The 69,525-nt window shown below is 42.6% G+C and overlaps 2 protein-coding genes across 7 annotated transcripts; one reads left to right on the top strand and one right to left on the bottom strand.

Annotated features, from left to right (window-relative positions):
- Window positions 1-26,871: 26,871 nt before the first annotated feature.
- On the top strand, window positions 26,872-53,020 carry LOC139371713 (tetratricopeptide repeat domain 23). Of its 3 annotated transcripts, XM_071111953.1 has the most exons (13): window positions 26,872-26,947; window positions 27,130-27,219; window positions 31,435-31,537; window positions 34,580-34,706; window positions 34,983-35,106; window positions 35,236-35,392; window positions 40,133-40,258; window positions 45,745-45,916; window positions 46,203-46,308; window positions 46,719-46,846; window positions 47,297-47,446; window positions 52,276-52,358; window positions 52,562-53,020. In XM_071111953.1, the coding sequence occupies exons 3-13, from the start codon at window positions 31,452-31,454 to the stop codon at window positions 52,680-52,682; spliced, it is 1,380 nt and encodes a 459-aa protein (XP_070968054.1). In that variant the 5' UTR covers window positions 26,872-26,947; window positions 27,130-27,219; window positions 31,435-31,451; the 3' UTR covers window positions 52,683-53,020. The 3 variants fall into 3 exon arrangements, with proteins under 3 accessions (XP_070968054.1, XP_070968055.1, XP_070968057.1); XM_071111954.1 differs by lacking the exons at window positions 26,872-26,947; window positions 27,130-27,219 and adding an exon at window positions 27,773-28,046; XM_071111956.1 differs by lacking the exons at window positions 26,872-26,947; window positions 27,130-27,219; window positions 31,435-31,537 and adding an exon at window positions 34,239-34,385.
- Window positions 53,017-68,594, bottom strand: LOC139371676 (synemin-like). Of its 4 annotated transcripts, none has more exons than XR_011627372.1 (5): window positions 67,668-68,594; window positions 64,545-64,669; window positions 62,665-62,720; window positions 55,770-58,157; window positions 53,017-54,761 (listed from the first exon to the last, which is right to left on the bottom strand). XR_011627372.1 is itself a non-coding variant. In XM_071111952.1 (5 exons), exons 1-4 carry the CDS (start codon window positions 68,454-68,456, stop codon window positions 56,053-56,055), a joined length of 3,075 nt encoding a protein of 1,024 aa, XP_070968053.1. In that variant the 5' UTR covers window positions 68,457-68,594; the 3' UTR covers window positions 53,017-54,782; window positions 56,013-56,052. The 4 variants fall into 4 exon arrangements, 2 of the variants coding, with proteins under 2 accessions (XP_070968053.1, XP_070968052.1); XR_011627378.1 differs by having other exon boundaries at window positions 53,017-54,782; window positions 55,784-58,157; XM_071111952.1 differs by having other exon boundaries at window positions 53,017-54,782; window positions 56,013-58,157.
- Window positions 68,595-69,525: the final 931 nt, after the last annotated feature.

The following is a 69,525-nucleotide window of genomic DNA, read 5'->3' as shown; positions in this document are numbered from 1 at the left end:
ATGTTAGAGCCGTGTACTGCTCCACACAGAGACGGACCTATCGCAGGAGGCCAAATGTTAGAGCCGTGTACTGCTCCACACAGAGACGGACCTATCGCAGGAGGCCAAATGTTAGAGCCGTGTACTGCTCCACACAGAGACGGACCTATCGCAGGAGGCCAAATGTTAGAGCCGTGTACTGCTCCACACAGAGACGGACCTATCGCAGGAGGCCAAATGTTAGAGCCGTGTACTGCTCCACACAGAGACGGACCTATCGCAGGAGGCCAAATGTTAGAGCCGTGTACTGCTCCACACAGAGACGGACCTATCGCAGGAGGCCAAATGTTAGAGCCGTGTACTGCTCCACACAGAGATGGACCTATCGCAGGAGCAGCTAAAGTGTTTGCCCACGGAGAGCTGTGCCGTCTCCAGGCTAATAGATCACACTGTGCCTTCCTTATTAAGAGCTTTTAAAAATCTGGCTTTCACTAACACCCATCCCCCCCTTTATTCACAGGCAGGTAGGCAGGAAGTACATTTTTACACTACTCTGCCTTAATTCCCACTAGTATCCCCAAATAGATTGGAAGAGTACATTTTCTGCGATAGATAAAAACACAAATATTTGAGGGGAAGAATGGAGAAGTCATGGTTCAGCTCAATGAGCTCAGGACAGAAGTGGTCCAAACTGATAACCCTCTCTCTCTGTATGCGTCTTTGGCCCTGTGCTTTCCATCCCCTCTCCCTGAGTATCTGTAATAAGAAGAGAGGGATCAGACACGTACTGTAGGGAAGAAACACGATTGGTGCAGACTGCTTGGAGAGAGACAGGGCTGAGGTCTCCGCATCCACAAACACAATAACCCCTCATCTTTAGGGAATGTCATGCTTTTACGTGATTAAATTTTACATCATAAAAGCATTTATATTGAGCCGAATATATTCGTATTTACTACAAATGCTACTTAGAATTCAGAGAGCGCAAACCAACGGACAATCGTTTTTTCTCTCTGAAACCTCAAATTTTCCTTAATGCAGTAGCCATGCAATCAATGACAAGCTCTATTTTGACCGCCATGGAGGGAACATAGAGGATATTTCATTCATTCTGCTCACACGACAGTGACTTATTTTACTCAGTGGCATAGCACAGTTTCACAGTCTGAGCAAGGCCACCCATAATATTGCCATGGGGTATAGAGACAAATGTGCAGTTTTATAGCTAATATCATGTTATTCTACACATTTTGCAATGGGGCTAAGAGAAAATGTTGCAGTTTTACAGCTCATTTTCTGTAATTCTAACCATTTTGGCATGGCTTATGACATGTTCATATGCTATCTGGGGAGGAGGGCGACCTCTAGGGGTTGGGGGCCCCCACACTCCATGCCCCCCCTCCCCGCTTTAGCAGTTAGAGATTACAGATCAAACATGAAATGTTTCAGTCAATGATTAGCATTTGAACCACCATGTCACGTCCTGACCATAGAGAGCCCTTATTTTCTATGGTAGAGTAGGTCAGGGCGTGACTGGGGGTTAGTCTAGTTTATTATTTCTATGTGGGGTTCTAGTTTTGTTTTTCTATGTTGGTGATTTTGTATGATTCCCAATTAGAGGCAGCTGGTAATTGTTGTCTCTAATTGGGGATCATATTTAAGTAGCATTTTTTCCACCTGTGTTTTATGGGATATTGTTTTGAGTTAGTGCACGTAGCACCTCAGTAGTCATGATTCATTGTTAGTTTATTGTTTATTTGTTTTTGTCTTTGCTAAGTTTCACTTTATCATTAAATTATGTGGAACTCAACATCCGCTGCGCCTTGGTCCGATATTTATTCAAGCGAACGTGACACACTAGATCACAAATTAATAAATTATCAATGGCTAAAGACTAACCCATAGAAAATGGTTGCATTTTGCACATTTCCTGCAGTGATGTATATATTGGGTGTAGCCCAATGACATTACTTCAATCACTAAAATAGAAGTCCCAGTTTTATGACAGCCTGCTGGGAATTCCCCACCATTTCCCATGCTCTTGACCTCCCACCTCCCATTATATGAACGAGTAAGGGGTTTGAGGCCAGAGGAGCCAGAGGAGCCAGAGGAGCCAGGAGCCAGCCCAATGCCCTAGCCAGGCTGACAGATTGTCCTTCCATGGCCTCTGCTTCTCCTCCTGCACTGCGGACCCATTGTTCTGCCCGCTCAAGCCCCACCACAGGACACACCTCACCATTGTGTCTGACAGACCTGCAACCTGATACCATGGCAGCAGGCGCCTGCCTCCCTCCAGTGGACGAGTGATGCGGAGTGTGTGTGCGTGTGTGTGTGTGTGTGTGTGTGTGGTGATGTGCATGCGCTGTAGAGCTGAGGAGCTGGGTGATTGAATAAGGATATATGAGTTTTTGCATCGGTTGGGGGTAGAGCTCACTATCAACAATACTAACGTGGAAAGAGATGACGAGGGGGGTGTTAAATAAAAAGCATGGAGACATTGGTATCATCTGAGGGATGTTCATTTATTGTGTGATTGGATCCTCGCTAGATTCGGATAGGGGAGATATACTGGGGTTTACATTAACTCCCTACCAGCACACTTTGGGGGATGGATCTGTAGACAAACCATTATTACCAGCGGACCAGATCAGGGGCATCTGGGACCAGCCCTACAGTACACTGTGAGAAGGTGCAAGCCTACACAAGCCCACATCTGGGAACACTGACACTGCTCTCTCTGTTGCAACAGCACCAGGACTGCAGTTCTCTCACACTGCCACACTGATCAACCCAAGAGGAGTAATAGTAAGACACAACCCAAAAGCCTGTGTACAGTAAGTACATCAAAGCAAAGCCCTAACTGTGGGTGGCTCCATGTGCGTTTCACAGAGGAATAGTCCTCTTTTTATATAACACACACAGATGATTAAAGAGTTCAACACTGCTGGGGGACTAATGACTCCACTGGGTTGGAAGGGAGCTTAAGAGAGAGGAGTCTAGGAGAATGGATGGTTCCCTGGAGAGTAGTCACAGAAATGGGGGTACACTTTAAAATATACGAATGTATTCATCAACAAGCAGCATTCCTGGTTGTGTCTGCAGGTGGCAGAGAAAGAGGAGAGCGATGGGAGGCCTGATGGGAGGAAAACAGGGCATCAGAGGGCAACAACACACTGAACAATCAAGAGACACAGAGAACAAGCACCATGGAAATACTGCACTGTTTGACCTTACGTTGCCCATGACCTTTTGTTGCCCATGACCTTACGTTGCCCACGACCTTACGTTGCCCATGACCTTACGTTGCCCATACGTTGCCCATACGTTGGCCATACGTTTCACTCCACTCTATTATTATGATTCATTGTCAGCTTTCTAAATATAACAACTTGTGAACATGATTTATACACTGTTGAATTTTTGCAGTGAAACATATCCCAAACTTGTAGTCATAGAGGCTGTGGTTTCAGTTTGCATGCCCAGCGATTCCCTCCTCACATAGATAAATGGACAGTGCACTGTCCCACGTGAGAGCCAGTAGATGACAGAATGACAAATGGCTATGTTGTTCCTCGCACAGTGCAGGGATTATTGTCAGTCACTGTAGGGGATGGGATTAATGACCACAACCCAGTGGCAAAGGGTAATCACAGTAGATTAAGAAGAAGAAATCCCCCAGACTCGGAAGACAGTAACGGTGCCTCTATTGCAAGGTCCGTAAGGACTAAATATTACCCATGAGAGGGGAGGACTGAAGCTTCTAGGTAATATAACCCCAGTGATACACTGAGATGTTTTTTTGAACGGCAAATTGTACTAGTACAGATAATATTTTTTCAAGTAGTTGAATAGATCTTTAGAACTCTGCTGTCCCCTTTTCTATTAAGATGATAGTCAAATGCGTTACAAATCCTCTTAAGCTGTAGGCTACACCGTGGGCTACACAATGGACCTTGTTTCAAAGGCATGTTTTCATTCCTGGTTATACCATTTACATGGTATTGTACGTACAAATCCACTAAAATGATTTCCCCTGTGAGGCAGACCCAGAGGGGATGACAATGTAAACAATGGTGCCGATTCTTGTTCAAACCAGCGGCACGAATGTTCACAGGTTGGGATTTGGATGAGGAGCTCAGCACAAGGTAACACTGAAAGTAATCATCATAAAGACACATGATTAGTCTAGGTGGATAAGTCATTGTTCCACTAACTCCATGGCTGTTGCAGTCAGCAAAAACATGAGCCGCGTATTTCTACCAACTGAGACATTGATCCAAATGTCATGAGTGTGCCCTCACACCAGGTAGCTGGGCTGTTGTGTGGTGCAACCAAAGATGTTGTTCACAGCACACATTTAACCGGAACCAAACACAAAACACACAGCACCACAGGGATGACTGGTAGATGGTGAGACTATGCAGAAGCACTGAAGAATATCAGTGATAACGGGGTCAAAGGAAAACAAGTCATGGAGAAGGAAAGGAAAGAGAGGAGAGGGGAAGAAAGAGGAGAGAGTGAAAGCCCCTCTGTCTGGAGGGGCAAAAGGCATGCAGCGCTTGGCAGGAGTTCTGCTCCCAACAGCAGCTGTGGCCCCAGCTTATATCTTAAGGTGGTGCCTATTCCACCCGACACCCTATCTCCTGCGCTCTCATGTTTTAATTCGGGGGGGACCATCAATTATTGTCAGCAGTAATCACAGCTGTCCACTGGGGCACCGCTGAGGGGTCCCAGCTTGTCTGGGTGCATCCATTCACACTTTCCTGACACCACTGACATGGGCATCGAGCCGGGCCTGGGCCTGCATGTGGGCCAAGCAAACAGCACCCAGCTCCAAAGAGAGACTGCACCCCGTCCGGGACTAAGAGCTCATGAAACTGATTAACCTACTGTATATACTTAGGGCCTATTACATCAGCAGTGGGAACGGGTCAGCATGGGAAATATTTGGGACTGATGTGATTAAAGCTCCTGTGCACCTTGAAGGGAATATGCTGTTTTGTTGAACTCTAACCTTTAATGGAATGGGTACGTACATGGCCTCTTTGACTGCCACGTAACAGTGATACAGTTCTCCTTCCCAGAGTAATAAGACAGACAGAAGGGGGTTTTCCCTCCCTCCCTCCCTCCCTCCCTCCCTCCCTCCCTCCCTCCCTCCCTCCCTCCCTCCCTCCCTCTCCAAAACTCATCTGGCTTCTTTGGCTGACTGCCTGTGTTTTTTGTTATTTCACTGTGAAAACTCCCAGCATGGGGTGGCACACCCACCTCTGGCAAGACACTGCTGTCAGAGCAGATCATCGGAGAGCAGCCTTCCCCTTCAATTAGCCCTCATCTGTCTGAGAGGAGGGCCAGGAGCACCGGAGCACAGGCAGGCACCCAGCCCAGCCAAGGAACAGAACAGCAATGAGAGCAGGTGGGAGGAGAGATGAGGAGAGATAGAGAAATAAGCTCCAAAACTCCAGACGGGGACTGAAATACTCTCCACTGCTGCACACTAAGACCCTCCATACCAAATAGACCCCGCCATAGCACGTCACAGTAAACACAGCCCAGCGCTATGCAAACGCAGCCGTTTGGCACTAAAACATGTGATGAGAAACGGCAGCAATGAGCCATTTAATTCCCTGAATATCTGGAACTGCTCATGCACTCCCTGTGACTGAGAGGGAGGAAAGACCGAGACCATGAAGCAGGGCTGCAGCACTGTGAGGCGTTCCAGTGAAAACACCCATCTCACATGTTACCAATGGAGTGAGACCAGAAACCACAACATATATGGCATTAATCCTCAATGGACAAATCAGGGGGCTGTTCAGTGAGCTTGTAAAGAGACTTATGTGGGGAAGGGGCTTCAGGGGGAAGACAGAGAGTGAGATGGTGGAGGATGGCAGCCATACAGCAACGCCTGTAGGTTGTTTGTTACAAATGCCACATCCAGGTGGGATTACCACTGCTGCACCCCAGCCAGCCAGCTCTCTCTCCCTCCCTCTCTCCCTCTCTCCCTCCCTCTCCCTCTCCCTCCCTCCCTCTCTCCCTCTGCCTCTCTCCCTCTCTCCCTCTCTCCCTCTCCCTCTCCCTCTCTCCCTCCCTCACCCTCTCCCTCTTCCCCTACCTTTCTCCTCTCTCCCACTTCCCCGACCTTTCTCCTCATCTCCCTCTCCCTCTCCCCCTCCCTCTGCCTCTCCCTCTCCCTCTCAGTGGAAAGAGCCTGAGGTGGATGGTGGTAAACACGGCAGCTGCAACAGTGGCAAAACTGTCCCACCAGGCACTGCTGGGGGCCTTGAGCAGGGACACGGACAGGGGGACGTTCAGCAACTATTCCCCCCCCCCCGTATGTTTACATTAACATTCAATCAGAGTACACGAAGGAGAAGAAAGAAATGTATTGCAGAATGAAAGACATCTTCCGCCCACATAGTCTTATCTCCTTGGAAATCATTTTCACAATATGCAAAGCCTGTAAACTCAAGGCATGTCTAATTCAAACAACTTCATGGTTACCAGCAGATAGTTTGAGGTGAATGTCTGGCTGTGCCTCCACAAGATTGTCAGGAGAACTTGGGGCTTACTTGAAAGCTCAGCATAATTCAATGCAGAACACTTGTCTCAGTCTCAACACCTACAGTTCATTCGTCCTGCTCCATTCCAGACTGTGTTTGGCTCGCTGTGGCCAAATTTGATTTCACCTTTATGGGTCGAACTAAACCAGAATATATATTTTTTTAAATCACGGGGATGCTTAGGTATGCTGCTCCAATTACTTTTCCAAGCATGTTCGTTTTTCTCCAGCAGAAAGCAAAAGCAGAAATGTTCCAGTGTAATGAGTCCTGTGTGCTTGGAGCCTCCACAGAGGACCATTGTACCAGATTTCAAATCAACAGGCTAACACTACTTGTATGGCGCTGTATTCAGTCCAGAACTCAGAGTTGGACTGAGATTTCAGACTTTTGATCAATTCTTCTGTTGATGTTAAAGTATTCTCTGAAGCTTTTGCATTTAAAAGTAATATTCTGTGCAGATATGTGGGCCACAGGCAAAGTGAGATAACGACCATATTTGGGGACAGGAATACTAAAAGGACAAAGGACACAGAACAACACAGAGTCCCCCGTTATTACAGGTCTGCCCTCCAGTGGCACAACTCCTTTGTCCATTGCATCACTCCATTGTTGTTGTGGATCATAGACATAGATTCCAAGCATGCCAGACTTGGCCAAAATCCAACTCCATCAGTCCAACTCTCAGTGGGTCCATGTGCATCCTGTTGAATCCATATGTCACATCTCTCTTTATATTTCTCTATTTGTTCCTCTGCCATTCACAAAACAGCCATTTATGATTCAAGTTCAATTGACAAGATATTTCATCAAGGCACAAGGAAATGGCTACCCCCCCCCCCCTACTGTACAGATTCCTCATTATGTCAGATAATGATCGTACGTATCTAAGTATTGGACACTATCCGAACAAAACTCATAACAGACGCAACCATTTCGTTACACACACAACTCACATATTTCCATGTCTGTACGTACCTTACATCCCTCAGAGTTGGACTGATTGCTTTGGCATTTTTGAGAGGGGGAAGAAAAGAGCAGAGAAAAGGAAAGAAGAAACCGAGAGAGCAGGAGAATAGGACAGGACAGGAGTGCACATCCTCTTTCCCCACTAGAGCTGCTGTGTTGGATGGGATGCAGGGCCTTTTGGTGGGTGCTAGCTGTTGTCAGCGGAGACAAACTGCAGCTCCTGGGAGTGCCCCAGATCTGACAACACTCTCCCCCTCCATCAGTCACGTCATCTGGCTCAGTGAAGGAGTCTGTGCCCTGCTGGAGGTCACCCTAACCAGGAGACACACAAGCTGTTCTCTCTCCTCCAGGTGTTCATTAATGCAATTGTCCTTGATGCCTCCCACCATGGTACACAACACAAAGACACAAAAACAATACCTCCCATCCTGCACTGCTCTAATTAAACAGAGGAGCATATGCATCATGCAAAACACTAAAATACTTAAATGTCAAACACAGCATATCCATAACACAGGCAGTAGTTTGTTGTTGTTGTGTTTGTTTGGGTGTCCCGTCCCACTCAGGCACCGACATGGCTGTGTATAGCCTGGAGTGTAAATCCCATGCAGATGTAAGGATGGAGGAGCCCTTTGAAGATGAGGACATTGGGGACAGCTGATGGGAATGCCAGCCCATCACTGGGAGAATGGAGATCTGGGAGAATTCAGCAAAACTCCTCCACTATCAGCATATGGGGCTCATTATCATATGGAACCAATCCTCCATAAAAGCTCTCTCTCTGCTTGCCATTCTACTCCCTATCATTGTATCACTCTCCCCACTCAGTCAGGCCAGAGCAGAGAGTGGGACGACCCCAGTCCAGCTCACAGCACCACTCTAAAGAGTCCTGCCTGAGTAACTATACCGCACCTCACCAATTTCTGTTTCCATTAAGCTGTTAAGCTACACAGTTAATTATCCAGGACCATGGAGGCAGGGGCTCTGTGCAGGCTGTGATGACGATATGCTTTGCTGGGCAGGGAATGGAGAGGGCCGGCCGGGGGAGCCGTGTTCAAGCCAGGCAATCTTTCAAAATAAAGGGGCAGGCAATTAGATGCAGCGGTGCAACCAGAGATGACTAGTGTTATTGAAGATACTGGGTCGCTGCTCTAATGGGGGTATTTAGGGCTATTATGATAAAGATGTCAGGCCGACCTCCCTGCTGCTGCTGCTGCTCTTACATGTGTTACCTCTGTGCAGGGTCAGAGAGTACAAATACTGTAAGTGTGATGCTTTCAAGCGACCCATGGCCACCCACATACGGAGCTTTGATGGGTCTGTAATCAAAATGTCTTGTTCAACGTATTTGTTCAAATAACCTTTTCATACACGAACAGGGAGGAGGATTAGTCAATGTGTTTTTCTTTCAAAGGAAAAAGCACAGTCACATAATAATAGCAAGGCAGTACTATTTATTCTTTACTTAAATGCTTGGAAAGTGTTTCATTTTGGTTGCGGTGAGTATGGGTATGATTGCTCATGAATGGCTGACTTCGATTATAGGCTCTTTAAACAAGTGACAGGCCATTGCAGGATGGCAGACTGGAGAGGATTGGGGTTAGTAAAGTCCACTCAATGGAGGAAAATAAAACCTAGTTGTGATCAGCCAGAGAGTGACCATGATTCACCACATCTCGTCTGGAGGAGGATTTACTGTTATTCTTTAATGGCTGGGGGTAGGTGTCCATCTACAAAGCCTCTTTTCATGTGGTTACTGTCAACAACACTGCTTGCCTCTGAAATGTTTCCATTCTCCCCTTCAAAGCCCTAGTGTGGGGAAATGACCAGGAGCTACTGGTCCCCTTATGGAAACGTCCACTCAGCTTCTTTACTTCATAATGTTAGCATATGCCTGGGATGGGCACCTGGCGGAATTTGGAGAGTTGGCAGATAACAGGGCTTTTTTGAAGGTCCTCGGATGAATGGATGTATAGTAATAATAATGAATAATAATTATGTTTTTCTTACTCAGACGGGGTCTCAAACTATTGTTGCGAGTTAGAATAGTAGAATACACATGGTGGAATTTCAAATGTTGTCTATCAGCAGTTGTACGCAGACCCACGCTGAACTGCGGCCCCTCATGATGAGTTCAGATTTTTGACCATCCCTGGCATATGCCATCCACATGGCTGGCATGGATCAAAGCTCACACTGTAGTCGGCAGTCCGCACTGGCTATTGTTTGAAGCAGGTTCAAAGGAACACAGTGAGAGACAGAGTGCAATGTGGAAGCAACTCATGAATAGGTCTCCTCCTTTAAAAAAAGCCCTGCTATCTGCCAACTGTCCAGCCAACAACCACGTCCCCTGAAAAAAAAGATTGAAATAAATACATTAGTACGAGGAAATGTTATATTTTCCTCAGTGCATTGATGTGATTAATGTGCAATGTAAAAGAGGGTCTCCTGCTTTGTTTTCAATCTATCAATAACCCACCTGATGGATGTAGGACAATCGTTTTGGAAACAGCAAATCCCACTTAACTAAATGAAGAAAAGCCATGGTGTTTCCAACAGTGAAGCAATGTTTCCGTGGCCAGCTGAGGCAGAACTGGCACGCTGCAGCCCACTCTAAAAGAACTGCCATACACTAATCAGGAGAGATTTGGGACATCAGATCAGATTTGAACTACTCTAACATACCCAAACCACTACGACTTTCAGATTTCTTTCATGTCACCCCTATTCCAGGGTAAATACTTTTCTAGGACCTTTATGAATAATTATTCTACAGGAATAAAAGGTGGGGGAGAAATGTCAGCAAGGAAAAAGCATTTGATGTAAATGTACGGGGTCCTGGAATACGTTTCAATACACTTTGTAATGGTACACCTCCATGAATCAGATAGAAAGCATTCCCAGGAGAGCATACAGAGGAGTGACATGGGGTAAATAAATACATCTTCCCACTGGGCACACACTGGTTGAATCAACATTGTTTCCATGTCAGTTTAATGAAATTACGTTAAAACAATGTGGAATAGATGTTGCATTGTAGTCTGTTCCCAGTGGGGATGGCTATATCAGTGCTCTAAGTCATGGACAGTCAGTAGTCTGTAAATTGTATAAAGTCGGATTCTCAACATGACCTGCAAGTGCATATGAGTGGGTTAGTGTGTACCTATTAATGTGTATTGGTCACATGCTGAAATATCAGGTGGTGTTTTTTAAAACTTTATAATGCAGAGCATATTGTATGATAAGATCATTTTAGGTCAGAGCCCTTTGGTGTGATATTGCATGTGACTCCCTGTATCGTATTAACTAAGGGGCCGCTATGGAGTAGGAGAGTGTTAAAATGGAAGCATTCAGATTATACACATTTTGTCTGATCTAAATCATATAAATACAAACATTAGGGGATTATGCTGATCTCTTCCTCTTAGTCTGAATCTTCCTCTTTTGGGAGGGGGTGTTTGTTCTCTCACTAGCGGACTCATCAACTTCAGCACTCTGTCATTATCTTTCTGTCACTTTGGAAAAGTCTCTCACTCCAGAAAAGAAGCATAGGCAAATGGGCCTGGGGCCCCTGTGAAACACTAGCCAATCAATCAGCTTGGTTTGCCCTTCTGGAGCAACAAGCTCACATCACATCCAGTCATCAGTCATGTCCTACCTCTGGTTGTCCTCTCTCCTGTTTTCACACCATTTCTCTCATTCCACACAGCTAACATGATGAGTTATTATGTTTTCCACCAACTTGATTCCCCACATTGTTTGCACTCACACTCCCTTCTCACTTCTCTGCCTGTGAGTTACGATCCCCTTCCCCAATTTTCCATCTCAATAGGTGGAGAATTAGCTCCAAATGTCTGGCAGGGTGTCAGTCAGCAAGCTGGGAAAACCTCAGGGAAAGATTACTAGCTTTGAGGGGTAATTCTCCTTCAGTAGAACTCCGGGAATAATATTAATCTTACCAAAAAATACACATCTTTCCCCTTAAACACATGAGAAGGGAGAGGAGTGAGCTACATGCAAAGAGCCTATTCTGATTTTAACAGGGCCAGGGTAAAATCTTTGCACCTTCTATACAGAAAGACATATTACATTCATTCCTTTTCCCACTGTGAATCTCTGACAGCTGGTCAGTATGTGGCCAGTGACCACTACTCAAGCTTCTCATCCCTGTTTGTGTTCCCAGATAATCCCTGTCTGTTCCTTCAATCATATCATATGCAACACATCATGAGACAACACATCATTCAACAGTCAGCACCATTACAGGTGTAGGATCGTAATTTTATCACTCTTTAGTTGCTGAGAATTGAGAACCTCAGGAAATGCAAATGAACCTCATGATTTACATAAATTCACTGAAAACCCACACTAACACACGGTCATATTAACTATTTTGCACTTTTCAAGTAGCCTTCTTTTGACCTGCTAATAGCCTTACCATGATCAAGCAAAATTATGGACTAAATGTTGAAATCCTGTTGTTGCAGGATGATTTTGCTGTGGGTCAAATTAAGATCCGAAACCTGTATGTCCCTAATGCCCTTAGTAATAATGCACCAGGTCCAATCCCTCAGCCGCAGTCAGTGTTTACTTTTTATCACCTCATACATCAGCAAAACACAGGTGCTTACTGGAGAATAGTCCCCCACTCTGATCCACAGCCCACCTATGATTGGGATGACCGGCGTACAGTAAAGGCTGCACAGACAGTTAGGCAGAAAACTCAACAGAATTCAGCCAGCAACCTGGGGAGAAAGTAGATGTCAAATCCCTTTGTGCTCCAGCTTCCTATTGATATATGGATCCAAAACAGCAGCAAGGTTAAGGAGATACCCCTGACCTCACAGACAAACAAGCCCTGTGTCAACTGAGCCTGAATAATCTTCACAATATTTACGTAAATGTATCACCATTCTCAATGGAATATGAAGATGAATACCAGTAAAAATGTAAAAACTAGAAAAAGAAAACCTTTGAGTCAGGTCAATTGGGAGGTAAAACGATTCCATACTAACTACAAGGACAACAGCACAAGGACACCATGAAAGACAAATAACCACTTGCATGAATCAAATTTATGATGGTGGTATTGGAGGGAAGAAATTGTCTTCCTAAATGTAATGCCTCATCCTGTTGTAACATAAATAAGACAAGTTACAGCTTTTCCCAAAAGTGTGATACATGTGCCTGTGAAAAGCTCATTGTTCACCCTGCTGAGTCGCAAAAGGTCACTTTTAAGGTTGCTGTGCTCCAGCCTCTGCCAAAACATACAGACAACAATTCTGTGTTGACTACTCTAAATGCCTCAGGATGATACAACTGTCTGTCATTGTGGCAATTAGCCTCTGTGTTAGCTTCCATACAAATCAACACCTACATCATTGTTAGCACTCTGACTTTTATAGATTGTTGAGGAATATAGAAAAACAATATGTTTCTACGTGTTTCTAACATTGTTGTGTGGGCTTGTATTACAGGACATGTCTTGAATATCACTGAACAACGCATTGTTTATTATACTGTATATATATATATATACATATATATATATATATATATACAACACAATACCGAGACAATACGAATGGCTGCCCCCATCAGTGGGTGCTCTGGTCAGTGGGTGCGCTCGCCCACACCTGCCCAGAGACCCCGGCAGTGGGTTGCCCCCTCCCCAAGCCCAAAGGGATTTTCCAAGGGAGGGAAGGACCAAGCCCCGCCCGACGCCCGGGAGGGCATGGAAGCGAGCACACCCACCGCTCACAGCATGAAACCAAAACAGAAAACATAAATAACACAGTAATCATTTCCCAACCCCTGATTGGAGGACCTCAAACCTTTATCAGATCCACCCATCTTTCCCAGTAAATCATCAATCTACTATTTCCTCCTGCAATACATCCCTCCATTCTTCCTTGGTGTCTCAATAGGGACTTGAACCTCCCCATCTGCAACATTTCTGCTGAAATTGACCCAAAAATAAACATTTTACCCAAGAGTACATTGGTATTTCCTATTCAAAGATTGTGGTCCTTCAAATCCCCCAACAATACCGTTTGCAGGTGCAACAGCGCCCTGATACTATGACATAATAACCATTCCTGGACCTGACTCCAAAAACCAGCCACTGATTGACAGAGATGCTATATTGATTCTGTTTCTACGTGGCAAAGCCTGCACAGGGCTAACTGTTCAATGCCACATAGTGAGCATTCTTTTTGAAGCGAGAATTTTACATTATAGCTTAAATTGAAAAGAACGGAATGATGAGTTTTGTATATCAGTTCATAAACCCGATGCTGTGGTAACTTCAAAAATCTGTTCCCAGATTTGTGCAGCATAGTTGTCAACCCTCTTGACCGTAAGTAAAACTGATATATTTTACGATTTATATTGGTCATTTTAAGCCATTTATAATTTTTAATTGGCGGCAGACAAACTAATTAATTCCTTTCTCTTTTAAGCAATTGCCTCTTCCATTTTTGTGGCAGTGCAGTGATGAGTTGGTTATAATTTTATATTGAGCATACATCTCCATACACATTGATTAATTACTTGAGTGACATAATTTTACAATGTCATTCATAAACATAATACTTACCTTCCTTATACATTCTCTTCAAGAAAATTGGTTTATCCTCTATCAGTACATTGGAGTATAGCCACATTATTTGCTGTAATACATGTTCTGCCTCTTCTGGAGGATAAAATTGGAATTGAAACCAATTCTGTATGGCTTTGTTTAAAAAGGAGGATATTTTACACGGGATTCCATTGTCAATCCACCGGAAACTGATTGTTTTAATCTGTTAAAACAGCAAAGAGACACCTTTAAAACATCAGATGTGCCTCTCTGGAAAAACTGGATTTAGTTACAGTTTCAGTATAATAGAGGCTTTAAGAGAGAGGTTTAATGTCTTTATATTTAATAGTTTTAGCCCTCCAAACTCATATGCTTTATATAAATACACCTGCTTAATTATTCTGGTTTGACATTCCAAATAAAATGAATAACTTGAAAACAGATTATCCTGGAGTCGGTAGAGCCATGAATAGATATGTAAACTGCGATATCACTAGAGAATTAATCAGGGTAATTTTATCATAGATGGACAGGTGTCCTTTCCATGCTTTCAAGATCCTATCTATTTTGCTAAGTTTTCTATCAAAATTGATTGCTGTAAGATCATTAAACATTTCCGGGATACCAAGCACATCAACTGCACCATCTGCCAAATAATCGGGAGACCAAATAGCAATTTAAAGTTTGTGTCTTTTAGAAACCCAATCCGTAATATAGGACAATTTTCATAGTTGGGTTTTAATCCAGATAAACTGGATACATTATCCAGGTCCTCAATGAGACCCTTCAGGATTAAAGATTGTGGACTCAAGAGAAAACTTGAATCATCAGCATACATTGATACCTTTGTTTCTAACCCATTAATTTCTAACCCTTTAATTTTATCATTGGATCTGATTTTGATAGATAACCATTCAATGTTCATAACAAACAAGTATGGTGATAGAGGGAAACCTTGTTTTACACCTCTAGACAATTCAGAATTCTCAGAGAAATAACCATTATTTATCATTTTACATACGTTATACATGACTTTTATCCATTTTATGAGAGATTCTCCAAAATTGAAATAATCCAGGCACTTATAAATAAATTCTAGCTGTACTTTATCGAAGTCTTCAAAAAAATCTGCTATAAAGATTATTCCTGGTTTCCCTGAATTCTCAGTTTTCAATTATTTCAAAGAAATTGTCTAATGCTATCTCCAATACATCTTCCTTTTAAAAATCCTGTCTGATCGGAGAAGAATAATATCCTGTAAGACATTTTTAATTCTATGAGCTATACATTTTGCCAATATTTTTAAAATTGAAGTGTGAGGGGCCTCCAATTTTGGGGAGATTGGGTCTGTCCCCAGGCTCCTACTTCAGTAAGAGATAAATCAGTGCCTCTTTTTGTGTGTCAGACAGTTTACCATATGATAAAGTATATGAATATTTAAAACATGCTAGTAGTGTATCTTTCAGTAATTCATAAAATGTTTGATATACACTATATACAGTATGTACACAAAAGTATGATGACACTCCTTCAAATGAGTGGATTTGGCTTTTCAGCCAAACCCATTGCTGACAGGTGTATAAAATTGAGCACACCGCCATGCAATCTCCATAGACAAACATTGAAACTAGAATTGCCTTACTGAAGAGCTCAGTGACTTTCAATGTGGCACTGTTATAGGATGCCTTTCCAACAAGTCAGTTCGCCAAATTTCTGCCCTGCTAGAACTGCCCCGGTGAACTGTAAGTGCTAATACTGTGAAGGGGAAACGTCTAGGAGCAACAATGACTCAGCCGCGAAGTGGTAGGCCACAAGCTCATAGAACGGTAGCGCCAAGTGCTGACATTCGTAGCACGTAAAAATAGTTTGTCCTCGTTTGCAACACTCACTACCGACTTCCAAACTGCCTCTGGAAGCAACGTCAGCACAATAACTGTTTGTCGGGAGCTTAAATGAAAGGGGTTTCCATGGCCGAGCAGCAACACACAAGCCTAAGATCAACCATGTGCAATGCCAAGCGTCAGCTAGAGTGGGGTAAAGCAAGCTGCTATTGGACTCTGCAGCAGTGGAAATGCCTTCTCTGGAGTGATGGATCATGCTTCACCATCTGGTAGTCCAACAGAGGAATCTGGGTTTGGCAGATGTGAGGAGAACGCTACCTGCCCCAATGCATAGTGCCAACTGTAAAGTTTGGTGGAGGAGGAATAATGGTGTGTGGCTGTTTTTCACGGTTCAGGCTAGGCCCCTTAGTTCCACTAAAAGGAAATCTTAACTCTACAGCATACAATACATTGTGTGCTTCCAACTTTGTGGCAACAGTTTGGAGAAGTCCCTTTCCTGTTTCAGCATGACAAAGCCCCCGTGAACAAAGCGAGGTCCATACAGAAATGGTTTGTCGAGATTGGTGTGGAATAATTTGAATGGCCTGCACAGAGCCCTGACCTCAACCCCATTGAACACCTTTGGGATGAATTAGAACGCCGACTGCGGGCCAGGCCTAATTGCCCAACATCAGTGCCCAACCTCACTAATGCTTGTGGTTGAATGGAAACAAGTCCCTGCACCAATGTTCCAACATCTAGTGGAAAGCCTTCCCAGAAGAGTTGAGGCTGTTATAGCAGCAAAAAGGGGACCAAGTCCATACTAATGCCCATGATTTGGAATGAGATATTCGATGAGAAGGTGCCCACATACTTTTGGTCACGTAGTGTATGTCTATTGGAATGCCACCAAGGCCAGGGGTTTTCCCAGTCTGAAAGGAATGAATTGCCAACCGTAGTTCATTCTCTGTAATTTGTCCTTTACAACAACAAAAAATTGTGTCGCAGATACAGGCCCGGCTCCAGGATGACATGCCTGAGATTTCACGTTTCAGGTAAGACCCAGATGCAGACAGTGTCGAAGTAACAAAAGTGTATTACTAGTACAGGGGCAGGCAAAACAACAGGTCAAAGGCAGACAGAGGTCAGTAATCCAGATAAGATACAAAAGGTCCAGAACGGCAGGCAGTCTCAGGGTCAGAGCAGGCAGGGGTCAATAATCCAGTGTGTTGTGGCAAGGTACAGAACGGCAGGCAGTCTCAGGGTCAGGGTCAGGGCAGGCAGAATGGTCAAAACCGGGAAAAACTAGAAAACAAGAACTAGGAGCAAGGGGAAAACCGCTGGTAGGTTTCACAAAATAAAATGAACTGGCAACAGACACAGAGAATACAGGTATAAATGCACTGGGGATAATGGGGAAGATGGGCAACACCTGGAGGGGTGGGGGGACAAGCACAAAGACAGGTGAAACAGATTAGGGTGTGACATGAGGGAGAATTTTAAATCCATGGGGGGACAACTAGTATTGCTTTAGATCCCTAATAAAACAGGGTAGATTGGTCGCACTACTGTTCAAATATACAAAAATGTATCTGAAATGTAGCCATTCATGTCAACAACCGCTGTTTTGTAGAATAACACAAGAAAGATATGCGCCCCACTACGACATACAAGTGTATCTAACACAAGAAAGATATGCAGCCATAGCAGCCATAGCTGCCGTACGCCTACACACAATTAGTGCCTACCAACATGCACAGATCAGCTCGACAGAATGAGCACCCCTATCAAAGATTCTTACAGGCTTCATAGCTTAAACTTCTATAATTACAATTATAAGCCTCATTGCTCTCGAATTTGTGACACTATGCAATGAGCATAACCAAGTCGCCACTTCTCCAGGTGCGCAATATTTTTTGTGTGGGAGAGTTTCACACAAACACACATGCTATAGCAAGAGATTAGGGACGTGGCAAAAAAAGTAGACTATGAGTCGTTTTCATAGTATTGACATTCGTTTTACAGTAGCTTATCACACAATGACTGTGTAATGCAAATAGATGATAACAGAATGAACTTCTTTAAGTAGGCTACACACAATATTTGTCCTACTACTGTGACATACAAAATGTACAAAAATGTAGGCCTATCTGAAAGGCAGCCATATGCACAACTGTATACAACTGAAAGCATGTGATGTTGAAGAGAAGGCCCATGAAGACTGGTAGCCCATGATGCGCTCATTAAAACAACACACACCGTAACCATCGATTCAGGACCATGGACAGAAGGCTACCTACCGCCAGTCAGCATGATGAAAGGATAACTTTAGATGCTCTGCGGATTTCAGCACCAACAATGTGGACCGCTAGGACAAGGCTCACCATTGGTCATTGTCCCTATACCCATCAAATAACACAAAGCTGTATATCTATCAATTAGACCGGCAAAAGCAAGTAATGACATCAAGAATCACAGATAAATCTAAAAGATGCATTGCAGTAAAACGCAAAGGCCTAAACTATACATTACATCCAAAAATTAGCCAAACAACCAGTAGGTTTACCGATACATGAGGAATTCTGGCACGGCGGCCAGGGCCATAAAGGTTGTAGCTTACCATTTAGAAGACTTGCAGCCTCATTCATGTTGTGTTGAACCTGGTGAAAAGTTTCTGATTCCATTATCCTTCCTGGAAAAACATACTTGTCAGGTCCCTCTCAAATGCCAGCAGGACAAGTTGGGTTTTTCACTGATGTAACATGCTCTGTGTTCAGAGTCTCTGTTCACTGAATACGTTCTTCAGTGTGGAGAACACATTTTCTCACATTGTTGTATATGCCCCAAAATCTTTTCTTGTGTTTCAGTGCCAACAGTTGGCATTGCTGATAAAGACCCGCAGTATCTTTGAAGAACGCTGAGTGGAGTCCATTTGTTGTTGCTGGCTGTGGTTGCGATTTCACTTTGCAAAAATGTGTGAGCCACAATAAACTATGCTTCAGTTTTCATTAGATTGAACAGGTCCTCAGATGCTAGTGGCTGGGGTAACGGAAGTGCAGGTGCTTGTTGTGATGTTAACCTCGTGCTGTTGGTGCTAGGCCATGGCTCTTCTCGATCTTGTTGGTCAGCAGGCGGCGTGGAGGATGGGCGGGCATTACATTTACTGCTAGGCTCCTCAACCTCGGTGGTTGGGCCTGCAAGCTGGTCGGTGAGCTTGACTTCGCCCTCGACATGATGGTTTTTGCCCAGCCAGCCATTTTCGGATATCCATGCTGATCAAAGCTTAGCCACCTTGTTATAATTATTCAGCACGCTGCTACCAAAACTTAACGAACCTAGTAGCTACTGCAAAAGTCAACAACTTTTTCCCCTCTCAATTAGATCCCAACCAACTGGGATTCAATGAGCTTCCTAAAAAAGGCAATGAAGGTCATATCTTATGACAATGCATGGCTAAGTGACCAATCAGAAAGCATTTTGGGATTTGAATTACTAAATATTACATTATTACATTAAACAAAAATATAAAAGCAGCGTTCAACAATTTCAAAGATTTTACTGAGTTACAGTTAATATTAAGAAAATCAGTCAATTTAAATAAATTCATTAGGCCCTAATCTATAGATTTCATGACTATGAATACAGATATACATCTGTTGGTCACAGGGGCGTGAATCAGAAAACCAATCAGTATCTGGTGTCCCCATGTAGCACGACATCTCTTCGCATAGAGTTGATCAGGCTGTTGATTGAGGCCGTTGGAATGTTGTCCCACTCCTCTTCAATGGCTGTGCGAAGTTGCTGGATATTGGCGGGAACTGGAACATGCTGTCTTACACATTGATCCAGAGCATCCCAAACATGTGACAAGTCTGGTGAGTATGCAGGCCATGGAAGAACATTTTCAGTTTCCAGGAATTGTGTACAGATCCTTGTGACATGGGGCTGTGCATTATCACGCTGAAACATGAGGTGATGGCGGCGTATGAATGCATAACAATGGGCCTCAGGAGCATGTCACAGTATCTCTGTGCATTCTAATTGCCATTGATAAAATGCAATTGTATTCATTGTCCGTAGGTTATGATTGCCCATACCATAACTCCACCATCACCATTGGGGCACTCTGTTCACAATATTGACATCAGCAAACAGCTTGCCCACATGACGCCATGCACACTGTCAGCCATCTGCCAGGTACAGGTTCATCCGTGAAAAGCACACTTTTCCAGTGTGCCAGTGGCCTTTGAAGGTGAGCATTTGCCCACTGAAGTTGCAGTCAGGTCAACTGCAGTCAGGTCAAGACCCTAGTGAGGATGACGAGCAAGCAGATGAGCTTCCCTGAGACGGTTTCTGACAGTTTGAGCAGAAATTCTTTGGTTGTGCAAACCCACAGTTTCATCAGCTGTCCGACAATCCTGCAGGTGAAGAAGCCTGGTGTGGAGGTCCTGGGCTGGTGTGGTTACACGTGGTCTGTGGTTGTGAGGCCAGTTGGGCATACTGCCAAATTCTCTAAAATGACATGGAGGTGGCTTATGGTAGAGAAATTAACATTCAATTATCTGGCAACTGCTCTGGTGAACATTCCTGCAGTCAGCATGCCAATTGCACGCTCCCTTAAAACATCTGTGGCATTGTTTTGTGTGACGAAACTGCACATTTTAGATTGGCTTTTTATTGTCCCCAACACAAGGTGCACCTATGGGTGGATTATCTTGGCAAAGAAGAAATGCTCACTAATGGGAATCTAAACAAATGTTTGTCCAAAATTTGAGAGAAATAGGCTTTTAGTGCATATGGAAAATGTCTGGGATCTTTTATTTCAGCTCATGGAACATGGGACCAACACTTTATATGCTGCATTCTTATTTTTGTTCAGTGTACATTCCCCCTCCCACATCCCTCTTCAGATTATGTGCATACCCAGCATATCACCTCTGTCCCGGTCTGCACAACTGGCAGGCCCAACCTGGTCTCATAGCATTTCGTATTATTCTGTTTGTAAATCCATGACACTGCATTTAGTATTGGTATGTTTTATATTTCGTATGGTATCTATTCATTTGTGTGTCCATCACCAATTTCGTATGATATGTTACGAATTACAATTTGTATTATATGTTATGAATTTGCAAAATGTAGACTATGTTACAAATGTCCAAAATGTACTTTTTGTTCAGAATTTGCACAATGTATGATATGTTATGAATTCTAGCTAGGTTGCTAAGGTTAGCTAGCTAGCTAGCATTGGCTAGGTTAGTGGTTAGGGTTAGGGGTTAGGGTTAAGGTTAGGGTTACGTTTATGAGTTAGGTTAAAGGGTTAAGTTTAGGGGAAGGGCTAACTAAAAGGGTTAAGGTTAAGGTTACGCCCATCTATCCACCCAGGCCAACCAACCTAATTTAGTTTTTTGCCTTAAATAACGATCTGTCTTATGTAACGATACCAAACCTAACATATCATACTAATTTGAGTGTTCCAGATTTATTCTATGAGACCAGGCTGGCAGCCCGTCAGCGCTACATTGGTTAAAACTGGGCAGTGTAACTCATTTACCATCGGTTATGTTTATGTGGAAACAAAACTGGGAGTTTCAAGTTCCTTGGTGTCCACATCACCAATAAACTATCATGGTCCAAACACACCAAGACAGTCGTGAACAGGGCACTACGACACCTTTTCCCCTCAGGAGACTGACAAGATTTGGCATGGGTCCCCAGATCCTCAAAAGGTTCTTCAGCTGCACCATCGAGAGCATCCTGACCGCTTGCATCCCCGCCTGACATGGCAACTGCTCGGCATCCGACCGTAAGGCGCTACAAAGGGTAGTGCGTATGGCCCAGTACATCACTGGGGCCAAGCTTCCTGCCATCCAGGACCTATAAACTTGGCGGTGTCAGAGGAAGGCCCAAAAAGGCCCCGCCCCCCTTGATTTTACACTGCTGCTACTCACTGTTTATTATCTACTTTACCCCTACCTACATCCAATCAAATCAAATTTTATTAGTCACATACACATGGTTAGCAGATGTTATTGCGAGTGTAGCAAAATGCTTGTGCTTCTAGTTCCGACAATGCAGCAGTATCTAACATGTAATTTAACAATTCCACGACAACTACCTATTACACACAAATCTAAGTAAAGGAATGGAATAAGGATATATATCTATAAATATATGGATGAGCAATGACAGAGCGGCATAGGCAAGATGCAATATATGTAATAAAATACAGTATATACATATGAGATGAGTAATGCTAGATATGCAAACATTATTAAAGTGGCATTATTAAAGTGACTAGTGATCCATTTATTAAAGAGGCCAATGATTTCAAGTCTGTATGTAGGCAGCAGCCTCTCTGTGTTGGTGATGGTCTAAACAGTGAACAGTCTGATGGCCTGTTTTTTTGTCTCTAGGTCCCAGCTTTGATGCACCTGTACTGACCTCGCCTTCTTGATGGTATCTGGGTGAACAGGCAGTGGCTCGGGTGGTTATTGTCCTTGATTATCTTTTTTGCCTTCCTGTGACATCGAGTGCTGTAGGTGTCCTGGAGGTCAGGTAGTTTGCCCCCGGTGATGCGTTGTGCAGACCGCACCACCCTCTGGAGAGCCTTGTGGTTGTGGGCGGTGCAGTTGCAGGCTGTGATACAGTCTGTAAAATAATCTGTAAAAGTTTGTGACGGTTTTAGGTGACAAGCCAAATTTCTTCAGCCTCCTGAGGTTGAAGAGGCACTGTTGTGCCTTCTTCACCACACTGTCTGTGTGGGTGGACCATTTCAGTTTGTCTATGATGTGTATGCCAAAGAACTTAAAACTTTCCACCTTCTCCACTGCTGTCCCATCCGGGGGGGTGCTCCTTCTTTTGTTTCCTGAAGTCCACGATCATCTCCTTTGTTTTGTTGACGTTGAGTGAGAGGATGTTTTGCTGCCCTTGCCTCCTCCCTGTAGGCTGTCTCGTCGTTGTTGATAATCAAGCCTGCTACTGTTGTGTCATCTGCAAACTTGATGATTGAGTTAGAGGCGTGCATGGCCACGTAGTCATGGGTGAACAGGGAGTACAGGAGGGGGTTGAGCACGCACCCTTGTGGGGCCCCAGTGTTGAGGATCAGCAAAGTGGTGTTGTTGTTTCCTACCTTCCTACCTTGTTGGTTAAGGGCTTGTAAGTAAGCATTTCACGGTAAGGTCTACATCTACTGTATTTGGCGCATGTGACAAATAATATTTGATTTGATGCCTGGCTTTGCCATCCCGTAGAGCCAGCCATGCACAGAGAGTTGAACCTGATTTTGAAGGAAAACAATATTACCACACTGTTCGTCAAGTGAAGTTGGAGGAACTTGAAAGTATAACTTTAAAGATATATTTTGCTTCTTCATTCAAAATATCCTTCGGTGAGGCAATGATTTCTATGTCATTTGTAACTATTTTCTGCAGAAGACTATTCTACAGAATGAAGCATTTCTCAATAGGGGCACATATTATTTCCAGCATGGGAGAGGTGTTCCTCTTACAAGTACTGATCAAGACTTGTAACACACATGGCTTGGACAGCAGACAAACAAGACCTGCTGTGTGAACATAAACTACTGGAGGAGTGATGGATGGTCTGTGTGTAAGACTGTTGCTGTGTGATTCAGCTTAGGAGATTTCAAATCTACCCCATCACACACTCATCTCCATGGTCAAACTCGGACACAGATGGTCAGACATATGTGTAATGGAGCATTGTCGCACAGATATTGAGGCACAATACAATATTGACAGAACTTAGCTTCAATTCTGGTGCACTTCCGCGTGTGGTTACTTGCACAGTACATTTCGTACAGTAGATGTAAATGTAAAGTCTCAAGTCTCCTCAAGTCTCTCTGGAGACTGGTCGACAGTCTGCCACACAGCCCCCTACCATCCACTACACTCCAGACTCCCAATAAATGTATCATGCATCCATTTACGATGGGGGGAAACAAAAGAGAGAGTGAAAAAAGGTAACAAGCATCTTTCCAGGAAAGGCCTAACGGATTTGGAGCTCTGAAAAACAAGGCTAATTTAAAGGTTGTTTGAAGAGCGTCAGGCTGTGTTTACTCAGGAGGGGGGCTGTGAGCGAGTGCAGGGGGAGAGTCTCGGGTAGCTCGGCACTGAGGTGGCGTTTAGAATCTCTCCCCGGTGCTCTTCATCAATTTCCCCTGTCCGCCGAGAGCCTCTTCTAACCCACATGGCAGCCAATGGCAAAGGGAGTGCCTTTACCCCATTATTGATACCACTGCATCACATGACCCCCACTTTTCTCAACCAACACAGCAGAGAAGCCACAAAGGTCAGAGGACCATAGGTAGGTGGTCACCAAGTAGGTGACAAAACTCCCTCTGAGATCACTAGGACTGTTTATGGTTTCAATACACAGCAGGCCATATAAGGATCTGACAGAAACTTCATGGCATGAATTTTACTTCAAAAAATGTTTTACATAACTAATTATGGCTGACAAAAGTAGTGTAATTAGTTAACTCAAGCTCAAAATAACAGGAACTGTAAAAAGTACAGTTGCTTTTTGTGTCCAGTATCATCAAAGTGCACTTGTTTATTGATGTACAAGAACATGTGTGAGTTTTCTCAAAAGAGCCTCTATCTAAGCACATCTTATTTTCTTGGCAACAGTGCCTGTAGCCATGCAGCTTGTGAGACATCGGAGATCTAACATCTCAGATGCTGTTAAATAAACTGAGTAAGGACAAAAACCCTATAAGCTGCAAAAAACTGGAGGCAAAGATTGTTAGTTTTCACCTGGATATCCATTTGCACAACTCTGGCTAAACAAATAGGTGAAATGAGGTCGCCTCATGGTGTGTTGACGCTGGACCTCTCAATGGCATTAGCACAATAAACCATGAATTTCTGCTCCCTGAGTGAGCGAAATAGCATCTCTCACATTTTCCATTGGTTAACACCAGGATGACAGAGGGCAGTGGTTTTAGCATGAGCAGGAGGGTGTTCCAGGGACACAGGGCTACTACACCCCCTCTTTACCTGGAGCACTGCCCTCTGCTACACAGTTCAGGGGAAGCCTCACCAAGCAGACAAACACCTGAGCACACTCCTGGAGCAGCCTGCTGTATGTTTACAAAACAGACTGTGTCTGAGCAAAGCTAAGCCTGGATACGCTACACAGCCATCGCTCGCTGACAAAACTCTCCAACACATGTATCTCCCTGTCACAACGCTGCTAAAACTGCAATTACAAAGGAATTTACACACTGTCAACAAACAAAACATGGTTATTGGTTTACTGTGCCATTGTCTTAAACAAAAGGCAGACAATATCACCTCCAAAGCTTTCCAAAATCATAGATTTTGACACCAAAAAGGAGTGTGAGTGGAGGCTTTAGCTCTGAAACAATGGGATATTTGTTCTCGGCATACGCCTACATTTAGGCCAAGGTTTGAGAGGATAAAACAGCAGTCTAAGCCATTCTAAGACTTTCCATAGTATAGAACAATTCAAATGTGAATGTGAAGCTATTTTAAAACCCAAATGCAGGCATGGAATGAACTTCTGTTGGATGGAAACACAGCTTATCTTATCATAACTGTATCATGCTACTGCCATGGACAGTCTCGCTCTGATTCAAAGCTAGGGGCGCCTGGCTTAAGTGTTTGGCTTTGTTTCTTCTTCTTAACTGCTGCATTACTTGCACAAACGATTTGATTAAAGTACTGGGACACATTACTCACTCTGCGTGTGAAAAGCGGTCTTTATCTGAAGTGCAGCAGCTGTGAAGCTATTAGCATATGTGCTGTGAGTCAGAATAAGACACCTTTGTTGAAGTGTTAAACCACTTATGCAATTTTACAGCCAAGAATGTGCTCCAGCTTTTTCCCAAAATTTGGTTTCAGTTCATTATAAATAATCATAAGATGGAGATAAATTCGGAGAAAGTTGGAAATCTTTCCTCCTCTCTGGCAGACAGCATTGTGTTGTTTAACTTCAACGTTGTTTTACCTCAAAGTTAGGAATAGATGTGGCTCCTCGGATGAGTTTTTACCTGGTAGTGAACTGCATTTCAAAGCCTTGGCTATCCTAGCAAAATGACGGTATAGTATCATGTAACAGTACAAACACATAGACTAAGCACTCAACACATACAACTTTAGATCATATTTTAAATTATATGTTAAACTATCGCCTTTTTTGGAAGGGTGTCTCTAATATTTCCACGGTACTACTCCAAGTTATGTATCATATTCAAAGAGCACATTTGAAGTTTTGTGATTGGAAACACCTTAGAGAACGTGGGTTGAACAATGCAGGGGATCATATGGCCGAGGGATGAATGTTTGTTGGTAAACTAAGACAGGAAGTGGGGACATCTGTATGACTGAAAGTGAGGTGTTAGTTTGTGGCTCAGACAAATAACCGTGACGTCCCTAGCAAACATGAGTATGATATCGAAAAGGATTAGACAAATTCCTGAAATATGTCAATTAGTCTGTTATGCTCCTTTCCAGTTGTTATGTTTTCACTCATAAACATAAGACCTGTGTATAAAAGGTTATGCTTGTAACAATTCAAAAAGAAAACATGTACAACCTGAATGCCATGCTGGAATCCTGAAACAATTAGAGATATCTGAGGGTAAATCAAAAACAAATTACTGTCCTTGATGAGATATAAATGGGTTCAAAGCTGTAAATGATGCATTGCAATTCTATTTATTACAAAATACAACTATTGATGGTGTGTAAATAAGTTATTTTCATCTTCAACTCAATAAAGATAATGTTATTGTGCAACCTGTCTCCGTTACGTGACTCAAATAAGGTCCTGTGGCTTGGCAGCTTGGTGTCTGTGTGGCAGAGAGCACAGTGCACCACACCAGGTGGGGGGTGGAAAGGTGGGTGCTGAGAAGCAGACAGAGCGGTTTGTCAACATGAAAACAGCTCATGATCACAAACACAGAGGCGCTGCCTTGTACCTACAGTGCAGCCCAGGGGAAATCACCTGTGGTCCCTGTTCACCTCTCTATTTTTCACAGAGGTATCGCACAGGTTGGTCTATGACACTAATAATATCTTATTGAGTCACTCATTTAGCTATGTTTCCAAGAACTGAATGCTAAACTATAATCACACTGCCTAAAAATGCTACATAGTAAAATACTGTCTGTCTGTGTGCTATTGCCTCCTTTAACCACATGCTGGGGGGGGGGGGGGGTTGATTTAATTTGTAGCTGCGAGACATGCAAGTGAAGTCAACAAGGTTGACATGAGCCCCTTGAACTGTGAACAGGATGGGGAGATTGTCATGACAATGTAAAAAGGTGAGGATGCAATTACAAGCAGAAAAACACTACGGAGGTTGGACAACTCTTCATATAAGCCTAATTGATCATTGACATACATGAAAATATAAACGTTTTCAAGTAATAATCAAACAGCAGCTCCCCTTTAGAATGCCCTATGATGCCCAGGAAAGATGCCGAGAAGCCGGGTGTCACAGAGAGTCCAGCATTTTCACACAAGACATTTTTACAAATATAGCCAGGAGCCCAAACTCACTGCAGACTCACTATAACAGCACTCACTGTGGAGGTTTCTTACATAAGCTACTAACAGTGGGATTTAAAGGTAAAGGGGAGAGAGTGTTTGGCTGGGGGAAGAAATTCAGAGCACACACAGATGTAGGAGAAGTCTGTGCCGTGGCTTCACTCCTCTGTCACTGGGTGCCTGCTGTGAAAACAACACCCCCCTTTTCTCCCCCTCTTGCTCCCCCTCGCTCTCTCCCCTGGACGCCAGCCTGACATTCCAGACCTTGTTCGTTAGCACATATTTTTATCCGCCGTTACTAAATTAGGAAGCCAGAGAGAGCAAACGGAGGGTGTCTGCCAAGGCAGAAGAAGAAGGGTCTGCTCAGGCCTGGGTTTGCTGAGGGCCCGTGCCAGCACTGCCAGGTTCATTAAGAGCCACTTGGGTTTCAGAAATAGAAGCCCAACAGGGACCCAAGCCAAACAGGACCCAGGACAGCCCGGCCAAAAACTCACGGGACAAACAAACAAATAAACTGCTTTCTTATGCACTGCCAGAGTCAACCGGCAGCAGCCACCCTAAGGAGCTATTATAAGTTATCTTGGGCAGTTCTGCAAACAAGGTGAGCACTGCCGCAGGTTTAAAACTGGTGACAGCACACACACACTGCCAACCTGATAGAGAATAAATTAACCTACAAACTCGCTCTAGAGACCAATTTCTTAAAGCAGCCACAGAGACATCAATTCGTGTTAGTTTAGCATGGTTTTAAGACAGATGTTTAGATGGATATTTATAAAAAAGTACATAAATTCTTGTTAGTTTGGCATGGTATTAAGACAAGGATGTTTAGATTGATATTTATAAAAGTACATTTACATTTTCTCATTTCTCATGCAGTTGGCATTATGTCTGCTGTTTAAGTGCTGATTAGGACATGGATAAAATGCCACCCTAGAGATCATAGAGTTGAAGCAGAATATCTAACCTGCAGGACATTCTCAGATGGAACCTGATACAGTTTACATTTGGGGGGCTTGTCCAGTACAGAGATTTCATGAACATCCAGGCGTATTTGTGAAATCTGTCTTGTCTTCTTTAGTAACCTTAAATAATATTTTTAATAACTTCTAGAAATAAAAAGTATACTTAAAGTATTGACTCAACCCCCAAGGTAAAATAAAAGTTACCATATCAGTGTCTAAAGTCAGTATATTGCCAGCAGCACAAATGTCTCCCTTCAAAACGTGTCAATGTATCACCAACACACACCATATTCAAGAAGGCCACAGGGCGTGAAAGAGATGGATGTCTGGTACTTTACTGACATCTATTGGATCATTAGAAAACTGGACTTCTCCAGTTGTGCAATACAGTCTATGGTCCAGCAGCCCCATCATCAGGGAAAGAATAAAGCAGGAAGGGGAAGGTCAGTTGTACAACTGAATGCATTCAACTGAAATGTGTCTGCCCCATTTCACCCAACCCCTCTGAATCAGAGAGGTGCGGGTGGCTGCCATAATCAATATCCACATCTTCGGCTCCCGGGGAAAAGTGGGTTAACTTCCTTTGCTTAGGGGCAGAACGACAGATTACTGGCCCAACGCTCTAACCACTAGATTATAGCATGCTGCGTGTATACATTATTACAGGCATGGCAATTGAGATCATGGTCACATCTGTCTTGATACCGTTTAATCAACTCCAAATAAATGCAATAAATTGAGGCTGTTGTGACAGCATGCACTAAAACACATGTTATCGGAATGAAACTTTATAGCACTTATCTGAAGTGCACTTATCAGGAGTCACTTGTATTACAGAGTTTGAAATCCCAGCTCTAGTTGTGTTAAATCCTAATTAATAGGTCTACTCAAAATACTGATATTTTGGCACTATTTTGTGTATATTGTTATTTATTTTAATTTAAAATGTATTTATTAAGAACAAATTCTTATTTACAATGATGGCCTACACAGGCCAAACCCAGACGACGCTGGGCCAATTGTGTGCCGTCCTATGGGACTCCCAATCACGGCCGGTTGTGATACAGCCTGGATTATTTACTGCTAGTTAACCTAATAAAGTGAACACGTTATTTAATGCAGTCTAAGTATATTACCTTATTGACATCTTCAGCAAAAGAAGGGATTTGGCATAGCCCATGGAAAAGGGACAAATACACAGACCCAAAGAAACTAGGTAATGATGATGGATAGGGATTCCTCTAACTGGATTTCCACTTGGCTGGAGAGAGCTTTTATTAAATGTCTCCATTGGAAAATGATTACACCGTCCCATGTGGGACCGCACCAAGGTGGTCTGTATATCCTCACACTCCAGGACAGTTGACTATAAACCAATAAACCCATAAAGATCACCCATATTAGAAACGAATGGAGTAGTAATAGGAGCAATTTCCTCCTTCCCTAGTGCCCTTTAAAGATCCTCGCCAAAATAAGGAATTTTATGAGCTGTTGAATCAAACAATAAGAAAGCATATTATTTATTGCTGCAATTATGACAATATGCCTATTGTAAAGTCAGTTCTCAAGAAAACTAGAAATGCTCCATTTTTCATAAAGGATTTAACCACAGGTGGCTGGTGCGGGGAGCTTTAGGAGGACAAGCTCATTGTAATGGCTGGAATGGAATGGAGTCAAACACGTTGTTTCCATGTGTTTGGAACCACTCCATTAATTCCATTCCAGCCATTACAATGAGCATTTCCTCTTATAGCTCCTCCTACCAGTCTGCTCTGGATTTAACAATAAGTAGACACATCCTATATAGCTGTATTACGCCACCTTTTGTATCATGAGGTGAGGTCCTTAGAGCTAGCACCAAAAAGCACATGTTCTTGACATTAAGGATTTGAGCATGGGAATGATGCAACAACATAGCACATCAAACAGACATATTTGTCTTCAGATCCAGGTACTTTGTTTTTGCATTGACAACTTACATTAGGTGTAACTTAAGCGTTAAAGGACTGTGTGTTGCAGTAAGAGTGGTTTTGACAAACTGATGGCAATGTATTCCATTCTGGAAATTTGTTTATGATCACTCTTAGTCTGGAACCTCCCTCTCTTGGGATCTTTGGGACTAACAAGCTCCTCTACCAAGACAAGGTGGCAACACACAGAATATTTATTTATTTATTTGATTTGTCATTAAATGGACTGTGCCTGCCTCAGATTGCACTGTAAATCAAAGGTGGGGTTTTATCGCTCATTGGCTAACCAGCATTCATGTCTATACTTTGGCAGATTTTTTGGGTTAACGCCATATCTTCAGAGTCCTGAGGCCTGAAACCCATACTGTTAGTCTTTCTGAAACCCAATATTTTGTGATTGTTTGTGGTATTTTGTCCCTCTTTGTCAGACAATTGGCATAGGCTACAGAGGCCATATTTCACATTTGGTACATGGGCCACATATCATAATCGACACAGGGACACATTTCACAATCGGCACACTGTCCACACTTGGAAGCTCCAACAAGTGGCAAAACAATAATACAAATTATTAGAAAATGCCATTTCCTTTGAATGCGTTCCTTCAGAATGTGTTTTTATATTTTAGTTTTAAATTCTGAAAGTTCTGTGGCATTTCAGTTTAGAATGTTGAAGCCTGCATCCCACCATTGACATGAATGGGGATACAATAACCTTCACAGTTTATTGTATGAATGATAGCAAAACTTTAAAAAGTACAGTACAGCACAAAAGTTTTAGGCAGGTGTGGAAAAAATGCTATAAAGTAAGAATGATTTCAAAAATAGACATGTTAATAGATTATATTTATAAATTAACTAAATGCAAAGTGAGTGATCAGAAGAAAAATCAAATCCATATTTGGTGTAGGTACACTTGCACAAAGTCTGGGATTTTGTAGGCATATAGTCAGGTGTATGATTAAACATTATGCCAAACAGGTGCTAATGATCATCAATTCAATATCTAGGTTGAAACACAATCATTAACTGAAACAGCTGTACCTGCCCTCCAGGACACCTACACCACCCGATGTCACAGGAAGGCCAAAAAGATCATCAAGGACAACAACCACCTGAGCCACTGCCTGTTCACCCCGCTATCATCCAGAAGGCGAGGTCAGTACAGGTGCATCAAAGCTGGGACCGAGAGACTGAAAAACAGCTTCTATCTCAAGGCCATCAGACTGTTAAACAGCCATCACTAACATTGAGTGGCTGCTGCCAACACACTGACTCAAATCTCTAGCCACTTTAATAATTAAAAATTGGATGTAGTAAATGTATCACTAGCCACTTTATATCATACCCTACATTACTCATCTCATATTTATATACTGTACCCTATACCATCTACTGCATCGCTCATCCATATATTTATATGTACATAATCTTATTAATTCCTTACACTTGTGTGTATAAGGTAGTTGTTGTGAAATTGTTATATTACTTGTTAGATATTACTGCATTAGCATTTCGCTACACTCGTGTAACAAAATAGTATAGCTCCCGTCTCTCTCCTGGTCCCTATCTGGGCTCGAACCAAGAACCCTCTGGACACATCGACAACAGCTACCCTCGAAGCATCGCTCCACAAAAGCCGCGGCCCTCACAGAGCAAGGGGAACAACTACTTCAAGGTCTCAAAGCGAGTGACGTTTCCGATTGAAACGCCGTTAGCGCACATCCTGCTAACTAGCTAGCCATTTCACATCGGTTACACTCGCATTAACATCTGCTAACCATGTGTGTGGGACAAATAAAATTACATTTGATTTAGGAGTGGGAACAGTAAGTGTTTGTTGTCATTCAACTGAGAGACGACTAGCAAAGATTTGAATAACTAGACCAAGATAGCCCACAGCCTGTCTTTTCCAATGGGAACAAATTAGTCATAGTGGGCAGAACAAGCAAGGAGGGGGCAGAGCCAAGCACGAGCTAGTGAGATCCTATTAGCCCGTTCTAGCAAACGCCTGCATATTTCCTTTAGGGAACGCCTACTTTGAAGTGCGCGTGTGCAAAAACTCAATTCCCCTTTGCACTCCTAAACAACTTTGGCAAAGGTTAAAGTTTACGAAACGTAATCCATTCTGTTCATAACATATTCTAGTTTTGGGAACAGAAAACTATATTGAGATCAAATGCTTCATCGTTGAGAAAATGTGCAGAATGTCGTCCAAAATCCATCTCTCTTCCAACTAGCCCCACTGGGCTACCACTTTTTGGTAGTGAGTGGAAACGCCAAGCGGATGTTTTACATTTATACATCCGGTGAAATATCTGTCTCATTGTTCTATCTGTGCGACTAGTTTACATGCAATTTTTTTATTTGATAAATACTGCACCAAACATCTTAGCTAAATATAAAATTGCACTACTCGGCAAAAACGTCAACATTGATTTATTTTAGATGAATTCTGACTATTTTGAGGAAGTGTTTCTGGCCATGTTGTTGCTAAGGTGTCTCAAGAGGGGAAAACAACAATAATTATTGCTTATTTCATCTCATTTTTCAAGCGAAGGTCTTTGGTGTGTTTAAGAGTCCAGGCGGTCCCTTCGCCTAGCTGAGTTATGCTAGGAGCAAACTGAATCTATTTTTATTTTTATTTATTTATTTAACCTTTATTTAACCAGGTAGGCTAGTTGAGAACAAGTTCTCATTTGCAACTGCGACCTGGCCAAGATAAAGCGTAGCAATTCGACACACAACAACACAAGAGTTACACATGGAATAAACAAAACATACAGTCAATAATACAGTAGAACAAAAGAAAACAAAAATTATATATACAGTAAGTGCAAATGAGGTAAGTTAAGGAAATAAATAGGCCATGGTGGCGAAGTAATTACAATATAGCAATTAAACACTGGAATGGTAGATCGGCAGAAGATGGATGTGCAGGTAGAGATACTGGGGTGCAAAGGAGCTAAATAAATACCAGTATGGGGATGAGGTAGGCTGATGGTATGTCGGGACAGAATGTTGTGTCTAGATGGAGTAAAGCTCTATACAGTTATCACGTCGGGGACAACAGTTGTTGACAACCACAGCGTTTTAGCTTTATTTTGTATTTGTATTTATTTAACTAGGCAAGTCAGTGCAGAACAAATTCTTATTTACAATGACGCCCTACCTCGGCAAAACCCTCCCCTAACCCGGACGACGCTGGGTCAATTGTGCGCCGCCCTATGGGACTCCCGATCGTTTGTGATACAGTCGGTGATCGAATCAGGGTCTGTAGTGACTCTGAGTTTCAGTGCCTTAGACCGCTGCGTCACTCGAAAGCCCCAGCCCCGACAAACCATCACTATCACCACCGGTAACAAAATACACAAAATAAGGGTAGGCCAATAATTTAGTAAAAATTCAGCAATAGCCTAAAAAGCTAGCGTACAATAATCAACACGGCATGTTCCCCATCATTTATTTTCAGCTACATCCTGCCACCTTATCAGCTGTTGTCAGACACACCCGTGTCTGAGAAGTAGGCCTTATTTCACATATTCATATTTTTATTAATTCGAGCTAAAAAAAACAAAGCCTGATTTAACATAAAACAATTTGTCTGCACAAATATTTGCACGTGCATAAAGTTGGTCTGGTGCTGTAGAACATTGTCGGTCACGTGACATTTTATCAGGAAGATACATTTAGCGCTTTTTGATTTTTAAGTTTTATATTAGTGGATGCTTGCTTGTATGAACACCCCGAGCGAACTGTTTGTGGTTATATGATGAATACAACCAACAAAATAAAAATTAAATGTCGCGCATTGATTTATGATGAATCTTTGCTGATTATGACGCATACTGCCGTATCCACGACAACGGATGTAAAAAAGAAACAAACATGGCATAAAATTATTCTGCAAAGGTTTCTTTTTTTTTAACCGAAAAATGAATTATAATTATCCAATGACAAACACACGCTCCAAACCAGGACTTGGATTAGTTGACGGTGGAGAATCGTAAGTTATACATTGTGCTTGTGCATGCATGCATTGCTGTAAAACTGATGTTGGAAGAAAAAAAATCCTTTCGAAGAGATCAATTCTGCGCATTCGAGTCAATGTGGATTGTGCATGTCTATTATTAGAAAAATGCTGCTGATGATGATTGTGTTACCCAGGTAGATCATTTGAATGCACCTTTATCCTCATAGTGATAAAGGACTGGCAAGTGTCTCTCAGAGAGGAATGGATGACACGGGAGAGTCGATGATGATGACTCCTGAGGAAAAACTTACCCAGTATGATAGCAGGGCCCAAGCCTTTGCAGACACTCAACAGGTAGACCTATAGAGGTTTTAAGTTGCTTTCCATTCTGACACCTGCATGCAATGGGGTGAGGTGGAAATTACTATAACCAGAGGTACCTGCAAAGTTTGTGAAGGTTGTCTTAACCTTCTGTAGATGTCATAGTCACCCTGTCATGTTCAGGAATTGTATCATTCTCTTATCAAAGGTATAATACATGTACAGTACCACTCAGCATACAGGCTTTTTTTCAGTACAGCATCATGTTGGTCATGAATGTCAACAATAATGAAATGTTTGTCCGGACAGTTTGATGCTTGTATCCAGGACCTTGTCCGCTGTGTGGCTCTTACAAGACTGGTATATGGAGATGGGCAATTGAAACTAGCCCAAGCCCATGTCAGACTGGCTAAAGCATACCTACAGTTTAAAGGTGAATTATGTTGTGATTAGCCTTTACAATGAGGTACCATTTATAAAGAGTTTATAACGGTTAAAATTGAATATAATTATACCTTACCAAATCTTGGAATTACCTATGTGTTGTCCCTGATTCCCACAGGCTGGGCAGTGCAGGCCCAGGAGCACTCAGCCAGAGCCAGTGACCTGCTCCCCTTCTGCACCCCCAACTCCACCAGCCGGGAGGACAGGGTCCACATTCTCACCTGTCTCCTCAACATATACCTAACACAGGGAGGCGCCACTCTGCTGCTGGCAAAATATCCTTTACCCACATTATTTCTGTGATAAATTACATTTCATCGGTGAATACAACAAGTGTAGACTTTACCATTAAATGACTACTTACGAGCCCATTCTCAACAATGCAGAGTTAAAAAGTATGAAAAATATTTGCTAAATAATAAAGGAAATAGTACACAATAAAACACAATAAAATAACAATAACGAGGGTATATACAAGGAGTACCGGTACCTAATCAATGTGCAGGGGTACGGGATTGAGGTAATACAGTATGTACAGTTGAAGTCGGAAGTTTACATACAGTGATGTTGGAGCCATTAAAACTCGTTTTTCAACCACTCCACAAATGTCTTGTTAACAAACAATAGTTTTGGCAAGTCAGTTAGGACATTACTTTGTGCATGACACAAGTAATTTATCCAACAATTGTTTACAGACAGATTATTTCACTTATAATTCACTTTATCACAATTCCAGTACGTCAGAAGTTTACATACACTAAATTGACTGTGCCTCTAAACAGCTTGTAAATTTCCATAAAATGATGTCATGACTTTAGAAGCTTCTGATAGGCTAATTGACATCTTTGAGTCAATTGGAGGTGTACCTGTGGATGTATTTCAAGGCCTACCTTCAAACTCAGTGCCTCTTTGCTTGACATCATGGGAAAATCAAAAGAAATCAGCCAAGGCCTCAGAAAAAAAATTGCAGGCCTCTACATATCTGGTTCATCCTTGGGAGCAATTTCCAAAGGCCTGAAGGTACCATGTTCATCTGTACAAACAATAGAACGCAAGTATAAACACCATGGGACCACGTAGCCGTCATACCGCACAGGAAGGAGACACGTTCTGTCTCCTAGAGATGAATGTACTTTGGTGCGAGAAGTGCAAATCAGTCCCAGAACAACAGCAAAAGACCTTGTTAAGATGCTGGAGGAAACAGGTACAGAAGTATCTATATCCACAGTGAAACGAGTCCTATATCGACAACCTGAAAGGCCGCTAAGCAAGGAAGATGCCTCTGCTCCAAAACCACCATAAAAAAGCCAGACTACGGTTTGCAACTGCACATGGGGACAAAGTTGATACTTTTTGGAGAAATGTCCTTTGGTCTGATCAAACAGTTCTATTTTTGTTTGCCATAATGACCATCGCTATGTTTGGAAGAAAAAGGGGGAGGCTTGCAAGCCGAAGAACACCATCCCAACCGTGAAGCACGGGGGTGTCAGCATCATGTTGTGGGGGTGCTTTGCTGCAGGAGGGACTGGTGCACTTCACAAAATATATGGCATCATGAGGCAGAACAATTATGTGGATATATTGAAGCAACATCTCAAGACATCAGGAAGTTAAAGCTTGTTTGCAAATGGGTCTTCCAAATGGACAATCACCCCAAGCATACTTCCAAAGTTGTGGCAACAAAGTCAAGGTATTGGAGGGGCCATCACAAACACCTGACCTCAATCCTATAGAAAATGTGTGCGCAGAACTGAAAAAGCGTGTGCAAGCAAGGAGGCCTACAAACCTGACTCAGTTACACCAGCTCTGTCAGGAGGAATGGGCCAAAATTCACCTAACTTATTGTGGGAAGCTTGTGAAAGGCTACCCAAAACGTTTGATCCAAGTTAAACAATTTAAAGGCAATGCTACCAAATACTAATTGAGTGTATGGTATGTAAACTTCTGACCCACTGGGAATGTGATGAAAGAAATAAAAGCTGAAATTAATCATTCTCTGTGCTATTATTCTGACATTTCACGTTCTTAAAATAAAGTGGTGATCCTAACTGACCTAAGACAGGGAATTGTACTAGGATTAAATGTCAGGAATTGTGTAACTGAGTTTAAATGGTTTTGGTTAAGGTGTATGTAAACTTCCGACTTTAACTGTACATGTGGGTGAGGGTAAAAGTGACTAGGCAATCAGGATATATAATAAACAAAGTAGCAGCAGCGTGTGTGCTTTGTGTATGAGTGTTGGTGTAGTGTGTGTGTGGGTAGAGCCAGTGCAAGAGAGTCAGTGCAGAAAAATCAAGATACAATAAAGGGGGTCAATGTAAATTGTCCGGGTAGACATTTGATTAATTGTTCGGCTTTCTTATGGCTTTGGGGTAGAAGCTGTTCAGAAGCCTTTTGATCCCAGACTTGGCACACTGGTACTGCTTGCCGTGCGTTACCGGAGAGAGCAGCCCATGACTTGGGTGGCTGGAGTCTTTTAGGACCTTCCAATGACACTGCCTGGTCCTGGATGGTAGGGAGTTCAGCCCCAGTGATGTACTGGGCCATACGCACCAACCTCTGTTGCGTCTTGTGGTTGGATGCCGAGCAGTTGCCATACCAAGCTGTAATGCAGTCAGTCAAGATGTTCTCAATGGTGCAGCTGTAGAACGTTTTGAACATCTGCCAAATCTTTTCAGCCTACTCAGGGGGAAGAGGTGTTGTTGCGCCCTCTTCACGACTGTGTCGGTGTGTTTGGACCATGATAGGTCTTTAGTGATGTGGACACCAAAGAATTTGAAGCTCTCGACCCGCTCCACTACAGCCTTGTCGATGTGAATGGGGGCTTGTTTGGCCCTCCATTTCCAGTAGTCCATGATAAGCTAATTTGTCTTGCCCACGTTGAGGAAGAGGTTGTTGTCTTGGCACCACACTGCCAGGTCTCTGACCTCCTCCCTGTAGGCTGTCTCATCGTTGTCGGTGTTCAACTACTGTTGTGTCGTCAGCAAACTTAATGTTGGTGTTGGAGTCGTGCGCTGCCACGTAGTTGTGGTTGGACAGGGGGGGACTGAGGGGCCCCCGTGTTGAGGGTGAGCGTGGCAGATGTGTTGCTACCTACCCTCACCACCTGGAGGTGGCCCGTCTGGAAGTCCAGGATCCAGTTGCAGAGGGAGGTGTTCAGTCCCAGGGTCCTTAGCTTAGTAATGAACTTGGAGGGCACTATGGTGTTGAATGCTGAGCTGTAGTCAATGACCAGCATTCTCACTTAGTTGTTCCTTTTGTCCAGGTGGGAAAGGGCAGTGGTGGCGTGCGATAGAGATGGCTTCATCTGTGGATCTGTTGGGGCGGTATGCGAATTGAAGTGGGCCCAGAGTATCTGTGATGATGGTGTTGATGTGAGCCATAACCATTCTTTCAAAGCATTTCATGGCTACAGATGTGAGTGCTATGGGGCGGTAGTCATTCTTGGGTGCAGGGTTTGGTGGTGTGGTTGAAACATGTACAGTTGTGGCCAAAAGTTTTGAGAATGACACAAATATTAATTTCCACAGTTTGCTGCTTCAGTGTCTTTAGATGTTTTTGTCAGATGTTACTATGGAATACTGAAGTATAATTACAAGCATTTCATACGTGTCAAAGGCTTTTATTGACAATTACATGAAGTTGATGCGAAGAGTCAATATTTGCATTGTTGACCCTTCTTTTTCAAGACCTCTGCAATCTGCCCTGGCATGCTATCAATTAACTTCTGGGCCACATTCTGACTGATGGCAGCCCATTATTGCATAATCAATGCTTGGAGTTTGTCAGAATTTGTGGGTTTTTGTTTGTCCACCCGCCTCTTGAGGATTGACCACAAATTCTCAATGGGATTAAGGTCTGGGGATTTTCCTGGCCATGGACCCAAAATATAAATGTTTTGTTCCCCGAGCCACTTCGTTATCACTTTTGCCTTATGGCAATGCTGGAAAAGGCATTGTTCGTCACCAAACGGTTCCTGGATGATTGGGAGAAGTTGCTCTCGGAGGATGTGTTGGGACCATTCTTTATTCATGGCTGTGTTCTTAGGCAAAATTGTGAGTAAGCTCACTCCCTTGGCTGAGAAGCAACCCCACACATGAATGGTCTCAGAATGCTTTACTGTTGGTATGACACAGGACTGATGGTAGCGCTCACCTTGTCTTCTCTGGACAAGCTTTTTTCCGGATGCCTCAAACAATCGGAAAGGGGATTCATCAGAGAAAATTACTTTTCCCCAGTCCTCAGCAGTCCAATCCCTGTACCTTTTGCAGAATATCAGCCTGTCCCTGATGTTTTTCCTGGAGAGAAGGGGCTTCTTTGCTTCCCTTCTTGACACCAGGCCATCCTCCAAAAGTCTTTGCCTCACTGTGCGTGCAGATGCACTCACACCTGCCTGCTGCCATTCCTGAGCAAGCTCTGTACTGGTGGTGCCCCGATCCCACAGCTGAATCAACTTTAGGAGACGGTCCTGGCGCTTGCTGGACTTTCTTGGGCGCCCTGAAGCCTTCTTCACGACAATTGAACCGCTCCCCTCTCTCTCTTCAGTTCATTTGCATGGCAAAGAGGGACTTTGCAATTAATTGCAATTCATCTGATCACTCTTCATAACATTCTGGAGTATATGCAAATTGCCATCATACAAACTGAGGCAGCAGACTTTGTGAAAATTAATATTTGTGTCATTCTCAAAACTTTTGGCCACGACTGTAGGTATTACAGACTAGGTCAGGAAAGGTTACATTTTTTATTAAAGACACATGCCAGCTGGTCAGTTCATGCTCTGAGCACGCATCCTGGTAATCTGTCTCGATAAAGCTCTGGCTCAAGGAAATAGGCCTGAGCTTTAGGAGAATCATTAGGAGAATGATTAGATATTTGTAATGGAAGCCCCAAAAACATTAGGAGAATGATTGTCTAAATGTGAATTCAAACAATTGCATGGTTAAATGTCCAAGGGTAAATGAATGTAGTACTGCTTTAATGTTGATTATGCAATACTCTTTAACCATCCCAACTCTCGAGGAAGCAGAGTATAATCATCGAAAAGCAGAGAGGATTGTGGTCGAACTTCATCAGCTAGGAGGCATGAGCAAGGAGGAGAAAATGGAGACTGAGTTTGAGATATCCACGTCTCTGTCCAGGTATTATAGAGAGAACTAAACTGATCTGCAGAAATATTTTGCGTCAAATCACTTTGAAAAGAAACTAGATTGGAGCATTGTGTCTATCTGACCAATGTGGTCTTTACTACAATGTCCGCTGTGACAGCAGAGAGCTCTTTGATATTCACTGGATTCCTCTTTAGGTATCATACGCTATGCTACTCTATTTATTTCCACAGACTCCCTCTTCAGTATCATATTCAGGTTGAAGTCTGAATGCCTTCGCACTTCTCCAACAAAAACAAGTTAATGTTCACGTGAAGTGTCATTGTAGATTCAGATAAGACTGTTGTATCAAATACACCTATATGTTCAGATGTCAACATACAGCCTGTTACCTTGAAGGCACAATAACAGCCTGTTATTAATACTGTTTATCTGAGTATATCCACTGAGAAAGACATTAGGTTTTGGCCACAAGATGGAGACAATGTCTAACATGTCCACTGAGCAAATCCATCTATTGAGATACATTTTAATGGTTCATTTCACTCAAACAATGTGGTCTTTTCTGCTCTAGTTTAGACTAGTAGTGACATGGAAAGTCTCTGAATTATCTTAACCTGGTCCTCACAGTAGAAGTGCCTAAAGTACCCTCAAAGTTGTTGTTTTTCCGATGTAAACATCAAGCTGTTCTCCCAGGCCTGTTGTCAAGCCCATGGGGTGTGAGCATGCGCAGCTGCAGACCGGTGACTGGGGTGACTGTGACTGGGGTTATTGCACTTCCCACTTGTTCAGTGTCTGCTGGATCAGTGGAGCAGGGGCAGGGAGGATAACACATCCCCAGCGCTGCATTCATATTTCATGATTGCCTTCACTGCTCTGCCTGTAATAGCTAATTATTGTGTACTGAGGAAGCTATTTGCACTAAACGGCATTGATCATTTTGTTCAGTTGTAGGGTAACACTGTTTTTGCTAAAGTATATTGATGCCTTCCCACCCTTCCACACTTAAGTTGTATTACCTTCACTCTTATGGATTTGTCAAAACATAATTTGAGTAATTCATGAATACACAATATTTGCTGTACAAGTCAATATTGATTACAAGACATGGCTGAGGCAAATGTGGTACCAATATACCCAGATACTCAGTGTGGAATATTAGTAGCATTAGAGATGTTTCAACTTGAAGGGAGCTGAGGTAAAAAGTATTTGGTAGTGAGGTCATCCTTTTAAGTTTTTAGGACTGACTGACTGTTTGTTTACGCAATTTGTGAAATTGGAAAAATGTGCGGACGCTCGCTGGTGTGTAAGCTTGCTAAAGCTCTTTTGTTGGAGGATGACTGAACTTGGCTGGCTTCTGTAAGCACCCCAGTCAACAGGATTGTAATGTTGTGACCAGTGTGAATGTCCCCACAAAAGCCTGGAACAATAAAACAAGCTTTCACACAGTTTCAAGTCTAGTTGGAGATTTTACATTCAACTCATTGTAGAGGTACAGTATATGCAAGGTGCCAGTGTAATGAGCACAATATGAAATACTGATCACAGTATTGTAGTTTATTTTGCCACCTGTACTAAGTTATTGTTAAAAGGTTTTGAAAACAATTCTAACAAATGCAACAGTTGGACAATGAATGAAGATACTCATATAAATTAACATAAAGGAGTGGAACAGGGCTGCAACCACCAAAGACCTGCTCTGTCTACCCTACCTGCTCTGTCTACCCTACCTGTTCTGTCTACCCTACCTGCTCTGTCTACCCTACCTGCTCTGTCTACCCTCCCTGCTCTGTCTACCCTCCCTGCTCTGTCTACCCTACATGCTCTGTCTACCCTCCCTGCTCTGTCTACCCTCCCTGGTCTGTCTACCCTCCTTGCTCTGTCTACCCTCCCTGGTCTGTCTACCCTACCTGCATTGTCCTGCGCTGTCTACCCTACCCGCATTCTCCTGCACTGTCTACCCTACCTGCTCTGTCAACCCTCCCTGCTCTGTCTACCCTCCCTGCTCTGTCTACCCTCCCTGCTCTGTCTACCCTCCCTGCTCTGTCTACCCTCCCTGGTCTGTCTACCCTCCTTGCTCTGTCTACCCTACCTGCATTGTCCTGCGCTGTCTACCCTACCCGCATTCTCCTGCACTGTCTACCCTACCTGCTCTGTCTACCCTACCTGCATTCTCCTGCGCTGTCTACCCTACCTGCTCTGTCTACCCTACCTGCATTCTCCTGCTCTGTCTACCCTACCTGCATTCTCCTGCTCTGTCTACCCTACCTGCTCTGTTTACCCTACCTGCATTCTCCTGCGCTGTCTACCCTACCTGCTCTGTCTACCCTACCTGCATTCTCCTGCTCTGTCTACCCTACCTGCTCTGTTTACCCTACCTGCATTCTCCTGTGCTGTCTACCCTACCTGCTCCGTCTACCCTACCTGCATTCTCATTCTCTGTCTACCCTACCTGCTCTGTCTACCCTACCTGCATTCTCCTGCTCTGTCTACCCTACCTGCATTCTCCTGCGCTGTCTACCCTACCTGCATTCTCCTGCTCTTGTTACCCTACCTGCATTCTCCTGCTCTGTCTACCCTACCTGCATTCTCCTGCGCTATCTACCCTACCTGCATTCTCCTGCTCTGTCCACCCTACCTTCTCTGTCTACCCTACCTGCATTCTCCTGCGCTGTCTAGACTGCCTCATTAATTACTGTTGTTGTCACGCTCTCTTGCAAAATTCAACAAGTGTGTTAATAGCAGGATACCTTCAGATTACAAATCAACACGTTTGGCTCTAGATTACACCTATCTAAACATACTTTACATTGTTTGCGAGATCAGACATCATATCACTTTAATCAGTGTTCATTTTCAAAAGTTGCTTTCGTATCAGCACATCTAATTTGCATTAAATTATAACTTTTTTAAATTCCACAAATGAACAACCATCAAGTGTCGACTGGGTGTGTTAAATCCCTGATGAAGCTAGCGTTCTAATAGATTCAACAGTACGACTGGGTGTGTTAAATCCCTGACGAAGCTAGCGTTCTAATAGATTCAACAGTACGACAAGGTGTGTTAAATCCCTGATGAAGCTAGCGTTCTAATAGATTCAACAGTACGACTGGGTGTGTTAAATCCCTGATGAAGCTAGCGTTCTAATAGATTCAACAGTACGACTGGGTGTGTTAAAACCCTGATGAAGCTAGCGTTCTAATATATTCAACAGTACGAGAAGGTGTGTTAAATCCCTGACGAAGCTAGCGTTCTAATAGATTCAATGGTAAAACAATGTACTTTATTCCATTGAGCTCATTTCAGCCATTACCAGGGTGTGTTTGACAGGTCATTACGAACATGTCCTTGGTCGTAATGTTAACGGAAAAAACGTCTGGCACAAGTAGGAGTATGAAAGAATCGCAGGAGTAAAATGAAAGCAATCAATCCAGCGATATTTAAGTGACAAGTAGATTTTACATAGATGGTTGAAAAGACAAGTCCTGAGGTGGGCTTTGCATGCGAGTTGCTGTTGACATTAGAGGTTCTCAGTTGAGCCGGCTGTTATGGCTCTCATCCCCCACTGACTTGCATTCCCATGGCTACATGTCATATTCTGGTCTCAAATCTAGGTGTTGTCACAGTGGATTTACTTGATGCTGCCTGAGGCACAGGAAAGGAAATGATAATGAAGGATTGTCTTTTGTTCCAACAGGGCTCCCACAGCCCAACAAAACAACACAGTTTAACATTCATTTTGCTGTATATTTCCACCTCCAATAGTTCCTTTCCTGGCTTTGTGAACACTGTATAATTTTCCCTGTATAAAGAGCAAACCTTCGAGGGCCCCTACGTGCGTCAGTATTGGTCTGGTAAGCATTACTAAACAGAGGGCCGTGTGGGCTGCTTGGCAGTTCATGTGAAAATCACTAATTACATTATTGCTCTGCTCTGTGGACAGTGAATTAGATGTCAGCTGCAGATGACATACTGCCTCCTGTGCCAGGAACAGGAAGCTTGGGAGGGTGGCATCAGCTGGTGAATGAGGGGATGCAGTGGCATTGTCCACAGGTCTGTCTGTGGACAAGAAGGCAGTACGCTGGCCTGGGCAATGGGCACACAGAGTTTCTGCTAATGCAGCCAGCCATCCCAGCTGCCCTAAAAGGCTGTGCTGTTCTCTGGAATTTCTGATGCCTGAAGGGGGAAGTCGTCCCATTCCCAGGCAGGCCAGCTCCCATCAAGGCTTGCTTTGATAATCAGGGATTGATGGGAAATCTCAGAGATATTAATTTAGTGCTACCCTCCACAACCAACATTTCACTGCACTAACTATACACACTGATGTTTTGATTTGTAGTCATTTATACTATTATTTATGGGGTAAATAATAGAAAATGACTGTCAGCAAAAAAATCACCTGCTTTACCGTTACTGTCCATGTAGAGGGATTCATTAATGATGGGGTGTTTTCCTGCTGCAGTAGTAGTCCTGTACTGTGGTATTGATGCGAACAATATTCCCTCTGAGGAAGGCCACCTACGAACAGCAGAGCTGAATTGAATTTAGACTCCATTAGTGTCTGAATCAAATCAAAGTTTATTTGTCACGTGCGCCGACATGCTTACCTACAGGGCCTAACCAACAGTGCAATTCTTAAGTAAAAAATAGGTACTAGATATTAGAATCCTGTGGGGTGTTGAGGCTATTAGCAGGCTAGATGGATTGATGTCTGACTAGTGTCCTTGCTGAGGATGATGCAAGTCTCTGCTGTGCTGCAGCCTCCTGCTAGCATCCCATCACCCACCCCCCTATGTGGTGACTGAGGGTGTTAGACCACAGACTGAAGGCCTATTGTACAGAGATCCAGAGCTGGTGTTGTCCTCGGAGTGGCACATTATTAACTGCCTACGTGCTGCCTCATATCAACAGCAAATATACATGTTTTTACAACAGTGTCTTACAACAGGGGTGATTTTTGTTTTCGTCTCATCAGATATCTGTTCACAGACTATGTAAGGAACTGTCTGCATTCTTTACTGGTGCAGAGGATCTCCACTGTGTTGTGACTACCAGGACAAACCTAATTTAGACATCCTGGTGTGGAGCTCTTGTGTGGTTGCTCAGCGAGGTGCTGGACTTGTTAGGCAGTGTCAGTAAGTCTTTATTTATAATGTGGCTCTGAGAGCAACACACTCCTCAGTCTTCCCAGAGGAGAGACCATTAGAGACCATCTGAAAGGACACAGCCAGAGACGGAGTAAACAGTTCTTTGTGTAGGAATCTCCTATTATAGTCTGCACTCACTGCACCTGACATCAGAGGCAGCAGTCCGCTAGACCCAGCCAGGCCTAGTTCGACGTTCCTCCTCAGGCCCCACTCTTGGCACAGTTCTGACCAACACTCTGGGCCAAGATTTCAACACTGCAACATGCCTACAGAAAGAGCCCGACCACTAATGCTTTTCTTTACTCTCCCTCCCTCCCTCTTTCTCTCATTCTCTTTCTCTCTCTCTCTCTGCCCTATCCATCTCTCCTGCAGGGTGTACCAGCGGCAAGGCAGGTCAGAGGAGGCCCTGGGTCAGTGTGAGAGTAGTTTGCAGCTGCTGGAGGGCTGGGAAAGGCCAGGTCAGGCCTGCTCCGTCTATAAGGACATGGCTGCCATCGAACAGGCCCAGGGCCGCCTCGACAGAGCTTTAGAGCACCTCTCTAAGGTAAGGGACATATGAGACCTGAATACAGGCACAAAACAGCAACACATAACAGTGAAGGTAATACAACTTAAGTGTGGAAGGGTGGGAAGGCATCAATAGACTTTAGCATAAACAGTGTTACTATATTAACATTACACACATACTGACTATATTACTCAGACTATATGACTATCTTAAGATGAGCTGAGGGCTGTTAGAATGCCTCTGAGACCTGTTGTTTGGTAATGTTCTCCTCAGTCCTTAGTGTGATATGTGATCTGTCATATTTCATTTGGGTTTCTGCTAGGCTCATGCCATAGCTCTGAGTCAGAGCCCTGGGGGTCTGGATGGGGCTCACATCGCTCACAGCCTGGCTTTGGCCTACTCTACTGTAGCAGAGCCCCACCACAATGGTGAGTCTATTCATACAACACAGGACTGCTGCAGTGCACTATGGGGGAACTCTGCTATATAGGGGGTTGTTGTTGGGGACATGAATCCTTTTCTGCCTCTCTTATGTCAAGCTCTTTGAGTTCATAAATTTGAAGGCAGGCTGATTATAGTTTTGCAGAAATAGCATGTTGTGTGAGTTCACCCCCATATCAATGTTCACCCCCATCTGACCTGTATGTATGGAACTTCACGGTATAGTTACATTACATGAACAACAATATATGAGCAACCACTACCAGGAATGATCAGCTGTGGAGGAATGGACAAACTACGTAAAAAGCAATGCAGGCAGCACCAATAAGCAAACAAATAACATACTGTAATATGTTGAAGATCATAAGTCATTACGTGATCTTCCATTTGCGACTAGACTCAGCAGCACACTACTATGAGGAGAGTCTGAGTACATACAGGAGCTCCCTAGGCCCACAGGCTACTGTCACTCTCAACCTTCAGGATGACTACTGTCGCTTCCTCCTCCTCACTGGGCAGCAAGAGGTCAGTCCTGCATACACACACATACTCTCACACACACTCCAATAGACCACCAACACCAGTGGTCTAATCGCACTAATAGCATGCCTTCCAGGTGTTTACAGCATCACAGACATCTCTGTTCTGTCGCTCTGAGAGGTTTGACATTCTCAAGGGGACTTCCCTCTCTCACATGGCATTGTGGGAATCCACCTTGCAGTCAGTCATGTCATGTTTACAGGGATAGTTTAATCTGCTACTAAGGATCAGGCTAGCTGAGGGTAACAGAGGGTGACAGGTGTTTTTGAGACAGGAGAGTCTGTGAAATGAATAGCCACCATAGTGAGCTTCAATTGCCTGAAGCTCTGTAAGACTGGCCATACGGAATCAGTGGAGGGGAAGACACAAACAAAATGCACTAAGCAGTCACTAAGTAGTCATTAACCAATGTTGTTTGTGTATGTACTATGTCAGAGGTGTGTAGAGATCCAGAGGGAGTCCCTGGCCTTGAAGAGAGAGACGTTTGGTGACCTGAGTCCTGAGGTGGCTGACACTCTGCAGCTGATTGGAGGGGTGCAGATGACCCAGGGCCAGGTGAAGCATGCCCATAGGACCATGAGCAAGGTAAACACTGGCATTATACCCACCATTCCCTTTTGTTGCCCAACACTGATTTTAAAGACCCAATGCAGTCAAAAATGTGATTTCCCTGTGTTTTGTATATTTTTCCACATCATGAGGTTGGAATAATACTGTGACATTTTGAAAATTATGAATATGCTTTTTTAGTGTAAGAGTTGTTTGAAATTTCTGCCTGTTTTGGTGGGGTGGAGTTTTGGCCTGCCTGGTGACATCACCTGGCTGTAAATTAGTTAATAGACCAATAAGAAAGAGAGTTCCAAACCTCTGCCAATAACAGCTAGTTTTCAGTTTTTCCCTCCCCACTCAGACCACTCCCAGACAGTCCAAGCAAAATTCTATTGAAAACAATAGTAAGGTACTTAATTGTTAAACAGAAATTATTTGATATTGAGATAAAAACGGCTGCATTGAACATTTTAAGGCAGCTTGAGGATCACTGGGCAATATTATGTTAAATCCAGTCGAATTATATGGCAAAATGTAGATTTCCACCCTGAGTAGACATACTCAAAAGTAATTATTTTTCATGAATTGGCCATAAACAATAGCTAGTAATGCTGCAGGTAGCCTGGCGGTTAGGAGAGCTGGGCCAGTAACCGAAAGGTTGCTGGATCGAATCCCCGAACTGACTAGGTAAAAATCTGTCGTTCTGCCCCTGAGCAAGGCAGTTAGCCCACTGTTCCCCGGGAGCCGACGACATGAATGTCAATTAAGGCAGCCCCCCTCTCTGATTCAGAGAGGTTGGGTTAAATGCAGAAGAAACATTTCAGTTGAAAGCATTTAGATGTACAACTGACCTTTCCTTTCTAGAAAGATCGGAAATCCCTTTTCTGGAGAAAAACTCATTGTTATGCATTGCTGAGTTGTACTCCCATTTTGAGGACACAATCTCAAGTACATAGTACACTATATATATACTTTTTTCCCCTTCCTATTATACAAGTGGGGCAATAGGGCTTGAAATGTCAGATATGCTTTCTAAATAAAGTAACAATAAAATTAGAAACAACTTACTATACGATTTCACCTTATAACTGTAAAATAAATATGATCATATTTTGTGTCAGTACAAATATGGCACCATTTCATATAACTGACAACAGAGCATTTTCTGCCAAGCCTCCTCTGAGCGGTGAAGAAACACCATTCTAATTGTTGCAGACTCGTTACAACTTTAGCTTCGTACAAAGTGATTTCGTGTGACCAGGAGAAAGGGGTTGTGTTTCAATTCTATGAAATCATTTAATATTTTTTCCTGTTGAGATCTCTAAATCCGACTGAGAATATGACATCGAGATGAAACTACAACTGTTGGATTTGCTAGACTGTCCCCTTTATTATGCCGTCTCCATCACTCAGACGGAGAGCAAATCAATTATTTGTTTGGATAAGCCAGAAAATGGCACTCCCTATGCAAATGTGGGGTGTGAAACCTGACACTTTATGGCAGCTCCACTGACAGAGTGGTAGTGGAGAGCAGGCAGATGAGGCTTTCTGGCACTATAAGGCACTGGACCCTACGACATTCACAGGGAGCTTTGTACAACAAAATGTCAGTTGGAACCATTCCAGAACCGCTCAAAGTCCTCCATATAGGGGACTTAACTATTAGAAAAAGCACAGTTATATTTCATTACCATGTCTTCCCTACTACTGCTCAGTTTGATAAAACATGGCTTAATCACTGAAGGTAACTGCCAAAATAAAGGAAACACCAACATAAAGTGTCTTAATAAGACATTGGGTCACTACGAGCCAGAACAGCTTCAATGCGCCTTGTCATAGATTCTACAAGTGTCTGGAACTCTATTGGAGGGATGCGACCCCATTCTTTAACAAGAAAATCTATAATTTGGTGTTTTGTTGATGGGGATGAAAAACACTGTCTCAGGCGCCGTTCCAGAATCTCCCTTAAGTATTCAGTTGGGTTGAGATCTGGTGACTGAGATGGCCATGGCATATGGTTCACATCGTTTTCATGTTCATCAAACCATTCAGTGACCACTGGTGCCCTGTGAATGGGGGCATTGCCATCCTATATGGGCATAGCCATGATAGACAAAATAATGGGCAACTGGGCCTGCCCAGCATTTTTATACATGATCCTAAGAATGATGGGAAGTGAATTGCTCAGGAACCACATCTGTGTGGAAGCGCCTTCTTTCAAAATACTTTGTATCCCTCATTTACTCGAGTGTTTCCTTTATTTTGGCAGTTACCTGTATGTTTTAAGCGTAGGGAAATATGAGTATGTTGTGTTTACGTGGAGTTACTGCTCGCTCTCTCACCCACATACTCTCAGGTACAGAGTATCACCCTTTCTTATTGCCAAGCTATTTGAGAGGGCTCTGCTAAAGTCCAGTAGTCACAGGGCAACCTAACATTAATACACCACTGAGAGTATGTTTATGAAGCTCCCTCATATATATATACACACACACACACACACACACACACACACACACACACACACACACACACACAGAGAGTCCCTGTCATTGTGAGAGCAGCTATTTCTGCCATGGTCTCTCAGGCTCAGTACCTTGAGAATAACATGCTAATCTAGGCTCTGTACAGTGTGCTCAGCCAGCCACTCTCTGGTGTAAAAGTCACACAGAATTAAATTGTGCTGCTTTCTCTTTTTGAACACAGCCAGATAGGTCTGGGGAGTGTGGACGGAAAGGGGAACTTTGCTCACCACTGTCAAATTAAAGGGGCCACTGACCCCAATTAGACTGTCAGGCCATTACGTCCTTCTAAATAAAAAAATCCTGAATCTGTCCCTGTATACGGATGGAATATGAGACTTATATGATGACTATCACTCAGAAAACAGGTAACAAAAAGTTGCCTTACAAGTTCCTTGTCAACACCACAGCATACCACCCTGCATACCACTGCTGGCTTGTTTCTGAAGCTAAGCAGGGTTGGTCCTGATCAGTTCCTGGATGGGAGACCAGATGCTGCTGGAAGTGGTTTTGGAGGGCCAGTAGGAGGCACTCTTTCCTCTGGTCTAAAAAAAAATATCCCATTGGCCCAGGGCAGTGATTGGGGACACTGCCCTGTGTAGGGTGCCGTCTTTCGGATGGGTTGTTAAACGGGTGTCCTGACTCTCTGAGGTCATTAAAGATCCCATTGCACTTATCGTAAGAGTAGGGGTATTAACCCCGGTGTCCTGGCTAAAGTCCCAATCTGGCCCTCAAACCATCACGGTCACCTAATAATCCCCAGTTTACAATTGGCTCATTCATCCCCCTCCTCTCCCCTGTAACTATTCCCCAGGTCGTTGCTGCAAATGAGAACATGTTCTCAGTCAACTTACCTGGTAAAATAACGGATAAATAATTATTTATTTTTTAAACTGTGTTTGTGCCAATTATGTTTGATTTATAAAAGACAGTTAATGCTTATAGCAAATACCTGTCATCAATAGCTATATACTAAGTATGACACACATATACATTGACACACTTTCTCCGTCCTTGCCTTCTGAGCTCGTTCTCTCCATCCCCAGAAACACACTAAAATAGTCCAGTTCAGGGAGATTTCAGAGTGCTAGTAATAACAAGCCTGTAAGTTAAGGAGCCTTGTTGCTATGTTTCTTTGTTATTGTATCTAAGTGCAAAGTGGGTCCAAGTATCCCAGAGTGAATCAGAGCTCCCACACTCTGCTTCTTATCCGGACGGGATGGGTCACCTTTCTGAAGTACCCCTGACAGATGACGTGCAGTGTTATCATGTTCTTTCCCCCGTTATCATGACAACCGCTGCTCTCTGGAGCCATAATGTTAGATTTAGAAATCTGGACAGAATCCAAGAGGATTTCGCAAAGGAAAAAATACATGAAACATGACAGTGAGAGAGTTGCACTTATCCTAAACTTTTTCCTCTTTGGGGACTATAAAGGAAGCCTGACTCTGACATGACACTCAGAGTTTATGAAAGGGGAAAACAATGGCTCACACAAACATTTGTAGTTTTTCTCCATCTTCCTGTTGCAATAGAAGTCCTTCCATTACATAGTGCAGCAGGGAGAACTGACGAAAACATCCAAGGCCAGATGGCTATCTGCCAGAGTTTCCCCGAGCCCTTTACTCTGCTGCTTCCATCGCCAGGCAGGAAACATTGAGCACTCACTTTCCTTGGTTCCACAAAGTTCTGTTGACATCCTGTGATTTATGTTGATTGTGGAAATGTTTGATAATCTTTCTCATTGTTGTTATCAAACACACGTGTGTGATAACAACATTACTGTTTTCTATGGTTACAGTGCATTCAGCAAATCTGCTCTGACATAGATAAACAAAGTGGTCGTTCCCCACTAATTTCCATTGATTAAAGAAAGTCATTCTTGATCATCACTGCTACTTGAGTTTACCTTATAAACCTATTAAACCAGATCAGATGCCAGGTTTGTTATTGTTTGGTCCTAGAAATACCCTGAGATGTGCTGGTCAGTGTCTACTCCCCAGGGTGAGTCAGATATACTGGTGTTATCTGAACCCTGGTTACTAGAGGGGTTATTTCTGGATGGGAAGAGCTCTCTACAGAATTGGACAGGAAGTGTTTTGATACCCCTCAGCTGTCTAAGTGTAGCTCTACCTTTTCATATTGTTTGTAGACAAAAACAATCCATCAGCCTCCCTACTTTTTGTCATACGTTCACACAAAAGCACTGTAGTCACTAAGTGCTTTGAATTTGAATGAACTTTAACCTCAGATTTTGTGCTAAATAATTCAGAAGTATGTCATATCCTTTCCTATTTAAAATCATATCTTACCCCACAGTGAACCTTGTTGTTTCTGTTTCAGTGTCTGGACATTCAGAGTATCCTGTATGGCCCTCAGCATAAGAAGACAAGAGCCACGCAGAAGACAGTGGACATGCTGGCCCAGTAAGTCTGCAACCTCAGTAATGACCATCGATACCAACACATTATACATCCAATGCATTTATCAATAGGAACATTGTTGTGAGAGAAAGTAAAATAGTGACTTTAATGTGTTGGCAAAATGATAAAGGGCATTCCCTACACTGTCTGGCCTGTTAAATATATTAAACCCACATTGTCATTTACAGTAGTGTATGTTTTTCCAGGGCGCCCGAGGTTGCTGGGAGACAGAGGAGGGAGGGTAGCCTGAAAACAAGGCCTCCTTTCTGTGCAGTCCTACCTTCTTATAGCAAGGCAGGAGGAAACGCCAACATGTCGGACTCCTAACATGCCATCAGAGCTGAGCTGGATGAATGAGCCTTGGCCCTCTAAGAAAATAAAGCCTCTCCCTTTGTCGCAAGGAGAAATTCTATGAATTGTAAATGAACCAAGAAGACCCCTGGCAATCCTTTCTGTTTTCATTGTGCATTCTCTGAGAAATTAGTGTCAGGCTGTTGGCAGGACTACGCAGACAGAACTCCTCAGAATGAAGGGAAGGTTCTACAGCTCAGGAGAAGAGCTGCAGCGGAGGACTCTGTCCCTTCCCTGTCTCTCTGTGTATACAACGAAGACGTTCAATGTTATGTTTATGTTGTATTAATAAAGACTCAAACTCAGGAAACACACTCAAGTAGTAATTTAATTGTTTTTGCAATATGAAGAGGTGTCCAAACAATGGTTGAAAACTCATTCTCACTAAATTCACCCATCTTTATTAAAAGAAGAATAAAGTAGGCTAATGCATGAAGCACTTACTTTCAATATGCGAATAACACCAATGAATCATGAGGGTAGCACATCCCCTTTTTAAACATTCAAAATTGAGGCATGAAACGCTCTTTTGCACTGCAATGTGTACTGCACCAGTTTTGTGTTTAAACATGGCACATTGGGTAATTTAGAGATTTAATTTCACCTACAATGTTGCGTATCAAAAAGGACTGCCTTTTTGATAATGTTCTTAAACACAAAATGAACCTACAGTATGTAAGTGTTTTGGCCAAACGGGGTGTTTTATAAAAGTCTTTCAAGCTATATTCACACACTAAATAGATGTTTAAGGACTTGTACTGTGAAAGGCAAAACCCTTTTTCTAATGTATCTGGGCACTTAAGTACAACAACAAACCATTGTTTATAGCTAACATCTTTGCTCTACTTTAGGTCATTTGCGTTCAGCTTTGTCACAAAACAATTTGTAAAGCAATTATATTGTATTTCCACACTCTTTATGCTCTGTTATAACAAGACCGTGCCAAGTAAGCATAATGTGAAAGATCTGTGTTCGGTGTTTCTGCACTGGTGCAGAGAAGAACTCTAAAGCAGCTTATTGAGGAAGAAGACCGGGGTTGTGGGGTGAAGTCATATTGGAGGTGCTTTAGTTTTTCCACACGCACGCAGACACACACCACACACACACAGGCAGTGCTACTAAGCTGGTGCGCTGGTCCTAAAATAGCCACGGTGGTACACACACTAACTCACCTCTGAGCCAAGGTGAATCCTGACACTGGTCACCAACACAACATGGCTCATGCCGAGGTAATTCATATGTACTGTGGTTTACTGAAATTAGATATACAGGTGTCATCTCAGACACTAACCATCTGCTTACCTCCTCATTCTCTCTAGCTCTCTGTGTCTCTCCTCATTCCTCAAGTTCTTTCCACCTAGTTTAAAGCCTCTGTCTGTCTTGCTACCACTGTCTCTACAAGCAGAGAAAAACACCTCTCTTTGGAATTCAAGATGGCCGGATTACTTCTCGCCGATCTAAAGCCATTTACAGATTAAAAGATCATGGTGAGGGAACCGGAAGGATAAACTATACAATTATTTTGAGGGACAATTATTTTAAACGTATTAGTAATGTCAAACATGCAAAGTGGTGATCAGAATCACTCGATAACACCCCATTTGATTTGACAAATTGCAGTTAAAAAAATGTCTGTATTTCCAATTCAAATGATTCATAGAGGGTAGATTTCATTTGACAAGACATGATACACTTACTTTTATGCCCTATCATAAACACATTCCAATATATCCATCATAAGCACTGTATTGGATGATTCCACTTATTAACCACAGGAAGTCCCTCAGCAACAAACCACTAGCTTTAAATGTGGTTCCAAATAACATGGCATTACAGGAAACAATAGGTATACGTTTTTTCTTCTAGCTACATACATGTTGAACCTGTTTTAAGACTGCAATCTTAACCATAACAATGAAGGATATACATGTATATAAGCATCATTCCATATTTGGTTAAAGTATCTCAGGCAAAAGAGAAGAGAGGCCTAAGCAGTGTAGTATAAGTTAGTACACAAATATATACACTCCCTACATATTTATTTGAATGGTGAAGCTACTTTTTAAAAATTTGGCTCTAAACTTCAGCATTTTGGATTTGAGATCAAATGTTTTATATGAGGTGACAGTAAAGAATGTCACCTTTTGTTTGTGGGTATTTTCATACATATTTGTATGAAAATCCACTTTATGTATCTAGTCCCCCCATTTGAAGTTGTGATAAGTATTTGGAAAATGTAATTAATAGTGTATTAAATTCAGGCAAGTTTAGTATTTGGTCCCATCAAGCTTGTGACTACAAATGTGTTTAATGCATTTTGAAGTTTGTTTTGGTCGTATTTTGGATTATGTTGTGCCTAATTGTAATTATTGGTACATAATGTATTGAGTCATTTTGGAGCCACTTTTACAGTAAAAAATAATATAATGTTTCTGAACAGCTCTACATTCATTTGGATGCTACCATGATTATGGATAATCATGAATGCATCTTCAATAATGATGAGTGAGAAAGTTAGAGGCATAAACATCGTACCCCCCCAAAAAAAGCATGTTTCACAATTCACGATTCATTCATGATTATCCAACATCCTGGTAGCATCCACATTCATGTAGAAGTGTTCAGAAACATATTGTATTCTTATTTACAATAAAAATGACAAAACATTATTTACCATCAATTTCTATTGGGCACAACATATAATCCGAAAAACTAACTGTAAATGCATCCAATAAGTTTGTAGAGTCACAAGCTTGATGTAGTCATTGCGTGCTAGGAAAATGGGACCAAATACTAAAGATTTGACTTCATTTAATACACTATAAGTTCATTTGTCCAATTACTTATGACACCTTCAAATGGGGGGACTAGATAAATGAGGTGCATTCATTTATAAATGGTAAAACAGATATGTCAAATAAAATGTTATTAGTCACATGCACCGAATACAACAGGTGTAGGTAGACCTTGCAGTGAAATGCTTCAATTAACAGTGATATTCTGTACTGTCGCCTCATATAAAACATTTCATCTCAAATCCAAAATGCTGGAGTATAGAGCCACATTAATGTTTTAGCTTCACTGTATAAATAAATAAATAGAGGAGTGCATCTAGCAGGAAATTAATATAACATATTCTCAAAGGGAAGAAGAGAGCAGTGTGAAAATGGGAAACCAATGCTATTTAACTTTTTGATATACAGGCAGTGGCTATAATTTGTATTCTTACCATGATTGTAGGCATCGCAATTTATGAATCGCAACTAATGACTTCACCTCACTGTTCGTTGCAACTGATTGTGTGGCTTAATATGGGGAGTAATGTAATAAAATGATCTAATTTTAATCAGATCTCATCTTCATTAGATTCAAGATAGACTGTGGCAACTCTTTTCTCATGAGTGACCTTCAGTGGGGGATCCTGTGCTTGGCCGTTATTCACATCCATCTGGAAGGAAAAGGACTTCTCTGATGGCCCCAGCTTGATGTGCTTCTCAGTGACTTCAGTGGTGGACTCTCCTCCCTGTCCCTCACTGCTAGTCGCCCAGCCCATCTCCTTTGTGACCAGGGTGTATCCTCCCTCTGCTCCAAGGCCGGAGTTGGAGGAGCGTAGAGCCGCCATGATCTGCTCTTCAGATACATCATCCCCCTGCTCCTCCAGCAGCCCAGAGTCCTCCAGGGTTGTTGAGCTCTTGAGCTCTGCCACGATAGTCGTGGTTCCGTTATCGGAGGACTGGTGTACTTTCTTGATGTCCACAGATATGTTCTGAGGACTATCACTGCCGCCTCTTGTGAAGAGCGCCAACTCTTCTTTCAGGCTCCCTGACACTGATCCTTGGAGCTGCTCTAGGGCTCCCCTCAGCTGCTCTTTGGGGTCCAGAGTTTCCTCTCTCAGGTATCCAAGCATCGACTCCTGTACTGTGGGGGAGACATGGATGGTCTCCTCTTCAATAATGCACTCAGGGAAACTCTCTCGCGCCAAGGAGTGGTCACCCTTTATGTACAGGCTGTCTGATGCAGGTCTGCAACTATCGCTTTCCTCAACAAACATTCTGTTCCTTGAGAGTCCCCCATCCTGGTAGTACCTTTCATCTGAAAGGTCGTCCACCACTCCGTAATGTCCATATGATGCAATACCACCACCCTCCTCAGGCTCTGACAGATTGGCATCAGGTGTAGAGACAAAATACTCTTGAGACTCTTGGTCGTGGCTGTAGTATGGAGATTCACTATCTCTGGAGTCTTCATGGACCTTCACAGATCCACCATTCCTGCCATAGTTTTCATCTGTCATGGAGGTTTTCATTACTTCATCAACACTCTCATGGTATTTGGTGCCGTGGGGGTCATTCTCTAATTCTTCAATCTGGAAGAACATTGAAGAGGGCTCGGAGAACTTGGGTGTGGACTTCTCCTCAAACTCGTACTCCTCGTCACTGTAACCCTCCACTGGTTCCTCAATGATCTCCACATTGACAGACTTGTTTTCCATGTCCTCTCCTCCATGCAGCCCAAGGCTGAGCAGGTTCTGAATCATGTTTCCTGTTTCACTGCCCTTGATATCCTCCAGTGACACGTGTTTCACTCCCTTGCTGAGCAGTTGTTCCAGTGCAGAGTCCTCTGACATATCAAGCTCCTCCTGCACCTTGGACTCCAGGATAATCTGTGTCTTTGTTGACCCGTCTTCTTGCTCCGTTTTCTCCACATGGTAAGTGATTTTGGAGTCTGGAGAAGAGCTGCAGACCATCCGATCAAAACCAGCAGGTTTCATGACCTTATCAATAAGTTCTTCCATAGACACAGAGTCTAGGACCATCTCATCACTTGTTGTGGTGCCTGCAACGCTGCCCTCTTTGGCATGCATCTTGACATTCTGAAGATGAAATACATCGCCTCTCACCTCTCTTTCAACTTGCCTCTCTACTTTCTTTTTGCTGTTCTCCTCCGTGTTTCTGCTCAGACTCATCATTGGTGGTGACACTATTCTCACTGATTTGATGTCAGCAGTGGGTGAGGCAATGGGACTGGACTTGTTTGCTGTGCCTCGAGAATGGCCGAGAGAATCCTTAGCCGGGTGTTGTGACACCTCTTTGATTCTCACACTCCTCTCCTCCACAACTTTTTTCTGAGCATCTACATTCTTCTTGTCGGTACTCTGGGCCACAGGTTTAATAGTAGAGGATGAAGAGCTGGAGGATGCAGACTGGGATTTAGTGAACGAGACCATGTCCCTTCTGGCTGCAGGACTCTGATTCCTATTGTAGCTGCTGCCTGTGACTGAGATAGGTATGACCCTGGAAGGACTGGTGCGACCATACTGAGATGGAACAGGTGATTTTCTCAAGCTTGAGGTTGGTTCCATGTATCTCACATCCAGATGCTTCCTTACATCCTGTCTGGCTGAGGTGGAAACTCTTGGTTTGTAGTGTTGTGGAGGCCTCATCTTAATATCTGAGGTAGAGAGTTAAGGACCAAATGAATATGATTATAAATCCTTTATATAAATACATTGGGAAATGTTTATCACTGCATTTATATACACTGAGTATACAAAACATTAACAACACCTCTCTTTCCATGACATATAATGATCAGGTGAATCCAGGTGAAATCTATGATCCTTTATTGATGTCACTTGTTAAATCCACTTCAATCAGTGTAGATGAAGGGGAGGAGACAGGTTAAAGAAGGATTTTTAAGCCTTGAAACATTTGAGACATGGATTGTGTACGTGTAACATTCAGAGAGTTAATGGGCGAAACAAAAGATTTTAGTTCCTTTTGAATGGGGTATGGTAAGAACTGTAACGCTGCTGGGTTTTTCACACTCAACAGTTTCCTGTGTGTATCGAGAATGGTCCACCACCCAAAGGACCTCCAGCCAACTTGGCACAACTGTGGGTTGCATTGTAGTCAACATGGGCCAGCATCCCTGTGGAATGCTTTCGACACCTTATAGAGGTCAGCAACGGGTGTGGCTGAAATAGCCAAATCCACTAAATTGAATGGATGTCCACATACTATTGTATATATAGTATATATACAGTACCTGTCAAAAGTTTGGACACTCCTACTATTTCAAGGGTTTTCTTTATTTTGACTATTTTCTACATTGTAGAATAATAGTGAAGATATCAAAACTATGAAATAACACATATGGAAGGAATCATGTAGTAACCAAAAACGTGTTAAACAAATCAAAATATATTTTATATTTGAGATTCTTCAAAGTAGCCACCCTTTGCCTTAATGACAGCTTTGTACACTCTTGGCTTTCTCTCAACCAGCTTCATGAGGTAGTCACCTGGAATGCATTTCAATTAACAAGTGTGCCTTGTTAAAAGTTAATTTGTGGTATTTCTTTCCTTTTTAATGCGTTTGAGCCAATCAGTTGTGTTGTGACAAGGTAGGGTTGGTATACAGAAGATAGCCCTACTTGATAAACGACCAAGTCCATATTATGGAAATAACAGCTCAAATAGGCAAAGAGAAATGACAGTCCATCATTACAATAAAACATGAAGGTCAGTCAATACGGAAAATTTCTAAAACCATCAAGCGCTATGATGAAACTGGCTCACATGAGGAACGCCACAGGAAAGGAAGACCCAGAGTCACCTCTGCTGCAGAGGATAAGTTCATTAGAGTTACCAGCCTCAGAAATTGCAGCCCAAATAAATGCTTCACAGAGTTCAAGTAACAGACATCTCAACATCAACTGTTCAGAGGAGACTACGTGAATCAGACCTTCATAGTCAAATTGCTGCAAAGAAACCCCTATTAAAGGACACCAATAGGAAGAAGAGACTTGCTTGGGCCAAGAAACACGAGGAATGGACAATAGACCGGTGAAAATCTGACCTTTGGTCTGATGAGTCCAAATGTTAGATTTTTGGTTCCAACCTGTTCTTGCCATAATATGGACTTGATCGTTTACCAAATAGGGCTATATTCTGTATACCACCCCTAACTTGTCACAACACAACTGATTGGATCAAACGCATTAAGAAGGAAAGAAATACCATAAATTTACTAGGCACACTTGTTAATTGAAATGCATATCAGACTACCTCATGAAGCTGGTTGAGAGAATGCCAAGAGTGTTCAAGGCATCATCAAGGCAAAGGGTGGCTACTTTGAAGAATCTAAAATCAAATATAATTTGATTTAACACTTTTTTTGTTACTACATAATTCCATATGTATTATTTCATAGTTTGATATCTTCACTATTATTCTACAATGTAGAAGATAGTAAAAATAAAGAAAAACCCTTGAATGAGTAGGTGTGTCCAAACTTTTAACTGGTACTGTATGTGTGTGTATGTGTGTCCAAACTTTTAACTGGTACTGTATGTGTGTGTGTGTGTATATATATACACACACACACACACACACACATAAATATATATATATATATATATATATATATATATATATATATATATATACATACATACTGAACAAAAATATTAACGCAACATGCAATAATTTTAATGACTTTACTGAGTTATAGTTCACATAAAGAAATCAGTCAATTGAAATAAATAAATTAGGCCCTAATCTATGGATATCACATGACTGGGCAGGGGCACAGCCATGGGTGGGCCTGGGAGGGCTTAGGCCCACCCACAGGGTATTTGGAAAGTATTCAGACCCCTTGAATTGTTTACGTAACATTTAGCACATTTATAAAAAAGAACAAAGTGAAATATCACATTGACATCAGTATTCAGACCCTTTCCTCAGTACTTTGTTGAAGCACCTTTGGCAGTGATTACAGCCTTGAGTCTTCTTGCGTATGACGCTACAAGCTTGGCACACCTGTATTTGGGGAGATTCTCCCATTCTTCTCTGCAGATCCTCTCAAGTTCTGTCAGGTTGGATGGGGAGTGTAGCTATTTTGCACAGCTATTTTTAGGTCTCTCCAGGGATGTTCCATCGGGTTCAAGTCTGGGGCCTCATTTATAAAACAGACTTACGATCAATTTTGATCTTAAGTATGACTTACGCAGAAAACGATAAGTAGTATAAGTAGTTATTTATAAAACCTTAATTTGACCTGGAAATTATGTTATCTCTATGCAAAGTCTAGCCTTGACGTAAGTGATTTTCCTACTACTTATGTACAGCAATTATTTTTTCCCCTTGCAGTTTAAGGTCAGACCATTTCTTTTTCACATCAGCCACAGTTCTGTCTTGCTGCCCCACCTCGTTCACTGCAGTGGCGACACACTCCCAAGCTACCTGCTTGGTTTTGTTTGTCAACCCACTATTTAGTCCACAGAATAATACTTTGTTGCCTGTCTTCAATCTCCTCTACCATCGCCGTGATCTTGTCTTCCAAAAAGTTTGCTTTTCTCTTTTGGTCCATGGCTATTCCTGACTAAACCCTATTTTGTGCTAGCATTCTATGAGGGGAAATCGCTGATTGTAAGGCATTTTCAGGTGCTGTCAATTTTAAGTTAAATTGAGATTCATAGATCACAGTAAGTTACAAATGGGCTTCTTAGAACCTGTGTAAGCAAGGTTTTTTATGCTCAGTATCTTTTATGAATCAAACGTAAGCACACCGTCGGAAATTATCTTATGACTAAGTTCAAGTATAAATCTAAGAACATTTTTATAAATGAGGCCCCTGGACTTTGGCTGGGCCACTCAAGGACATTGAGACTTGTCCCAACGCCACTCCTGCTTTGTAATGGCTGTGTGCTTAGGGTCGTTGTCCTGTTGGAAGGTGAACCTTCGCCCCTGTCTGAGGTCCTGAGCACTTTGGAGCAGGATCTCTCTGTACTTTACTCCGTTCATCTTTCCCTTGATTCTGAGTAGTCTCCCAGTCCCTGCCGCTGAAAAACATCCCCATAGCATGATGCTGCCACCACCATGCTTTACTGTAGGGATTGTGCCAGGTTTGAGGTTTCCTCCAGACATGATGCTTGGCATTCACGCCAAAAAAGTTCAGAGAAGAGAATGTTAAAGAGAATGTTGTTTCTCATGGTCTGAGAGTCCTTTAGGTACCTTTTGGAAAACTCCAAGCGGGCTGTCATGTGCTTTTTACTGAGGAGTGGCTTCCGTCTGGCCACTCTGCCATAAAGGTCTGATTGGTGAAGTGCTGCAGAGAGGGTTGTCCTTCTGTAAGGTTCTCCCATTTCCACAGAGGAACTCTGGAGCTCTGTCAGAGTGACCATCAGGTTCTTGGTCACCTTCCTGACCAAGGTCCTTCTCCCCCGATTGCTCAGTTTGGCAGAGCGGCCAAGCTCTAGGAAGAGTCTAGGTGGTTCCAAACTTCTTCCATTTAAGAATGATGGAGGCCACTGTGTTCTTGGGGACCTTCAATGCTGCAGAAATGTTTGGGTACCCTTTCCCAGATCTCATCTTGGACACAATCCTGTCTCTGAGCACGAAGGACAATTCCTTCAACCTGGCTTTGTTTTTGCTCGGACATGTACTGTCAAATGTGGGACTTTATATAGACAGGTGTGTGCCTTTCCAAATCATGTCCAATCAATTGAATTTACCACAGGTGGACACCAATTAAGTTGTAGAAACATGATCAATGGAAACAGGATGCACCTGAGCTCAATTTCGAGTCTCATATCAAAGGTTCTGAATACTAATGTCAATTACATATGTATTTTTGTATTTTTTATTACATTTGCAAACCTTTCTAAAAACCTATTTTTCGCTTTGTCATTATGGGGAAATTATGAGGAAAATGTTTTATTTGATCCATTTTAGAATAACGCTGTAACAAAACAAAATGTGGAAAAAGTCAAGGGGTCTGAATACTTTCCAAATGCACTGTATATATAGTTAGGGTAATTGAGTAAAATAAAAATATTGCTACCAATAGGATGTCACCTACTGAAACATTTGAAACATGTACATTTACTCTCAAGTGTATAGTAACACAGATTTCCCAGCCAAAAGCGTGACTTATTTGAAAGTAATGTACAATACCTAGGACTCTTTCTCTTGACTGCAGATGTTGCTGATGCTCTCCTTCAATAAGTGCCCTATAGAAAAATAAAAACAAAAGGGCATTAAAACCAAGGATAAATACATGGTATGATTGGATTTGCATTCTTAGAGCAATATTGCTTCTTCAAAATTAAGCACTGGTTTGTTTTCATACAATTACAATCGCCTCACAGGAGAATGTTGATCATCCTGCTCTGCCATCTCAAACCTCAAATGAAACACAGAGGTAAGCTACCAGACGATGAACACAGCCCATGGACCTGGCCATATACAGAAAAGAGCAGGTCAACAACAACACTTTACTACAACAGACCAAAAGACATTAACAACAAAGACACTATACCAGTAACGTTGACCAGTTCACACGCCTCGGCAAAGCATTGGCTCCACAAAACAAGTTTTGGAAAACAAAATCTACCATAGGATACTTTTCTGAAGCTATAACCCCTCTGAAAGTCCATGGTGTGCCTCACAAAAGGCTAACGTAAAAATAAACGGTTCAAAATACCGCTGTCTACTCTCTACTATAGATCCTAATGTGTTAACCTGCACGTACACTAACATACATACCAGCTTTCCCACTACCTCTCCAAGGAAGACATTTCATTTCTTGCAAATATTGTAAACAAAGTGCAGATGTGTCACCCTAAGTAGGCCTACTACAAGAGAGCTCAATTCAGAGTCTCGGGAGACCAGGGAATTGTCTGTAAAAATAGACTTGAAATAAGCCCCAGACCAGGAGAAATGAAAAGAGACTCTGGAACAGACCCGAAAAGAGACCATTGTTCGTATTACATTTCTGAAAGAACTCTGGACAATGGGTAAAAACAATATAATTAAATGTCATTGCTTTATATAAATAACCATGTGCATCGATCATAGTTATTCTGTGGGACTAAAGTAGTCTCTGTTATGATAATGTTGAAGTGTTCTTGAAGTGATCCACTGTGACCAATGGGAATTGTAGTGACATAGTCTGGCATTGTCATTACAGGGCTCAACAGGTTGACATGTATCAAGTAATAACCACTTTTGAACACTTTTTTCTGATATAAGCATATATTTCCTGTTCACCGAAAACCAAACTATAACAAATAAGCCAAAATATCCCTACAGATTTCACAATGTTTTTTTTTTACCTTTCTTCAACCAGGCAAGTCAGTTAAGAACTAATTCTTATTTTCAATGACAGCCTAGGAACAGTGCCTGTTCAGGGGCAGAACAACAGTACCTTGTCAGCTTACTAGTTACGGTTACTAGTCCAACGCTCTAACCACTAGGCTACCCTGCCACCCCAATGTGGATAGCATCAGGAGTAAAGGCTGTGTGGAGGAATGCTAAGTGCCCCTGCCAAATGGGAGGGCAGCAGAGCATTTGCTTTGCAGCTACAGTGAAGGGTGAAATCACTATAAATATATTCCAAGACCAACAACACTGCAGCATTGAAGGATCTGTGTTGGGCCTAACATGACAAAACTAGCATCAACAGGCAAAACAGTTGTATTATTATACATAAGGCTGCTTTGTAATTCCATGGTACTATTAAATTGCGATATTAAACATATTGTTTTTACACAAGCACTGTCATCTCACAGTTGATTAATAAAAAACACAATGTTGTATTCCTCAGAATCAGCATTTTCAGCCAGCTCCTCTGATTTCCCAAGATAGTAAAAAGGGGCTCTCCACAGGTCCTAACCCATGAGGCAGAATAAATGTCACAGTAAATATTTAACCATGCTTGGATCACATGGGAAGTAAGGCTACTATGGGTTGCATTACAGTCATTTCTACTACAAGTCTCCATAGTGGTCTCTATTGAACTCAGAAAGGCCTAACCAGAACATAAGAAGACCTACCTGTAGTAAGCCACCTCCATGCCCAGATCCATCTTGACCTGCAGGAGCTCCTGGTGGTCTCTGACCTTTTCTGCCATGGTGTTGGCCAACATTTCCCGCTCCCTCTCCAATTCATCAATAATCACCTGCAAAGAGACCATGGAACAGAATTGTGAACCTGTACATTCCCTTCTATCCTGTTCTAACATACTTCTATGAGACTTTTATAGGGATGGTCTACATTTATTTTGTTCATTGCAATATCAGGCACAGGGAATTAAGATAAGAGATGGTGCCCTGAGTATGAATATAAAGACATATTTCAGGTCACAAATTACTGTCCAGGTTTGTCCCTCTACAGTACCTATATGGTCATACATTGAACTACTTGTCAGTTTCAATAGTACTTGGTTCACCATCTGACCCTCCTTGTTTATTCCTAAGTAGGTAACCGATTCAATTGTATTGAGCGTGTTAGGGTGAACTTTAGCAGTGCTGTTGTGTTGTGCACCTGTTTCAAGGCCCTTGAGACACCTTCCCTAGAGAGAGCAATAGTAACGCCGTCTTTTTGTATGCACTAACAGGGGCTAACTTCGCCATGGCTTGTCGGCCGAAGCCTATGGGGAAATTAATGGATTTTTTGTAGTTTAAAAAAAAAAAAATACTGAAAAATAAGGTCTGTGGTAAACACAGGCTTAAGAGATCTAAAACACATTGCACCGAATGTGGATCTAGCGTTTGTTCAGCGTGCTGTGTTTTAGGGACCACCCGCTGTAGACATCTGACTGACACCATTTTGTCACACAATTCTACATGTAAAATTGTTGTGCACTCGATTTGCAAATTACGTTCAGGGATGCTAAGTACTCTCGGCCAGCAAACGCTGTTGGTGTGTCTGAGCCTTATATGTTTTGTTCTAGTAGATCATCTTCATCAGCTAATGTCACTTTTTAAAGCATTTATGTAATCACAACTAGCACATAAAGGATTCATAATTCCTAAAGGTTATGTTAACTGACGCGTGCGAGCGAGGTTTGCAAAATAAATGTACACATTCATGTTACTCAATCATTGCACCCACACTGCTCACACGTGCCAACGAGCGTCTGTGTAGCCAGGTGCTAAAATAGAACTTGGTTCTATTTGTGATGCTTAACACGCTACAAGTCCTTCCTCTCCCACCTCCTCATTGGTTTTTAGGAGCATTTACCCACGTGGGTGATTGAAAGACAAACTGAGGTCCACACTCCAGTCCAGTTGGTGGTGGTAATGCACCTTAAAATTGGTTGCCGACTGCCATATAAAGTCCAAAGAAGAAGAAGAAGCCTGAAGGAGGAGAGACTACTAGAAACTTACCCTTTTATCTGTTTATTAATTGTTGGAGTAGAGGACCTTGTGCATTTCAGGTAAAATAACAACCCAATGTTTATATTCCAGGACGAATTAGCTAGCAACAGCAAGCTAACTAGCTAAATTGCCATAAATGTTGACTTTTCAACCTGTCCCAAAATTAATATAGTTGGTTTAGAGTTTGTTTTGATATTTCAACCTGCGTGTCCTGATCGCGTCTGGTGTGGACAAAATCAACATGAACGAGCGCGAGTGGTGTGGTCAGCATGTAAGCCTGTGTTAACCTCAAACCTTATTTTTGGCTTTTATCCCAAAACTCCATTATTTTCCCATTAATTCCCCCCATAGGAATGGCTGAATGAACCAGATATAACTAATTTCTGTTTTTTAGGACTACAAGCTGGTGAGCTCTAGTTCACTGTTACCTCTCATTTAAAGGAGAAGGGGGATGGACTGGATGAATCATGGGTGATCCCTCTAACAGATCAGACGAATTAGTCAGCTCAACAACTGTCCCTTTAAGTCTAGTCTGACACTCACTGTCCTAGAGTGAAATATGGCATCCCATTGGATGAGTGTCAGGGTCAATTTCCAATTAATTTCTTGGGATTGCAACATAATTTTTAACAATTAGACTTGACTTAAGAGTTTTACGACAATATCATACATAACGTACCTTTAAATTCAATGCAGTTGACTTGCAAATGTGCATGGGAGAAAAATGATTGACCTGCTTGGTATAGCTCTATCATTAGTAGGCCACTAAGGATTAGTCTCTGCATTAGCTAATTGGTTTAAGTGGCTGATGCAATCCTTTTAGTCTGTCCTGAACACTGCACTGGTGCAGAATGCATTTTTCTCTGTGGTTATGAATGGAGTTTTGGGCAGTCCTTTTAATGGCATGGGCTATAAATCAAAGCTCCTGAGATTATTTTCTAGATTTATTTGCTTCAAAACCAGCGACTGTGTGTTGATATCATCTATAAAAGTGTGATCCCCAGTGGATGAATGAAGGCAGTGGGTGTGAAACAACAGAATGGCACTCCCCACTGTGGTCCAAACAGGCCTGTCAGGGAACATGCACTGAATGATAGTTTATATGCAGTAATTGTGCACATTTAGAATCACAAAGTAGTACCATGACCCTTCAAGTTGGATAGTGATACTTCTGAACCACAAGGAGGTGTGGCTCATGTATCAATTCCACAGCTCCTGCAGTAACCTTTGCCCCTCTTTTTAATTCCTGTGGGCCAATATGATTGGTGATTGAGGTGCACGAGCACCTGAGCAAGAGTGGCCTCTGCTGTTTCACTAAATTAATCAAGTATGCATATTTTGTGTAATTTAACATAACTTTGAAAGCATACAGCATACTGTGAACATTATCCGTGAAGACATAGCTGATCAATTAGTTCAGTCATTTTAATTTAGATTTTTTTATTTTAATTTTGACATTACCAAACACTATAATTTATATAAAGACCCATCTGTCATCATAATAATTATGCATCATGATATAAAATATGATAATGAGCTATAAAAAAAACACATTGTGGATGTTGGGGTAGCTGCTCTTTCTCGTCAGATCGTGGGTGTGGCACCTAGAGGAGGAGGTGGTCAGCTCTCATGGAAAGGCTGGGCAATCTGTGCGCAGCACCCATCACGTTGAAGAAATACATTTTATGATCCATGAACAGATCCAAAAATAACACACGTATTGCATTTTTTTTTAAACTCCTCTAAAAAAAACAGCATGAACGACAGTAACATGGGTTGCAAACCCAATTTTCTCACCTGATACTTGGTGATGTCCCCATGGAAGTTCTCCTGCATGTCTATGAGCTGTTCCTCCAGGTGTATTTGAATCTGACCGTGCGTGTCCGCCTCTTTGCGTAATTTGTCAAACTCTGCGGCATAATGTATCTTTTCCCTTTGGAGATCATGCAGCCTCATCTGGTCGGCTTTGATCGAGTCCTCCATTTCTTCGACCTTCATTCGATACATTTCGAAGGTGTCCATCCATCCATCGGCCAGGCTGAGGGCGTACTGTTGCATATCCTCCATCGAGACTCCCGGAGGGCCATGATACATTTTGGTAACATTAGGTCGTGAATGGACCTGGTTCTGAAGCTTGGTCATTTCTTGTCTGTGCGCATCCTCAATAAATCTGCACTCGTTCTCAAGCTGGAACAGACGTTCCTCAAGTGCACCATTAGTCTGTTGAGCTTTTTGAAGCTGCTTTTCGCAACCTTTCATCTCTCCATCAATGTCTTTGCATACCACCTGCTCCTCACCACACATAGACTGTAACATCTGAAACTCTTGCCATAACTTCTCTCGTTCCATCTCGGCTCGGGACTTCTCGAAGGATAGTTGCCCCACCGTTCTCCTCAGGTCCCGCATTTCGGCCATACATTTGTTGTCCCATTCCACCGTTTTATCTTGTCTTCTCTTGTTTATTTCAGTTATCAGGATTGCATTTTCATGCTCCAACTGCTTCGTTCTTGACAGATACTGGCCCAGTCTGTTGTTGAGCTCCTGTAATTGATGTTTTTCGGCATCGAAGCTCCTGAATTGTAACATTTTGTCATTTACAAATTGTACACCTTTGCTTCTTTATATTTCTATACAGGGGAAATGTTGTACTGGTCTTATTTGCAGGTGCGTCTGTGAGCAGATCTGTGATGCAACTATGTGAAGAGGGCTTGACTTGTCAAGTGCAGAAGGTGGGCGGGGGCTTAATTATGTGTTCTAACGTCCCGTTATCCTGGCAGATGTTAGTTGGTTAGAAATCTCCTTAGCTTTCACAATGGTGGGCTACAGCGCTCCCAAGTGGAGAGACATTGACAATGCAACGGGGCGCGGTTATAACATGGATAATAGCTTATATCACGCAAATAATTGTTTTTAATTAGGCTTTCGTTAAACTATTATTGATTAATCTCTTTATAGACATAAATGTAATCCATAGGTAGAGATTCTATTTCCTGAATGTACAGAATGCGCGTGGGTAAAATGGATGGGATCAGTTGCGCAAAATGGACGAAGTCGCCTTGGTAATAACTTGTTGGTGTATTGGTTACTTTTACAAGTTTTATTTCGAAGTTATATTAGTCTATTGTATGTTTAATTGACAGCTGAACAAGTTTAGGCGTCTGCTTTGTATGCTATTGTTTCGCTACTGGAACGGAGCTCTCTGGTGTTCAACTTTGGACGACAGTTTTGTTTTATTTTGATCAGGGTTGGGAGCTTTTTGGTATTATTTAGTAAGTCCTTGTTGGTAGGTAGCTCCTACACAGCACGTTAGATCAGAATTGTAAGACTCACGGTGTTAAATTGAACACTTTCTTAGAAATGATATGTGACCCACTGAAATAGCGTTAAACTAACACTTTTCAAAGTGGTGATAAAGAACACCCCCACAGTGTTGAGTCCCCAACACAGTGTGTGTTACAAATTCCGACTTAAATTAACACTTTATTAGAGCTGATGTTGTAACATTTTCTGTGTTAGGGAATAACATATGTAGTGTTACAGTATTGTTTTAGGGTGTAAAGCCTTATTTACATATTTGCCAGGGTGCCTTTCTAATGAACGTTAGAGCTGCCTACCTATGACTGTGTTTGTTACTGACAGACGCATGAATGTTTCA

This window comes from Oncorhynchus clarkii, chromosome 2 (genome assembly GCF_045791955.1).
Source record: "Oncorhynchus clarkii lewisi isolate Uvic-CL-2024 chromosome 2, UVic_Ocla_1.0, whole genome shotgun sequence".
NCBI lineage: Eukaryota > Metazoa > Chordata > Actinopteri > Salmoniformes > Salmonidae > Oncorhynchus > Oncorhynchus clarkii.
This window is presented reverse-complemented; position numbering and strand designations above follow the sequence as displayed.

Coding starts and splice junctions, on each gene's coding strand:
- LOC139371676 (XM_071111951.1), bottom strand. CDS start 68,456: ATGTTACAATTCAGGAGCTTCGATGCCGAAAAACATCAATTACAGGAG. Junction 64,670..67,667: donor GGGACATCACCAAGTATCAG/GTGAGAAAATTG, acceptor GTCTCTTTGCAG/GTGATTATTGATGAATTGGA. Junction 58,158..62,664: donor GTCAAGAGAAAGAGTCCTAG/GTATTGTACATT, acceptor TCTCTACCTCAG/ATATTAAGATGAGGCCTCCA.
- LOC139371713 (XM_071111953.1), top strand. CDS start 31,452: ATGTCACAGGAAGGCCAAAAAGATCATCAAGGACAACAACCACCTGAG. Junction 34,707..34,982: donor CCTTTGCAGACACTCAACAG/GTAGACCTATAG, acceptor TTGTCCGGACAG/TTTGATGCTTGTATCCAGGA. Junction 52,359..52,561: donor ACAGTGGACATGCTGGCCCA/GTAAGTCTGCAA, acceptor ATGTTTTTCCAG/GGCGCCCGAGGTTGCTGGGA.